Here is a 72,089-nt window from a genome sequence, read left to right as displayed (position 1 = left end):
AAAGGTAAATACAAATCATGCCGAAATGCTGACAATAAATGAGGTTTAAACAAAACTATTTTAGTTTTTAAAAAGGGTATTCTTTGGTTACTGTTTTTATGCTTGCATGTTTTGACGTTCTCTTTGTTATGAATAAGAAGAAGCTGCAAATCTGCCGTCCTGGACTGGACCTAAAGCTGAGACAATTCCCCTCCTGCTTACAGGGGTCTGGGAGAAGCAGAAGGGAGCATGATTTCATGAAGAGGAGTGGTAGGGAGTCCACCTTCACACAAGGTCCCCAGCCCCATTATGGGATGCAGATTGTTTAAACATTAAGCATAATAAGTATTGCACAATGTTTATTCACCATGACAAAATTCTGATATTCTTGTTCACCTTATACATGCCCAATGGTGCTTTAAAATGTGCTGAGATACTGGGTCAGGCCACCTCTGTGTTTCTAACTTCCATGGCTTAATTACACACAACATGAAAACAATTCTTTTCCTCTGTTATGATTTTCCCACCTTTTGATGTCAATGGAAGTATTTAGTAGATTCTTGTACTCTTACACTACAACACATCCATTCAAAAGAATAAGTGCTTTTTGAGTAGTATTATATACCAAATTAGGATCATTTTTCTCAGGTACTAGATACAAAGAGATGGTCTCTGGCTGTAACTGCTCATGGTTTGAGCAGACAAGGCTAAAGGCCAGTGGAAACTGATATTATTTAACATAATCACAGCATGGATTCAGCCTCTCCACCTATGCCAGCTGCTCCAGTCCCTTCATCATCTCTGTGGTCCTTCCCTGGAGTCACTCCAGTATGTCCATGTCTCTCCTGTACTGGAAAGCCCACACCTGCACTCATCACTCCAGATGAGTCTCACCAGTGCTGAGCAGAGGGAAGGATCACCTCCCATGTCCTGTTGGCAATGGTCTTCCTAATGCAGCCCAGGATACCATTGGCCTTCTTTGTCACAAAGGCACACTGCTGACTCATGTTCAACTTGCTGTCCACCAGGATCCCCAGGTCCTTTTTCTGCCAAGCTGCTCCCGTCTGGTCACCTCCAAGCATTTACTGGTGCAGAATTTTCATTTCTTTTTTGAACTTTACGAAGTTCCTGCCAGCCCATTTCTCCAGACCTCTGGATGGGTGCAAAACCTCTAGTGACACTGGCCCAGTTTTGGATTTTCTGCACTCAATGGGCAGAGATTTGACATCTGTAGGGGAAAGGAACCTGGGGGTCCTGGTGGACAGCAGGATGACCATGAGCCAGCACTGTGCTCTTGTGGCCAGGAAAGCCAATGGCATCCTGGGGTCTATTAGAAGGGGGGTGGTTAGTAGGTCGAGAGAGGTTCTCCTTCCCCTCTCCTCTTCCCTGGTGAGACCACATCTGGAATATTGTGTCCAGTTCTGGGCCCCTCAGTTCAAGAAGGACAGGGAACTGCTGGAGAGGGTCCAGCGTAGGGCAACAAAGATGATTAAGGGAGTGGAGCATCTCCCTTACGAGGAAAGGCTGAGGTAGATGGGTCTCTTTAGCTTGGAGGAGACTAAGGAGTGACCTCGTTAATGTTTATAAATACATGAAGGGTGAATGTGATGAGGATGGAGCCAGGCTCTTCTCGGTGACAACCAATGATAGGACAAGGGGCAATGTACAATCTGGAACACAAGAGGTTCCACTTAAATATGAGAACAAACTTCTTCAGTGAGAGTAACAGAAAACTGGAACAGGTTGCCCAGGGAGGTTGTGGAGTCTCCTTCTCTGGAAACATTCAAAACCCGCCTGGACACCTTCCTGTGTAACCTCATCTGGGTGTTCCTGCTCCGACAGGAGGATTGGACTGGATGATCTTTTGAGGTTCCTTCCAATCCCTGACATTCTGTGATTCTGTGATCAAAAGATGTGAGCAGCCCTCCTCAGACCACACAGGAAGGCTGGGCAAAACCAGATATTGGCTTCAGTCACAAATTATACTTTTGAGTGCAACAAATTCTCCTTTTAATGCACAGCAATTCTATTTATTAACTATTTGGTTAGGAAAAATGTATCTATTTCCTTTCTGGATTATTTTTATTATCATTGCAACCCACAGTAAGTTGTAACGGGGCAAAACTATAAATCACTTGCTCCTGTCTTGAAAATTTTATCTAACAAGAGAACTTGGTGTGGAAGGTGTCACATTTGTTCTCAGCACCAGCTGGAGGAAGACTCCACTCTGACCATCAGATCTTCCCTCTGCCTTCTGCTGCTGAGGGTCCCAGCATCTCAGTCTCACCTAAGTCCTCTGAAATTTTGCCGACTCCCAGTAACTCTGCCACCCTCTGAGCATTCAGACACCCTGAAGGGTCATGCTCCAGTTCTCATTTCTCCTCTCTGAACAGCAGGAGTCCTGCTATTTAATGATCTCTATCAACAAATAGGAAACACAGAAGAGTGCAGGAAATGCCTTCCTGGATCAGATCAGTGTGTGTCTGTCCTGGCACTCTGGGGAGCACACACAAATCTTGCTGCCATCCAGGGTCTGTTGTCCTCATGGTGCCCCACACAGCAGTTGTAGGATTAGGGGTGTTAGACATTATGTCCTGCCTTATTTTCTTTAGGATCCTTTTATGGACCTGGGGGTCATGAGGTTTTTCTCCAGTCCCTTTGCACCTGATGGTACCGTCTGTTTGCACAATCTCTGGTGGCAAGAAGTTTCCAAACTTCTTGCCATATAAACATCTGCCATATAAACATCTGCCATATAAAAAGAAGTGCCTTGCTACTATCTGCTGTAAAGTCATTAATATTTCATTGAGTGCCCACACTTCTAGTATTGAGGAATCAGGTGAACAATATCTCTGCATTCACCTTACTACTTCCTTCATGTTTTGTAAGCCTCTGTCATATCCTTCCTCAGCCTTCTCCTCTCCAAATGCAAGCAAGACTTTTCAGTCTCTCTTCATAAGCAGGTTGCACCATTCTCTTCACCGTTTTAATTGCCATTCTCTGTAGCTTTTTTATTCCATTATGTCCTTCTCCAGATGCAGAGACCAGAGCAACTACACTCAAGATCTGTGGGTGCACTAAGGTTTTACAGCATGGCTAGTTCCACCAGTATGACATGTAGTGTATATGAAAATAAAATAAAATAAAAAATAGAAACAGCAATAAAATAATAATAAATTAAAAAAGCCCCACAAAACCCAAACACAAAAACAAACAAAGCAAAACCCAACCAACCAAACAAAAAAAAAACAACACCAAAAAAACCCAAAAACCAAAAATCAAAACAAGACAGAGGTTGCAACTCATACAGACAAGCTGAGAAAAGCATCAAATATTCCAAAATGTGTGTAGGTAAAAGCAATGGTGAACAAGAACTGGGATAGGCACTGAATAGTGGAGAAGTTACAACCTAGTGGGAACAGGAAGAACATGATGCTTAGAGTAACTAGAGATTTGATATCAGGCCTTAGAGAAGAGAAAACTGTACTACTTGGTAAAGGTGCAATGCAGCATGATAAAGAAATCACAAACAGCTCCTGTGATCAAGGTGCTGGTGATGGGAAGAGATGGAAACAGGAGAAAGGACTTGAACAACTGCTGGGTGCAGAAAGAGAGGGAAAATAACAAAAGTTTCTCTCCTAAGATTCATGGCTGTTAAAACAAAGGAGAGGGTTAAACAACAACAACAAAAATCCTCTGGTATGGAGAATACACCTCAATGATCTACAAAGTAAAGAACTGGGGGGAAAATTCACCCTGGACCTCATTTTTCACAGTAAAAAGAAATTGATTGAAAGTAGTAACAACAAACAGTGGAGCTGCTTAAATTCAGATTACCCCGGGGTAAAATCCCATAGAAAATATCTATGATTTTATGAAAGCAAACTAACTAGTTACAAGCGACTAGGACTAAGGATTAAAATCAATCACTACGGGAGAAGGCTAAAAGATAGGATCTCCAGTTGGTGATAGAAGACAGGGCTTCTGGAAAAAAGCACAAAGGCAATGAGGCATTACAAGGGAAGTGAGGTTTAAGAGGGAAACTGCATCAGCGATGAAAAAAGGGAGCCAAAGTGACAAGATAGAGAGAGTCAAGTAATTCTGATATAGAAAGAGATAAGGCCACAAGAAGATGAGAAAAGAGGAAAAGGGTATTTTAATGCAGATCAAATCTTCAGTCTTTGGGTAAAAGATCTTGAGGATTTATGAGGGCAACAAGGCTGAGGGTAAATATCAGTGTAACGTGCCCCAGCTGTGCTCGACCTGACCAGTTCAACAATATCTTTGTAGACTGGACCTGCAGTATGTGGGGCAGAAGAAAGCCAGCTCTGCCTCTAACATGCAAGAAACAATTCTTTAGAAGTTAGATACAGCTCTCAGTTAAAGCTTTCATCTGGTTAGGTGGAAAATGAAGAAGTAATCTCTTTCAATAAACATTAACACCAGAACAACAACAACAACAACAAGTAAGCAAAGCTTTAAAACTGCAGCCATCTCAGGTGGATGTTTAGGTACGGCCAAAGCTATGCCCCTACTGGCAATTTTACCACAGGAGTTGTGGTCCACAAAAGGTGCATATTCAATTTTTCGACCTGAGTTATCTTCTGTATAATTTGATTCTAGGCTGTGGGGTTTTTCTGTCTTTAGAACCTGACCTAGTACTTAAGTGCACCACTATCCTTACTATCTTGTAGACTTTGCTAAATAGCACTTCAGATGAGGGCAGTGAATCTGGCTTCCATCTACAACCCTGCTGAAGAGGCAGAGTAAGAAGGGCAGATAAACAGATTTAATCTGCTGCAAGCAGATGCTGGCGTATGCACAAGGAAGGCAAAGCAGAACCTCCTCCCTGACATCCTTCTGCAGGCTGCAGCCAGATAAGGGCATAAACAGAGCAGAAAGATTCAGATTGGACCAACATTAGGGCAGTAAAATATCTGCTTATTCGATGCTGTGGTTTTGAGTGGGAAAACACAGTGAAGAGGCCCTTTCCTCATACACATGTGTGTTCAGCCTCCTCTCACCCCACCAAGGGCGGGCAGCTATTCTTGACTCCAGACAAGATATTCATGACACCCAGAGTGCAGGAACTGAAGCACAGAGATTGACTTCCCCAACAGTTGCTACATCCAGGAAAGAAACCCAGATATCCTGCTGCACTGTTTTGGGCTTTAACCACAAACCTCTCTGTCACAGGGTCTACAAACCTTTGCTTATCCCCTGGCTCTAAGGAAACTGCTGCATGTCATTAGCAACCAGCTGCTGTGTGGGCACTGGGGGTCTGGCATGGCATTTAGTCTGCTTGCCCCTCTCACCTCCCTTTCTCTTCCTACAGAGCTCACTGACTTCAGGTGTCAGTGCCCAAAGCAGAAAGGGTCCCGCTGGCATCGTGCAACCCCACTGCCTCTCCTAAGCATCCCCCCAGGCTCTCTGGAGCCTCCCCACCTTCTTCTGCACAGGAGCAGGGGACAGACACAGGCCTCATATGTCCCCATCACCTACAGGCTTCACCATACAGCCCGTTGCAGTGAGCAGGGCTGAGGATCACATAAGCTGCAGGTTTTTGAGGCTTATGCAAAGGTGAATGTAACTGGTGAGTTCTAAATGAAGGGGGATTTTTTTGTTTATTTGTGCCTGGCGTGTAACACCTGCAGTACAGTGTATTGATGTTTCTGCCTTCTGATATAGATGAGCCTGTCTGAAATGTCATTACTTGAAACCTGAAATGCCTTTATTCTCGCATGCCAAGGTCTATTTTTAATGCATGGCATGATCCTTTGCTCAGGAATTATCACTAGCTCCCTTTTAATTTCTCCCCTATTTCATTACTCAGAAAGACTTTCTGAGCAGCCTCTGATCTTGATGCTGCATGTCCCCCCGCCCTCTCCCTAAGCCGTGGAAGACGGAGCCTCCTGCTATCTGCAGAAACACCCTTCCCTCCTGCCCTGCACCCCAGCAGCCTCGGCACAGTCCCGTCCCCATCGCCCGCGCTGCAACTGCTCCTTTATCTGCACATACCAGCCCTTCCTCTGGCTTTTCGCTCCAGCATTGAGGTCCAGAGCAGCTTCCTGTAATATTTTCTGAGCCACTTGTATCTTAACTTCTGCCTCAAGCAATCTCTGCCTCTGGTGAGCATTTTCCACGTCATGTCTTTCTGCAGACTGTATATCTTTCTTGACTCCTGTCCCTCACACTTCCTCTGATCCTACTCAATCTCTTCTTTAGTCGTTTGTGATTTTAGGGTTTCCTGTTCTCAGGAGCCAGGATCTCCAGGTAACATAATATAAACTACCAAACCAATTTGCTTTTGACCTTCTGATCAAAGTATATAAGCTAACTCTTGCTCTGTTACACTCAAAGAATACGTTGCACATGTTGGTTTCTCCTGCTTTTTTCCCCTCTTAATGTTTTTGGACCAAAACCTGCTTTTTATCATTCCTACAGTTAAGACTTTTCACAATGAATTAGTTGCAGGCAATGTATTTAACAGCTTGATTATTAAATAGCAATATGTATATAGGAGAGTCTAAAAGAAGTTCACGAAAGTTCTATATATAATATCTTGAAAATAAAAAGAATGTGCATTGTATTAAAATATGGATCTAAATTCATAGCACTCTATTTCCATTTGCTTAGGAGAAAAGAGGACATTCAATGGAGATCATGCTTTAAGTATAGGGACCACTAGAAAGTGTGCTTTGGAAAGCAGATATGTGGAAAAGAACCATAACTGAGGATTCCCATGTTCTGTGCTCTTTTGTTTAACACCAACCACCACCAATATCCAAATTAGCACAATATGTTATTAAATTTGCCTGTTTTTCCTTCTAGGAGGCGATTAAAAAATAATGCAATAAATAGATTAGTTCTAACTGAAGTTAATGAGAAATTCTTTAAAAGTGTAAATACTGGCCAACATAACGTATAAAATTTTGCTCATATTTTTTGACACAGCTAAATGCAGAAAGAATGACTTTTTCTATTGGTTTTTAAAACACTTGATCTGTTAGTGGTCTTCTCCCTGGAGAGAGCTGAATGGGGAGTTTTCTTCCAAGCACATTTTTTAGATTCAGTCCTTCACCAGAAGAATGTTATTTCTCCATCTTCAGTTGCAGCCAGAAATAACTCAGATGCGATGGGAAACTCTTAGAGGTTATTCCAAGACGGTACCTCTGCTGAGAGACCAAACTTCACATGAGCTGCAGCCTTACATATCCCTGAGTCGTGGAGATACAAGCACATAGATATGCAGATGTCTCCTTCCTTTGAAATCACCTGCTTAATTTGAAATAAATACACACAAAAGGACTACTCCTGCTGCAACCTTTGCATAGGTTTCTTCAACACTGGGAACTCACTGAAGAAATAAACTATTAAAAAATCAGGCACTCTCATCCATCACCCTCTGCCATCCACCCCAAGTCAGAGTCACCTGTAACAGAGCTCTGAGCTGACTCTGGTTTCCGCTTAGGCAGCATTTTTAGCAACTTTTCTAGACCAAGAGTACCATGATTCCAGAAAACCCATGAAGGTTAAGTATACTTGGTAAACTAAAAACCTTCTGTTTCTCCATCAACCCACTGCATTTTGGCATCCAAAAAATCGGTAAAATCAGTCTCAGAAGTGCTGGTCCATTCTTATTTCCCAGAAACATGTACTTACCTGGTGGGGTGATGGGAGAAATGACACCCACTAAACCCATATCAAGCAATCTCTACTCAGCGCTTTGGGATTTTCACTGGCTGACAGGCTTTTCAGGTGGACGTGGCAGAGGTAATTAGAGGTTCTCAGCTTCATTTTTGGCTGTACATACTCGTGTTGCTGCAGCTGTGGTCAGTGTCAGCACCTGAGCTTCTCAAGGGGCTCCTGTTGAACGAGGAGCACGGAGCAGGAGGCTGCTCGGGAGCAGGGCTCCATGGCCAAGACATGCCGAGCTCAGGTCCCATGACATCCCAGATGTGCCAAGAAAGATGGTGCTCAAAGAGATCTTGGAGAGGTCACAACCTACACTTTCTGTCCAGGAAAATGTAGACAGGAATGTACGTATGTATCTGGCTAGATAAGCACTCACTGGATTATTTTATTTTTGTTGCAACCGTGGCATTCAAGGGTATTCTAGGCCATGCTGGGATCTTTAGTTACTTAAAGCTATGCCAACCAAAGCAAACTCAGTTTCCATGTGGTTCCATGTGGAGCCAAGCTCACTCAATTTGCTTTTCTCTGATTCTGGCTTTTTCGTTATTTAACTGGGAGAACGAAGTGGGACCTGGGGCTCCGACAGACCCAGTGCAGATGGTTGTCTCCAAACTGGTCCCCACTGTACTACCTAGGAGGAGAGAAAGCTCTTTTAACAGCATAGGTAATTTCTTCTGAAGCAGTTTTCTCTCCCTGATCAGAAAACCGTCTCTCTGACCACGCAGTCCTGTGCTGCTGACAATGTTGGGAGCTTTGCCCTCAACAAGACCTGTCTTTGGGTCTCAGGCACCTGTTGGATGTAAAGTTAAGAATATGTTTACTTTCCTGTGAAGTCAATTGGTCTTAATCTTATGCTGAGAGCTTTGCAGAGTTGATGCCAGAATTCAGTCATGTAGTGGGTGTTTGGAGAGCAAGTGGTAACTGCAAAGACCTGCAATGGAGGGTCAGAAAAAAATTAGTTGCTCTGCACATAAGACCTTTGTATTCTCCACATAACACCCTTTTATTATTTATCCCCCTACTTAACTTACAAATCTGTCTGATAGATGAAATTTTGATTTTCAGCTGTTTCACTTGTGATCTCCCTGGCTGTTTTCTCTCCTGAAGTTAGCCTGAGTAAATATTTGACTTTGTCCCCTAAGCCACTGCATACCGTTGTGTAACCTAATAAACCCTTTTATTTCATTAGCACCAGTTTATCCAATGTTCCGGACTAATTGAGAGTGGATTTCCAAGAAGAAAAAGGAAGAACATGTTCACAACCACAGACACCTCCTCACCTGTTTACGAAAGACAGCACAGGTTCTGCAGGACAGAAAAAATACTGGCAAAAAATACCTCATCTCACCTTTCTGCAATTTTCTCAGTCCATATCAATTCCCTGAACTAAAACCCACACCATTCAGTGTTTAAATAAAAATGAAAGCTAAAAAGGGATGATGCTGTTTTCCTCCTCGCCGTAGGGATTATTGGAGCAGGTTCTGCGCTCACATGTGCGGCGGTCGCCTCCCTCCCCGTGCTGTGCCTCAGTAATCGAGGAGGCAGCTGGACTCACGCACAAGGGAAATGATGACCCTTGTTACAACTGCTTGCCACAGCAGTGTGTGATCTTTGTGAGGAGAAGGGGAATCAGAGGGAAAGGCAAAACACCATGGCAGCGATGAGCCTGCATCCCAAACCTGAGTCCTGCTACCGTCTCCTTGACCTTGACCATGCAGCTGTGGTTTGGGGACCACCCCGTGCCTGGAGCAGTCACTGCTCTGGCTGCACCCACCGTGGCCTCACGTCCAGACAGCTCGGCTTTGTCACTGCTGCTCTGTGGTCTCAGCATAGCACTCAATAGGACTTTCTGGGCTATATCGGAAAACCTTGGGAATGTGACACTTTATGAAGTTTCGGAAAAGGCACAATTCCTTTTCCAAGGAGCTTTGTGTCCAGGTGAGGAAAAGACATATACTAAGTAGCTGAAAACCTCTTAGAGGCATGAGAACAACCTGATCCAGTACAAAATCTGCTACAGCAAGATAAGCCCTCCAAAATACTCTGATTTGTCTTGAACAAAATTTGGAGTGGCAGCAGGAGCTTGCACTTGTATGGTGTTTCTCATTGTGCAGCCACAGTGGCTCTGACATGATAACGGCACCCAAAAAGCAGACTTGTGGTCTTGAAGACCCACAAACATCACCCTCCAGAGGCATGCAGGAGCCACCCAGCTCTCTCTGCTGACTCCACAAGATGTCAGGATGCACGCTGTAAGTGCTCTGCTTTGCCCCGAGCCACAGCTTTATGTTCAGGCATTACCATACCTGGCTGCATACCCAAAGCTGGTGGCTTGAAAATAGTGTGATATCTCTTTCTTACAATGAATAACTAACTGGAAGCCACTTCTCACATGGCAGTCCAATTTGTACACCCTTTGTGAAAGAGTTTTCAGTCCTTTTGTCATTCTGGGTATAAAAATCAAAGGGCTCTCTAAACTGATCTCATTTAAGTAGAAAGCTGACACATTTTTATCACTGCTGTGATATTCCTGTGTGCTGCCAAGAGGGCCCAGGGAAGGGGATCTCAAAGAATTGGTGTATTTTCGAAACAAACCAAGCAGCGCAAGAGTATGTTCAAATATAAATTATTACTGAAAGTGAAGAGAGGACAACGCTGCTGCATCTGCAGATGCCGAGCCATTTCCAAGTCAAAGTGCTGGCAAACTGATCTTCTCCTGGTGTTTGCTTGGGTCGCTGTCCTGGAGGTCCCCGGGACACGTCGGCTCCTGCCAGTGTCAGTGGGGCTGCTGTCAGCAGCCACAGTCCCTTCTGCTGCTGTTGCCTGGAGCACCAGACCTGAGGCACGGGCTTCTCTCTGAGCCCTGGCTGGGATGCATCCTCACAGGGATAAATGTTTGTCATTCCCACAGTATTTAGGTGTGGAGCAGCAGGGCCACCCGACGCAAAGGCAGAACGGTTGGACATGCCATTCAAATTTCTGACTTGGTGTTCGCCAAAGCGAAGGCCGGAATTCGTCTAAACAAACCAAGCAGCTTCTCTGGTAATTTGCCTGTTATTTCTTTCCAGCCAAGAAGGAACCAGACAGCCCTACCCTGTGCTCAGGACTGTGGTAATAGAGGCAGCAAAAAAACCATCCTTCATGAACAGGGACAAGTGTCTCCTGACAAAGTAGGCAGGTGTCCTTAGAGCAAGGTGGGGAGAGCTGGAGAAGACAGAGCTGCTCTGTGATCTCTCCAACAGGGCCAGGGGAGCTGGAAGTATGACCAAGGATTCTTCTCACCTCACCTACGGGAGATTTGAGGACCTGTGAGACTTCTGGATGCAATAACTTAGGATTAGAAATGTTGTATTTTGACAGTTTCTACAACAGGGGGTACAAAGGAACTGGGATGACCACACAACTGGCACAGACAGTAGGGGCAAGGCCTTTCTTTAAGGTTTTCCCCATAACTTGGTCCTTCTGAGAGGTGTCTTCTGAGACGGGAAAAGGACCTTTAAGAGCTTAGCCAGTCTTTTAAGAGCAATCTTCTGAAAATCATTCATAAATTCCTATCAAAAGTTCATAAGGCTGCTAGACTGCAAACAAGGACATCAAAAACACTAAGAAAAAAAATAATGATATGTGTCCTCTTCTGACTCTTGCCCACTTCTGACTCTGCGCTTTCAAGGTCAACTACAGAGGCAGAGAATGAGCTCATGTCCTGCCTGTGCAGCCTGGCACCCCTGCCAAAGCCTCTCACAGAGCCCAGACCCGGCGCAGCTTCAGGCCTGCGCTCTGCCCGGCAAAACCTGCCCTCACCCAGACACAGACGCGCGGCCGGCCGGGACCCACGCGGGACGCACCCAGGCAGCTCTGTTTTCCTCCATTTTCGCCTTCTCCTTGACTCCGGGAATGTGTTTGCACATGGTGGAAAAAATGCAAAGGGCAGGGAGAAGCGGCCAGGAACGTCGCCTTCCCCGTCGCCCTCCCCGTTGGCGCTTGGCTGCGGGGCACAGCGGCTCACACCAGCATGGGTACCCAGGGAACTTGGAGCAGCCCCTGATGCCTGTAGCAGGTGAAGCACCCGGAGATGAGGGGAATTTTGGGGGTAATCTGTTTTGGAATTGAAAAAAGGAAACGTCTGCACAAACTCAGTTAACACAGACTCGCAGAGGTGGAGGCAGAACCTGTTTTGATCAGAAAACTGGCTTGCAAGGAGTACAAAATATTTCACAAACTTTCGAACCCGTTTTCTCCTCCCCATTTTCATTAACGGGCATCTTTTATCCTGTCCTAAGGAACAGCAACAAGACTAATTAGTTTAACAAGTACAACAAATGGTTTTATCGACAAAAAAGAACCCTTTGAAATATACATTACATTCACAAAGGATTAAATTACACCCTATTATCCATTTACCATAAAATAAAGATTACTTTGATAAATCACAACTAATGTTATCTTTGGATGATAAGAACTCTGTGCTTATTTGTGTGGCTTCTATAAATAGTGTGTTCTGAATATTTTTTCTCCCTAAATATAGTCAGTGATACAGTCTGCCAGGCATTTTCCTGCAATTTGACAATGCCACATCTGTGCACTAAGCAGCAAATGAAAGCTTCATTGTCTGAATATGAAACATGCAACAGTCTTTTTTTCTTTTTTGTCAGCTGCTCTGCAGTGATCTATCAAACACTCTTTGGCCATAACTTGCTCAATCAAGGTTTCCTTACTGCTTAAGCAAGCTAGCCAAAATGAACTTTTCCTTTTTTAAGAGAAAAGCCTCTTTTCATTGTATGAAAAGTCTGTGAGACAATTGTAGCAAAGGGATAATACCCTGATTTAGGCCTTAATATACATAAGTGCATTCATATACATAAGAAAAAGGATAAGTGTACAAATTCAGGTGTGAAGGGCTTCTTTGCACTTTGTCTTTCCATAGCTTTGCACCAGCAGATTCTACAGATTACTGAAGATTTACCTGCATCATCTTTGAGGAGTTGAAAAAGACCCAGACAGAAGGAATGTCTTTGGTTTAATTCATTTTTTTTCAGACCACCTCTACATAAAGAAGCTCTTTACTTGAAGAGGTAAATAGCTGGGGTATCAGAAGAAGACCTTTGTGTGACAAGAGATTCACCCACCTTTTGAGCGTTTGGTAGCCACCTCTACTGTGAACATCCCCACTGGAGCACCAGCCCAGCAAGCCAGCTGGGCAGCAAATGCCCGGTTTAGTACAGTTCAGGAGCGCATGCTCACCTTCAAAATGCATTTTAAAAAACTTTTGAAGAAGTAGTCTGATTCTCAAAAACTGAGTTTGGCTTTATACCATGCAGTGGATGGCTGGAGAAGCCTGGTCCTGCCATATGAAAGGCATTGCCTCTCCTACCCTTCAGGACAAACATCTAAGTTATATTCATTTCCCATGTTTTGAAATTCTTCCAAGAAACAAATTGGCTCTGAGTTCAACTACTGCTTTGTATGCTACTAGGTGACTCAAAGCATCTCATTTTACTCCGAATTACCCAAGGGTTAGAATTGCCTCTTGAAGTTTAAATCGCAAAGTGCTTAAAGAGGTGGTGAAAAGACGCAAAGGTTCTGGAAACCTTTAACAAGTAAATCCAACATGCGAGGGAGTTCACTTACATGCCATACCTTTTACTTCCACTGATAGTTTCTTCTAATCTACATTTCATAAATTCTCTGAACTATTCAAACATAACATGAATTTAACATCTGTTTACGGCATCTAACCCTACCATGGCTGGTTTGGATTGCTGCCCTCAGCATAAGCCAATGGCTCTTTTTCTGTGCTTGCCCTCTGAAGCAGGTGGCAGTGGATTTCAAACAAACCCACGCCCATGTCTGTGCTGCTTCTGGAGGGTGTGTTTTACTCATGGAAATATGTCTAACCCCTTCGTTTAACTTTCAAATTTTTATAAGCTTCCCAGCCGCTGGGTTGCCCGCAAAGTGACTCAGCAAGGCAAGCAAAAGGATCAAAGAACAGCTAGAGTTTTTTAAATGAATGGAAAAGTTTAGTGGTTCTGAAGGTATTTTCCTCCAATACATATTTCAAAAACTTTAATAGAAATAATTACAGCTGAGACTATTAACAGACAAAATGCAGGGCTAGAGTCATAAATCTCAGAGAATAGGGAGGAACACTCTGCAAATGCTGCAAAACAAACGTATTATCACCTTTCCAAACCTTCCTCAGTTTCTCTTTCCCCGTCACAGAAAACAAAAAGTCACTGTGCTGGGCTGCTGTGTGCTTGCTGTAATTAATGCAACTTTTACATTTTATTTCCATAGAGGAGGAGAAAATTTACACGCACAACTGAACACAGACGTACTGTCACCAGTGCGGATGAACCACCTTGGGTGCAACCCAAACTCCGCACTTGCTGTTTGCTGGATATTCTGTGGGTGATAAAGTCCCGGGATTTTAATTCTGTTTCAGACACTCACCTATTGGACGTCAAAGATAAGGCCCCTGCATAACAACTGGAGGATCTTGGAGTCCTCAGGAGAGCCCTCACATACATGTCCCAGGGCCAAACTCCTCCTTGGTTATTCTATCTCATGCCTCTCATATTTTGCGTTGATTTATGCACAGCTGCTAAATTCAAAAGAGGAGAAACAAGACCTGCCCCATCTCATGCTACACAACAGCCAAGAGTTTGGTTGCTCTCCAAGAAGTCAAGAGATGTTGATTCCAAACTCCTTTGGCCCAGAACCCAGCTCTCTAACTTTCCACGAAAGTGCTCCTTGCATCAGACAATACAAAAAGGGGCTTTTTAGGCATCTGTTCTCAGAATTGACTAACTCAGCCCAGCCAGGTAAGCATCTCTTCATGCACCGAGATGCTCAACTCAAACCTGCAGTAACTGGTCTGAATACGGACCTGGGACCAATACCCAGAATTACTCCATTTACTGCAACACTGATGGGTAATTCATCAACAGCAAGTCGAACATGAGCCAACAGTGTCCCTGGCAGCCAAGAGGGCCAACCATGTCCTGGGTGCATCCAGCACAGCATTGCCAGCCGGGCAGGGAGGTGATTGTTCCGCTCTGCTCTGCACTGGTGCGGCCTCACCTGGAGCACTGTGTGCAGGTCTGGGCAACACAGGATAAAAAAGGTATGAAGCTACTGGGGAGTGTGCAGAAGAGGCTACAAAGTTGGTGAAGGGTTTGGAGAGAAAGCCGTGTGAGGAGCGACTAAAGTCACTTGGTTTGTTCAGCTTGGAGGAGACTGAGGGGAGACCCCATGGTGGCTCCAGCTTCCTCACAAGGGGAGGAGCAGGGGCAGGTACCAAACTCTTCTCTTTAGTGACCAATGACAGAACCCAAGGGAATGGCAGGAAGATGTGCCAGGGGAGGTTTAGGTTGGACATTAGGAAAAGGTTCTTCCCCAAGAGGGTGGTGGAGCACTGGAACAGGCTCCCCAGGGAGGTGTCACAGCCCCAGGCCGTTCAAGAAGAGACTGGACAACGCTCTCATGGTGTGAACTGTGGGGTTGCCCTGTGCAGGGACAGGAGTTGGACTCGATGATCCTTGTGGGTCCCTTCCAAGTCAGGACATTCTGTGATCTGACTGAACAACTGGAGGGCTGCAGCTTCACGGTTCCTGGTGTGGAAATCCAGGGAATTTGTAAAGTGAAAGGGTAAGAAATGCCAAACTAGAAAAGGCAGGTTAAAATCTAATCGTGCTTTCCTTCCTCCTCTTAGGAAGGCAAGCAAAGGAAATAACAACATGGAAGACAGAATTCAGTAAGTCAAATGCTTTTATTTACTTTCTTTCTCATTTGTGACCCTTTGTCATTTACTTCAATTGCACAGACCAGAATTAGTGATTGGCTTTAACTTTTTTAAGTTACAACTTTTATAGGTTTTGCATTTTTATTAAGACGAAATCATGGATAAGTCTCTACATGGACTCAAAGATAGGAAGCAAGTTCTTACTAATCCTCATGCAAACTACTGACTGGTTATTGGAGACTGAGGTTGAATGCAAATTCAGGAAAAAGTTCACTCTTTTGAGTATGTTAATCTAATAACAAGCTAATTTATAATCCTTTCACAACTAATGTAATTTTCACATATTAGATAATAATTATAGGCATATTAAGCAATATTAACATTATTAAGCAACAATGAACAGCTTTCTGAGTATATACTACGGTAATGCAAAATCTGAGTAATTTCAAGTGCCTTACCTAGTAAAAGAGAATAATTTTCCATTAGAGCTTTTTGAAGCTTCTAGAATCTTCTGTCTAACAGGCCTGGAGTTTGTAAAGAGAATAAATCTAACATTCACATTTACAGAAGAATTTCTGACTGATCCAGTAACTCCAGGGACACTTACGCTTTCAAATCTCTTTCTATTATACAAACAAATTATGCTCATTTGGAAAAGGAGATATTGCTTTATTGTGGTACTACCAAGGAAACTGATTTCTGAGCGCACTGGATGCATCTTGTGCAATGAGTTTTCCAAAAGACTAAAATGTATTGCTGCTGCTCTTCTCTATTTCTGGCTCTTTTGCAAGCATACACTAAACTAAAGACTTGGCTGCCACTAAGTATCTATTTTTTACATGGGGAATATTATTACTGATAAAAATAAAATATGTAAGTTATTCAATATGAATGACTGCTCATCTCCCCCTTGATGTATATAAATAAGCCACATCTAATACGAGTGTAAATTCAGGCAACTGTAATAACTGTGGCACCCATAAAATAACGAAGAGGGGAAAAAAGAGTGACATACTTCCAGTGAAACAGTTATCTTAAATTATCCTTAAAAAAGAAAAAGAACACACACAATTAAAAATCCTAACCCTAAAGCACCCCAAATTCCTTTTACTAAGTCTATTTCCTGAAGGTTTCTCTATAACAAGGCTTTCCTGAAAAAACAATACGTTAAGGAATTTGCGGAAAATTGTAAGGCCCAACAGAGAACAACTGTCCTACTTATCTATTTTCCTCTTTTTATTGGAAGCAAAGGTCCCCTGAATCATAAGCATATACTTATGGTTTCTACACAGAGCGGGTTCAGCTTTGCACGGCAGGAGGAAAGAAACAAAACCTTCCCTCATGGCTTCCTGTGCATCAGCCTGGAACAACCACACACCCGGCGCTTCCGCACAATTCCCAGAACAACCTGTGGCTGCCACAGGTGATCCTAACTAATTAAAACCATCTTCATAACCTCCACTGTTATTGGTCCCAGCCTTAAGGGATCTGCAAGTTTCAACTGATGTCAGGATTCCTACAGAATCATTGCACTACAACAAAGTCCTCCCAGTAAAACCAAATCGTACAAATAACTTAAAGCATTAAGTTCCAGATTATGTACATGCATGTAATTCAAATATTTCTTTTTCTTACAGAAAATAACAGAACTAGCAACAACAATAATGGATTCAAAAAAAAAAAATGTAAACATATTTTGCTTCAAAGGTTTAATCAACAGGATTTCAAAACCAGCATCAAATATTCTGAAATTATTTATGAGCTGTAAAAGTGATGGATTTGAGAAAATCAAAGTATATCAGTTGTACTAAAATTATGGTTATCAGCATTTACTACTGATGACAGGCTGAGAAAAAGAGTGAAAGGACAGGGAAAAGAACAAATAAAAATATTGGTGAGGTTTTAAGAGACACTGGCTCAACCTCTAGTTGAAAGGATTACGTACAGCAAGGAAAAAGCTTCTTTCTCCTTTACTCTTTTTCAAAGAGATTGCATATTGTAAAGGTCAATTTCCATTAAAGGAATATATTAAAATAATTTTTAATCTATATTCTATTTTCTGGCCTATAGACAGTATTCAAAGACACAGGAAAGACTAGACTTCCACCAAGCAGATTAAACAAAACTGCATTCCTACATATTTTACCTATACAGCTACACATCAAAATTCAAAACAGAAAAATAACTTGATGTAAATACTGAACAAATATAGAATAATGGATTCTGATAAATCTCGGGGAAGCAAGACTATGAAAGGAGTGCCTGAACTTGATGAGGAGATCTGTGCAGTATGGTTTCTGGATCCTTATATCCATTTGAAGGATCCATCACAGCTGCATACAACTCACTGTAAGCTCTGCAGACCAGTTCTGTCGACTGTTTTATTATCTGCTCTCTAAAAAACAAAACAAAAACATAATTTGCAAATCATAGGGAATATAACTGTGCTAACCACAAGGAATTAAAGATACACACTACAAATCCACATTAAAAACCAGTGTCAGTTACATTAAAAAGCCCTTTTACTTAAAAATAGCTTAATGTTTTAAAACAAAATAAAGCTGCTTCATCATACATAGATAAACTCACATACATGATCCTGATAACCAAGAAATAAGCTTCTTTATTACTGCAATCATGAAAAAAACAGAAGGATTTAATTTGTGTACACTGGTTTTTCACCTGCACGTCCCTGCATCTTTTAAGACCGATGATAATAGTGATTTACCTTCTACCTGCTGCGTTTTTTTGCTGTGCTTTGTAAATACACACATTTTTTCATCTACCAGCAAATACATTCCATTTGCTTTATCCTAACAGGACCTGATTCCATAATTGGTCAGAAAGGAAGAGCTGAAAGTGATAGTGGTTAGAGATTTAAAACCTGCTACAGCCTTTTACCAAGAATGGTACAAAGTCTGCGTCCTGTTATTTTCCCAGATCTAAATGAGTAACAATGCACAGAGACCTAACGCAAAATTTAACTGCACATTTAATAATTTTTGAAGACTATTATTTTTATTTTATGCTGCCCATTGAATCAGTTTACTTTAATCACCATGGTGATGTGTTTACAGTTGTGGATGCATTTTTATCTATCAGAAACAGCAATTACAACTATTTTACAGCCAAACCCATGCAAGTGGAACACCAGGAGAAGCTGAGGAAACCAAGGTAACCACGAATCCAGATTCAGCTGTGCTGTAATACACAGCAAAGGAACGAAGTCACCAAAACTGCATCCACTAAAATCAGGGCTGAATTCACCAGCCATTGAGAATTGACGAGTTAAAGAAATCTCAAAGTGCATAGGGCTTTGTCTTTTCAGGAAATATTAAGAAACAGAAGCTATAAGAAACAAGTTTAAGAGACAAAACCTGCATCATATTCTGATGCAAAGTATCCAGTTTTTCGATATACGGGATCAGCTGACAGTTATTAGAATACCTGAAAATAAGACTGGCCTTATAATAGTAAATCTAGAAACACTATTATAAGGGAAATACATCCAAGGTGTTCAGGTACAACAACTGTCTCTGATCACAGTCTGGGATCACCAAGCTACTGTAACAGGACAATCTTTTAAGAAAGCATTGTACATAGAGTTTGTATAAAACTAACTGTACTGCACCAAATAATATCAAATTAAAAGAAAAAGTTCATTAAAATATTCCAGAGGACTGAACAGCATCAAATGAGTCTTTCCATCAAATAATGTCAGTGTCATTAATCAGTACATTAGGATTTCAGTTGCCATAACAACATGATACATTTTATCACTAACACAAATGACAGCACTTTCTACAAACAGTAATTCCAGCATTCAGTTTCTGTGATCCAACACAAATGAAAAGAGCTTTTCAAGACCAAAACCCACATAAATAAATAGCTTAGAACTTTTTAAATGAGTGAAGGAATTTGAAAGACAAGAGCGTGCACTGGCAAATGTTGGAAGGAATGTTCTTCATAGTTGTAAAGCTTAAATATTTCCAATGACTTTTTAATACACTGGGCCCTTATCAAAAACATGTGGTCTGATTTTGAGAAACAAAGAACTCTTGGGTTCAAGCTCAACAGTGGATCACAGTTATGTGAGTTCAAGGAAGACATCTTCAAAATCAGCAAACATCTGCAAAACTAACTTGAAAATTTCAACTACTATGGCCAAATATTAAAATTCTAGTACCAGTTAAATGTTTTGCTGGAATTTTGAGAAACTTTTGAATTTGAAAGTTTATTTAATACAAAAAATATTATTAAGACCCTGATTCTACAAGCATGAACCTCTGTAAATAGGTATCTGAACTTCAGAAGCATTGCCTGTGTTTAAAGGTACATACCCAAAGGCTAAGGGGCTAGCAGAATTTATTTTTTTAATTAATAGCATTGATTTATAGCAGATTAATAAATTCCTGCATGCTCGCTGAGCTGGAGCAGCTACAGCAACCATCCTCACACAGGCTCTCCTCTCACCTGCCTTGTTGCAAGATGACATGAATTCAGCTTAAACTGCACTGAGAGGTTTAAAAAGCTTGTCAATGGGATAAGGCTTAAGAATGCATACATGACCAGTTTATCCTGGTTCGTTTGACAGAAGAAATGATTAAGTCGATGTAATTTCACTGTGCCTGAGTCTTTACAGTGGCCTAAAGCATATCTTTGAAAAATTGGTTCTGTGTTAGCAGTGAAAAATTGAGGCTTTCAAAATACATTCACTGCCATTATGATTTTTAAATAGATCTACATTAAAAAAAATACCAAGACCTAAAGTACAAGTTTAATAGCTTGACACCTAGAAGGAGAAGTTGCAACGCTTCACTGGGGTTACAGCTCAAGCTACTCTGTTAAATCTGTTAGACCACGGAGCAGAGCAGCTCTCACACAGCAGGGTCAGCGCTGCTGGCTGAGCTGCGGGAACAGTGACTGCAGAACAGAGACCCAAAAAACTACTGAAAAGCACCAACATCCCCCAAGCCACGCACCAGGGATATGGCATGAAACTGGAAGTCTTTGGATGAGGAGAACCTGGACAACAAAGCAGGAGAACGTGGCAGCTGGAGTAGACAACCATCACAGGTCCCTTTCAACTGAACTACTCTCAATTCCTAACAATAAAATTTTTTCCATTGACATCGGTGATTTTTTAATTGCAAAATGTTCTCATACAACCCCTCTGAGGACAGGTACTAATAATGAGACCCCAAATATTGTTGCATTACATAAACTGTGATGTGCTAGTCCCAACTTCCAGTATATTCTGTAACCTATGTCAAGAGAAGTTTTTTGATCAGTCCAGCATACAGTTCTCTGAGTTTAAGTACTATAAAATATCTTCATGTGGTTCACATTTAATTGAAAAGAAATTCATGGCACTTTCCCTAGCCCTAGGGTTCAGTTACATTCAAAAAACAAGAGAAGAGTTAAATAATAAAGTTCTCGCTTCCGTACTTCGAAGAAGAAATCACTAAAAACCAACACACCAGGTGACAAGTGAAATAATCTCAGCACAATATTCAACAAGACAGAATGCCAATGCTCTACACCAGAAAACAACAATGTTGAAAATTCTAGACCTGACCGAGCAGTGGGGATAAAAGAAATCTTGAGTGGAGAACTATATATTTCATCTGCCTTTGGAATGTTTACAAAATAGTTCTAAAACAATTTACAACATAGTTCTAAAACAATTTTAAGTTGACAAAAAACTGCCAACACAACAGAATATGTTCAAAATAGATGGCTGTAATTCATTTTGATGCTGTCCATTACATCAAGGGTAACTATTTCAGAAAGTAACAGAATTACATATTCCTCACGGCCTGTTCAAAAAGAGGAGAGTCAGAACAAAACTGAATTGTGACCTGAATGTCAATGCAAATATGATCACAGCTGATAACTTGAATTCTCATCATAATCCACTAAAACCTAATCAAATTAATCTTTCTGATCATTATGCAGGCATTATAGAACTTCGAAGGTAAAGTACTTACTTCACAGTGGTACTCAAAAGGAAATTCAGCTGGGACATTAACAAACTATCTGGAGCAGACAGATAGCGATCAAACTGAGCCTAGGGGTGGGGGAAAAAAGAGAATATGAGATCAACCTATTAAAAAATTGTTGTTAGATGAAAATAGGTAAAAACACAGATCTCTGAAAAGTGATTACATTAAAATTGTACCTTCTTATTTGATATAAATTTCTCTTTTTATATATTTAGGATGGAGCCTAACATAATACACACATTTTTAAGGTAGAACTTTGCAATCCAAACCAAATGTCTTCAGCACCTGTGTCACCAAAATTTTAAGTTTCTGACTCTGAGGAGAAAGGGTGGAGGGGCAAATAATAAGAATCCAGCTTTCATAATTATCCATCTAAGTTTCCTATGCAGCTGGTGCACGCATGCGTGTACCTCTGAAAGTCAGGCTCACTATGTTCAGTGCAGAGGGAACACAGTAGCCTCCAGGCAGAAATCTAGTCTGTCCAAATTAGAAATGCTGCATGTTTCTTTTTACACATTTCTTCTTACTTTTTGGCTTAATAATCTAATGAGCACTTATGCTGGAAAAAACACGAGCAAGGAAACTAGTTCAGGTTCCTTGAACTGCTTCTAGGCCTACTTTTCCTCCTCCAGATAATACAGCAGAGAAAAAAATGGCAGTACTTTGGTTCTAGTAGTTTGGAGAGGAAAACACTAAGAAAGACCATTAATGCTGTCTTCAATTATTTATCAGAGAAGGTGTGGACGCCCCATCCCTGGCTGTGTTCAAGGCCAGGCTGGATGGGGCTTTGAACAACCTGGCCTGGTGGAAGGTGTCCCGGCCCATGGCAGGGGGTTGGAACTAGATGATCTTTAAAGGCCACTTCCAACCCAAACCTTTCTATGATTCTAGATCAAATGGGGAACTATAGAGAAGATGGAGCCAGGTTTTCTCAGAGGTGAAAATATGAGGAATATTGGATACATATGACACTAAGGAAAATTCTGATTAGATAGTAAGAGGAAAAATGCCCACCAGAAGTGTCAACACTGAACAGGTTACCCAGAAAAGTTTAATCAAACACCAAACAGGTTAGGCAGAAAAGCTGTTATAATCTCCATCTTGGAATTACTCGCTCGGGCAAGGCCCTAGCCATCTTTATCTAATGATGGCAACCTTCCTGAACATTGGGGGAATCTTCTCAAGCTAGTAAACCATAAAACCCACATTCATCCATAATTTAAATGTGCAAAAAGTGGGCAAAAATAACTAACGAAGTCATTCACAGGTCTCATGAATTAACTTCTTGGGGTTACATGCCCTTGTTCGGAAAATAAGGGAGCTTTCACTCAGAGGGAGGTACAGACATTACTAAACAGCATTTGAAAGGACATATGAGCAATTTAAAAGGCTGAGACCTAAAAAACTCTCAGGTTAGGTCGGGAGGCAGTGAATTTGCCTGCAAGTGCTCCCTCCGCATTCTTTAAATCCTGGAAAGCCAACAGATTAGGCTGATAGATGGTACTGATGTAGGTTTGATTTCAGTGTACTAGGTTCCATTCTGGTTAAAGTGTGTTCACAGAAGTGGACATTAAGCAAAGTAACGAAGAAAATAAAACAGTTGGATTATTCTCTAACTATTCAAGTGACAGTATTATGGATTGCTATAGATAACAGAGTTACATATATATAATTTAAAGAGATGATCCCCAAGTCACAGTCTTTAAATTTGTCATTGGTCTACAAGACCATGATAAATAGAAGATATTTTAAATGTAAAATTTATCAATATTGATAAGAATGCATGCTGATCTGAGTATACTGCTGAGTGTTCTGTGCCAGAGCTCTGTTCACCCAACCACCTTGGAGATCACTAGTTTAAAACTTGAATGGAGGAAAACAGGTTACACAGACACAATTAGGAGGGATTCAACACAGTTTTCTAAAAAATCCTTTTGTAGAAAATATTGTCTTTTAAAAAGACCCTTTTTTCATGGTGGTACATGTGTACTGCTGGATAACCAGGCCTTATTTACAGTTAAACTTCCAGAATAAAGCTAAACTTGGCTAAGCAAGAAGAGTGACAGATCATATATTACTGCGTACTGAACTGTGATATTGCTATCTCTATGCAAAATAGCCTTCACACACTATAAGAAAAAAATCTCAGCTGATAATTTGTTTTAAAATATATTGTAGCTTTCAACTTAAAAAATACAACTGTGACATATACCCAGCACCTAACTTCTGAGTTTAGCTGAACTATTTGCATAAAAATCAAAGCCTTAGGACTAAAATTATAAGTGATAGCAGAATCTATATTTCAAAGCACACAGGCAGAAAAGAAACTTTGGCGATCAAAACTAATTAGAGCTAAGTATTTGCTTTTAGCAATTAAAGATGACTCATGGGATAACGTTCTTGTAAGTAAAGTTCTGTTTCTCAAGGCTTAGAAACTAATATTCTATTACTGCCTGTTCATAAATAATGTACGTATTTATTACTTCAAGTGGTCAAATTACTACAAATGAAGAAAGTATTCCCAGAGATGTAATTTAGCTGTTCTTAAAGAGTATGACTGGTTAGATTAATATCTACTGCATCACATAATTAATAGTATTCTTTCCCATGTCACAGCATCACCACCACCATAATATGAAATTGTAAAATGCTTACCATTGCAACCTTCAGAGACACGGAGTCCATACTGGGCAAATTTGAAAGAGGACCCTAAGAATCAGCAGTCAAAGGGGGGGGCGGGGGACACACACACAAAAAAAGGTCACGCTAGCACATGAAAAAAACATAAGAAATCATAAATTCTACAGACGTTTCAGTTCTAAATTGCTATTTGGTCCTGCTACAGGATCTTAAATGTTTGGAAACTGAATCACCATATCAATGCTGAAATGCTGTACCAGTTCATTTGTATTCTACTGCGCTCTTAAATTAGAAACTCAGAATACCGAGTTCTTATTACGTCTCTTCAAGTCCTTCTCTTCCTTCTTCACCATTACGTGATTAACACCCAAAAAAGCTTTCCACAAGGTCTGAGATAAAAAATGAACTGCAAACTGGCCACATCCCCTTGGTGTCTGTTCTGGGACTCTGCACAATTTGAGCTTGCTTCCCAGTAAATCTTCTGTGCTGGTATGGCATTACAACGCATACGTGTTGCCTGAGCCCTGGCAAATCTTGTCATGTCACCTCTGCAGCCAGGCAGCTGGACAGATAAAAATAAAAACTGCAACATTCCATTAAACAATCTGCCTTGGTTGATTTGAAGTTGGTTTTGAACAGGAAATAGGCTCATGAATAGGAAATCAAGTTGAGTTATTTATCAGATTACTTATTCATTCATCTTTATACATAAAAATCTGTTGAGTTCAGGCACTTCATGCAAAATTATTGGCCGAAGAAACAACGTAAAGGTCTCCAACAGAGTTTTGCTTTCTCCAGAAAACACTGTTCTTCACCTTCACAAAAGATCACAAAAGGACACAGGCCCAGCTGAAGGGAAGAGAAGCTGTATTAACACCTCTCACATAGCAACTGTGCCTCACAAGAAAGGAAGAGCACAAGCTCTGAATTTCAGTTTTCAGCTCGCTCTAAGGAATCTGAAGTTGTCACTTTTAAAATTTGGTGCTAGAAGAAGGACAAAAGGAGAAATGATTTCAAATTACTACTGAACTCATCCACCATTTTTTCACAGAAGAAAAAAGCAGTCATTGTCTAATGGGTGCAGGGTATGGATCCACTCCATGTATGGTGCTACAGCATGCAATGGAAGAAACCCAAATGCTGCATGCACGTAGATCAAATATGTTCTAGCTGCCACAGACGTGCTACACATAATCAATATTTGCGTTTTAAAGCCAGCTTGACACTTTCTGAAACATATTAAACTACCTACACAGTTATTCTGAGAACCTACAGGATATCTGTGGTGCATGGAGACTGTTGATGCTACACAGATAAGCTGCACAGAAGGACTTGCTGAATATACAGTGTAGGGGAAATCTGTAGCTGCAAGGTGCCTTTGTCCACTAGTCCTGCTCCCGCGTGAAAATACAACAGATACTACTAGAGCTTTTGATTCCAGAAGAAGCTTAATTTGCAAAAAATGTTAGTGCCAAAGTTATTCTTAGTTCTCAAGTACTTCCACATCATGTGCATTATTTAAGCTTACCTGTTCCGGTTTGTGTTGCTGCACAGAGTTATAGATGTAACTTAGACCAGCTCTTGTTAACACGTAGGAAGCTTGCTCATTTATAAGTGTATCTAAATGAGCTTCAATCTGAAATTTTAAGCACAGGGTGTTCATAAAATGTGCATGAGAATATTAAAGAGAACTAGCTCTGGGGTTAAAAGGTCTAGAAACACAAATAAGAAAGAATACAACTAAGAAGGAGAGTGACCAATAAACAAGTAAGAACCACAAATACATCGAGCATGGTTATCTTATCCATTTACATCTTCCATATCACCAGGAGCCAATAGTAGAAATATAGATAATTCTTTTCTGCCTAACTAAGAGAAGAACCTATTTTTTTGTATTTGTAAATTCAACAGCAGCAAAAATTAAGAATACTGAAGCTCTAATCTGAAAAATTGCTATATCATTTTATTTTCCTACAGTTTTTTGGAAATGTGATAAGAACAAGAAAAAGAGTGTCTTTTGAAACGAAGATAAAACTGAAATTAAATCAGAATCCGTAATGATTAAAATTTAATAATGATAAACACATATTTGTAAAAGTTAACGGAAAGAACAATACATTATGAAATTACAGTTATCAATTTTGCTTTAATTACCTTCATATGAAAAACGTCATAAGTGTACTTTACATTCTTAGTATAATATTTGCTTTGCAGAGAAACCTAACCCATAAATCCAGTCAGAGCAGGACCAATTATTTTTTAGTTTGAGTAGTCTTGGAAAGATATTTGGGTACACATACATTATTACTTCATTTTTACGATAACTACCTCACATTCCATTTATTTTTCTTCCAATCCTAAAGAAAAGCAAACACTTAAAATATACCAAACTCTAGTAAAATGTAAGACTTCCATGTCTCATATTTGAAGAGCTCACCTTTTTACTTCCTAAAATAGTTTAGAAAAATGCAGTTTTCTTTTCAAAACAGGAGGGAAATCTTAATATTTCAATTTGGAGATTTTAACGGTCTTGGAGAGTTCTTTTTTGCTTTGAAAAATGTTTCTCGTATTAAATATGTCATTCTAACTCCACTTTAATAACCTACTTATGTATAATCTTAAAGGTATTTATTCAGCCTGTTCCTGTATTTGTAAAATGTTTGAAGAAAGTAAATGGTATATAATGTGTAAACTTCAGTTTTACTGCTTATTTGAAGAATAAATCAATTGCAACATTTACTGTGAAAAAGAAACTCTGATAATAGAAATTAGAAATGCCCCAGACAGTTTGGTGGGGTTGTCTGTTTGTTTGTTTCAGAGCTAAAGGGTGACAGAAATTCTAATTAGGAGTAGAAAGCAAAAAACGGCTCACAGCCAATCTTTACTGATACCTTCAAATTAGAAGCTATGACTTTTTTTCCAAAGCTCTCCTGAGATATATTGCAGAGATATTCATGTAGCAAAACTATAAATGGGCAGTGCCTAAGACTTACCAAGTCAATGGTTTATAAAGTACATTCCCATTTCAAAATGGTACCACATATGTGCTACTATCCTGGCACGTTAGGTTAAACCAATAGAATGAGAAAAAGGGTAGAAAGGAGGACTGAAGTAGTAATCTCAGCAATACAATATTCTAGTATAAACTAGATGATGATCTAGTATTAACTACATAAGAGAATATAGTCAGCCTTTTGACCATCTCAGTTTTCAACTTCCATTTGCTTCTTCTCACACAGTTTGCAGATAAATATTAGAACGATTAGGGTAATGAAAATGTTTACTGATACAGGTTTATCTGCAACTAAACCAAACCAAACCTTCTCATATTTTTTTTTGTCTGTTTAAAATGAAAGCTGCTGTGCAGCATGGGCTCTGATACCAACTATTTGCTTATGGTCTCTCGTAAGAAGCCATCCTATTCCATTTCTCTGATTTAGAATTGACCCAAAGCCAACTTTATCAAAGATAAATATGTTCACATCACAACTTAGAGTCTGCAAAAATCACTAGTAAGTTCATTTTATTTTGGGGCTGTTAAAGCTTACCTGAAACTGCAGCATTTCTAGACGTTTGTCAGTGAATTCAAAGAGAGCCAAAGTAGTCTTCATCATATAAAGTGAATTTACCATGAAGGTGGCCATATCAGCTGTGCCCAAATTACTAGCAGACATAGTACACATCTGTAACAAAGGATCTAGCACACAAGACAGAACCTGAAGTAGCAAACACACACAAAAAAAAGAGTGAAGAGAAAGGAAATCATGTCACACAAAGCTTCTAAGCTCATTCTGTCTCTATCGCATATTTATTCCCCAAAGCAGAATAAAGAGAAATGGGAGTTTCCAACTGTGAAAGCAGTTTTCTACTGGATTTGTCAGCAGGTGATCAGCTACCATAGTGATGGGAAAAGGATAAAAACCTGAGAACAGAATCCAACCTAGCAGGCGGAAGAGTAACCCAGATTAGATAATTGGTAATTGTGCAATCTTGAGGGTGTATTTACTTAATGGAGTAGTAATTGGATAACAGAATTTAGACACTGCATTAAGAGGAGCACTCCACACTGTACTGTAATTATCCACTTTGTTAGTCACACTCTTATTCACATTGCAAACTCGGGTTTGGAAGAAAGCTCCAAAATGGGACCAGACAAAAGAAGATTAATGTTTCACCCATCTTTTGCGTACCAAGACTAACTAACACATACTTTTTTTTATCCCCTCCTCTTCAGAGAAGTCAAATGTTCTTATACCTGCACAAAGTCAGCTTGACGGGCATCCAGTGGAACAACAGATGAGTCGTGAGACGCCAGAACCTCCCGCAGCAAGTTAAGTGTCTGATTTAGTGCAGAGCTTGGGCCAAGATCGGGAGGTGGGAGTTCAACCTGAAGAACAAGATTATCTGTTTGTGGGGTGTTTTAAATCTCATTTACAGCAAATGTCATCCAGTCTGGTTGCACAAATGCAAGCAGCTAATAACAAAATTCCACATAGCCACGCAGAGAAGAATTTTAATTTGATGCTGGAGCAATCTAGCACATTTCAGAAAACAATTGCCTTCAACTTTCAGCATAACTATTCCATTCAGTGAACAAACAAGCAAAACTGAATTTCCCCTTTCATTCAGACTACATCTGTTTTATAATCCAGAGAAATACAAACACTACCAGTTTTGGTAATAAAAACAAACAAATAAACCAACCAAATCCTACATTTGCTAGATTAGGTGCCAAAGAGCAGCAGGACCTCCTGAGACATGTCAGAATCCAGTGCAGGCAAAGCTCTGGGATATTAAGGACACACTGCAACACTTGAATGATGGCACCTTGACAAGGCTGCACAGCCCAAATCATACTGAGAGCTGCAGTCACAGATGCAACAGTCTTCATCCCTGGCAAGTCTGTACCTAAAATTGCCAGTATACAAATGAACTGTGCACAAGGTAACTCAGGTACACCCACATAAACTGCAGTGATACTGCACAACTGGAGTGCAGGCCTACCTCAAAGATGAAAAGTAGTAATTGAAGATGTTTAAAAATCAGAAAGAATAAAAGTTTGCAAATCTTGTAGAAAAAACCCCACACTTTCAGAGTTAAGTTATGAAAAGTTGGAGCACTGAAATGGACTGAAATTCCACACTATATTTAACACAGGTTTACATACCTTAACCCTTCTTTGTGACACAGAAATAGCCACCAAATGTTTCATCAAATGTTTATATAACATAAAACCTAGCACATCTCTTCTTCCCAACCCATATTCTTCAGGCTTCACACCAAACACAGTCACATCTTCTTGTCTTCAATGCTGTCTCAAACTGCCTGCTGCCTCCAGACCCTCACCACAATCCGGGCTGCTGGCCTCCTTTCCTCCTTCCCCTGGCTCCTGCGTACTCAAGGGCAAACACAGAATTGGCTGGATCATGTGAAAGCAAGAAGACCCCCAGCCAGATGGAATAAGTGAACAGTTCAAGGCATAACCTCTTTCTAGAAGGATGTATGGGGAACTAAATTTGAGCTGCCCTGGGAATGGCCTCTGTGTCTCACTCAAGGTGTTTGGGTGGAGCAGAGGAAGGCAGTGTCCACCTCTGCAATGCTCTTCAGGACCCAGCTCAACCAGAAAAGATGGCAGCTTTGGATGGACACCCAAGCCACAGGCAGCATGTTCCCTACCTTGCCAAATGAAAATTACTGATCAATAGCATAACAATATCTATGTCTGTGTCTTCAAGGAATGAAAAAATACCAAAGGGGCAGAGGCTGATGGCCAAAGGAAAAAAAGAGGGAGAGCACAACAGGCATTTTCAGAGTGGAGCATTGCAGAGCCTTCTGGAAGTGAATCTGCACTGGAGAAAGAAGAAACAGCTCTCTCTCTCCGGCCAAGCTTTCACCCTTTGCCTGTTTTGAAACATTGGAGATACTATACATGTCCTCGCACTGTCATCAAGACAAATCAAACAAAACCTTTTTTGCATCCTTCTGAATACAAAGTATTCTTCTAGTTTCACTTTCCAAGAGATAGTATACTGAATGTGAGGAAGTAACAAAAAATGAAATCTAATTGGTTCAGAAGCCTAAGCAATCTTGAAAGCATAAAACAAATATTCTAGCAATGAAGTAATTCAGTAAGAGGCACTTAGGGCTGATAAGCAGTAAAGTTTACTGAAATGTACAGCACTGAGTGACTTTCTTGTTTCTTCTTGTCACTAGTAGGGGTATTGATTGTGCTCCGAACACACTGTTCTCAGACCTGAACTGAACCGTGTTCAGGGATATTTTGGCATTAATTTGAGACTAGAGTTTGATGGGGTTTTCACTTCCAACATACACATAAATCATGGCAATGAAAATTTCAGGCTTCTTCGCACAGAATTTTTGTCTCCTGAAGTAGCTGATGGTCAGAAGCTTCTAAATTAGCTTCATCTTTCATTTAATGTGTTCTTTTAAAGCCCACCATCTTCTAGATGGGAGCGAGGAAGAAGAAAACACAGCAAGGAAAAAAAGATTTAGACCGTTAGATTCTCTTGGGATTAGTTTGAAATTCCTGACTACTGCAAAAGAGGCAGAATTATCACTAAGTGAAAGGAAAATTAAAGCAGTGTTATATTCATTTTGCAAATTCTAACTTTTTGCACATGAATGCAGACTGTTTTTTTTTCAGAATTAAAAAGGAAAATTTAAAAGTAGACATATCTAGTTTATAGAGGAACCTACTGACTTCAATTTGTGAGAGCTAAATTGCTATCCTAATAAAAAAAATTACATCTGAATGTTTTACATGCACTAGAAGATTATTATAATCAATCCTATTTCCAGAAAAATAGATTTGATACGCATGCTTAATGCTACTTTTGAAGTACCTGCTTCATATGCAAGCCAGATAGGAGTTAACTAAAAAACTGGAAGTACTGTAGCAACTAGTTCAACAGCATCAAAACATACTCTAACACAATATTAAGTAGCTAATTAGTTATAACGAGTAGTTCAGTCATGCAGAAACAAGGCCATCCGGCTGTTCAGCCTTTCAAAGAAAAAAAGAAGAAATTCCCATTTTTTAAAACCCAACACAGAAAACTGAAACAAATTATCCTAAAATTACAATGGACACTAGAAGTTGTACATAAAATTTAGTATAAAAGGTTGTATCTTCATTTAAAGTTCTGCATATCAATCAGTAGGGAATAATTACTAAGCCAATAATCTTCCTCTGCATATACAATCCAGAGCAGGCTTCCCTGTCTATCAGAGTGAGTAACTCAAAGGATATTTTGAAGGATTTAACAAATAGCAAAGGAAAATACAGGAAAAAGAAAGGAGAATATCAACAATCCATAAGACAGTGCATCTATGTTAATTGTTTCCCTTTCTCATTTACAAAGAAGGTAAAATGGAAAAAAAAATAGGCAGAATTTTTCTTCCTATTAAACAGCGTTAAGTCTATTAAAGAGTGGAGCAGATATTAAGGAGAGCAGCTCTGTTAGAAGCTCATATATCCACCTGGAGATACTGAAAATACTGCATAGCCAAGCAATAAAAAATTATATACTATCCTACTTGAACATTAGAAAGACAACAGTACACAAAGACACAGGCATACTAGAGTGAATTGAGCAAAGGGCCGGTGAAGGGCATTTTAAACCCTCAAAACAAACTGGCTTTGCAATGAGTCTGTTACGGAGCTTCACAACAAGTTTCAAGGAGCATCAGAGCCAAAGTGACTCCCTTGTGTATTCCCTTTCTTTCATAACAATGGACTTACTTGCAGGCGAGTGTGCTGAATATTTCTGTTACATTGATTTCATATGGTAAAGAATTACCTGAGTCTGAATGAGAACACCATAAAAAGGGTTTCTCAGACTGAAGAGAGAACTGCTGACTGCCTGATTTTCAGATTACAACCAGGATGCTTGAGATTTTCTGATGTAATGAAAAAAAATGTTCAGAGGAAAGTGCTTCTGAGCAAGCCAGTAAGTATTGTGAAGTAACCAGGGATTTCCCTGTATCATTTACACTGATGGTTTGACAAGCAAGAAGAAGAATCCTGATCTAAGACTGCCTTTAAGTTTCCATACAGCTTCATACTTGTGACACTCCTTATGTAATATGGAACTATTCTCAAAAATAGATGTGAAGAGGAAGCTATTTGCTTGTTCTAGAAAGAAGAGCCTGAAGTCTCAGTTTCCCATTGTGCGTCAGAAATTAAATCCCAGGCAGTCTGAAGGCAATGCTCAACTCAGCATAAACAACAACCTAGGGAATTAAATTGTCTGTGGTGATGAGGACATCAAACTGCCTTCCTGTCATTCCTCTGTATCCAAAGGAAGGGATCTTGAGGACTTAGAAAATTTAATGAAAGCTGCTTTGTCTAAAAAAAGTTCCCCACTAGCTATACTTACAGAGAAAGATTTGCTTAAACACTGTTCCGGTCTACCAACTACTAGATAGGATAGACTGTAGATACTAAAAAAAAATACCACAGCAAGACACAGTAACACAGCAGGGTTTCCAGACAGTTCTCCCCACAAGAGAATTTGCACAGAGACCTGTCAAGTTACATGTTCACTGGTAATTATGACTAAGTCTTCTGGAATTTTGTAGCTACGAACAGCAATTATGAAAGCACTTCGCTTTAAGTGAAATAAAAATTGTAGAACTGATTTCCATCCAGATTTTCTTGTGTACGTTTTTCAGATTATCAGTAACAACTGGTGATACTGAGGGAATACTGATATTAAAATGGTGTAACTCACACGGGGTACATTAATCACTTTCTAACGATCTAAACAAAAGAGGTACTTAAGTTTATAGAAATAAAAATATATTTTTTAAGAACACCCTATTTGTATTTTTATCTATTTCTAAAGTTATTATTTAAATCACCTTAAGAATCATACCTCACTCAAAGTAATGGACAGCTGATATTCTTGGAAACAGGGTTATCAATGCCTTAAGATGCAAAATATAAGTGAAAATAAGGAACCAGGATTTCCATACTGTCCAAGTGAAAAGTAATTTACTAATTTTTCAAGTGACTATTCTCTTTGTGCACAATAGGAGTAGCAAGAGTCTTTGCAATCACATATGGAAGGACAAAGGGTCTGTTTAGCAGTGCTTTAATCTTCTCTGAAAATATAAAAAAAAAAATTCTGCAAACAGTTGCAGTGCATACATAGTTAGCAAAAATTTGGCAAGAAGGTTTGGATATGAAGAGAATCCTACTAATACATATACACAGTTTTGGTCTGAACATACATGAATAAAAAGGATGATAAAAAGCAACCTTGAGATTCTTCAAAATGTAAAAGCATTGTGACTTTCAAGACTAAATTAATGAAGACATACAAGAAGGCATAAAAGGTGGTTATCTGTTAACACACAATAAACTAAATAACAGGAGAATTAAATTTATTATAAAATAGGGTCTTTATCTCATGGAAACTAATGTTTCTCTGAGTGTAATTCAGCCTATTAATTTTGTCTTTTTTGTGAAGTAAAACTAATTTCAGTCATGAGGAGATAACACATCACTCTATCAATTCCATGGTCCACTCATAGAGGGAAATAATTTAAGATGCTTCAAAGGACTCTCTAAAACTCTCAGTCAGAAGAACTACATATCAGTACAGATTGCTTCTCACCCATAGTTACTTCGTTGTTAACTCCTGAAGCACAGAGATTAATAAATAATGGTGAATGCCTTTGTTACCCGTATATCTAATCCTCTTTCTAGTCTCTTTAAGCTTTTGACCTCAATTATACCCTGAGCAAAGACCTTCATATGCAATGTAAAACTGCCAGTGTTTCAGATTTAATTTATAAAATGTGTTTATGAGAAAGAGTAATACTATAATGCTTTTGCATTACATGGTATCCTCGGGATGTCACTCATTATTCTTAATAAAGTGCCATTGAAGGCAGCAGTGTGACCACTGCCTTCATTCAACATCAGTAAAACCAAATTTGACTCCTTTACAAAACAATAGCAGCATTTAGAGCCAGTTATATCCAGGCTGGGGGCTGAGGGAAGGGGAACTAAGAGGGCAAAGAGGATTGCACAACCTTCCCTTAGTGACCATGCAAAGAACACACACTACAAACTGGAGGATCACAAATCCTTTGTCACTCCTCCTCCTGAATTCTACTGGTCTCCAAACTGAAAACAGCATCTCACTCAGAATAAAAGTACAAAGATTTTTAGCTATGTGAGCAGAAAAATCGTGTTGAATCCTGTTTGAGTACAGATCTGAGACCCAGCAGGATAAATACAACACAGCTAAATACAACAGAGCCGAATACAGAGCCTTCAGTTCCAAGCCAAGAAAATTTCCTTCCTTAAACACTACTTTGTTTGCATATTCTAAGTAAAGAGCAGTCATATATTTTTGCTATGGTCCATATTGATTTCTCTTCATAGACGAAGAAGTACACAAATATTTTCTTTCAGCTTAAGTATTAGGAAATAAAATGTTCTGAAGAATTCATATACAGTCAGCCAACGTTCACAGCAAGCCGTAAGCTCTCTCTTTCTTTCTGGTAAACATAGTGTCCCTGTCCATTCTTTAACTGATCCTTGAAGAAGCATTAGTAGCAGAGGAATTACTATTCCAATGACACTGCATTCAAATTGAAAGAACCCCAGAAAACAATGTACTACATGGATTTCAATAGTATGGACTGTGAGTGGTAGCAACTAAGGAGTAATTCCATGAAAGAATTAAACCACTGAAAGAAGTCACTGGGATATACAGAGGGAAGAAGAGGAGGAACAACTGTTCCTTTGACAAAGTCATTTCTCAGCCCTTGCAAAAAGACAGGCAACTGGGACCAGACACAAGCTGTCCAGAATGAGAAAACTGCTTTGAGACCACAGAACAACATTGACCAAACTCAGAAAACCCCACTGAATGGTTGGAGAACTACAAGACTTTGGACAAAAAATAGTTTCTGCAAATCAACATATTTTTTGCATTTTTCTTTAGAAATATATTTATAAAACTCCACTGTTTGTGAAACACTTTCAAACTTTCTTTTAACTGGAAAAACAACAGTAATGTGAGGGCTTTGTTGAACTCTGATGCTGTGCAATAACTAGGAACAAAAAAGGCATTTCTTCTTGTCATCACAGACTGGGATGCTGCATGAAGATCCATTCCCTAGGAAACGAAAAGGAACATGTAGCCTAACAAACTGACTTCTCTTAGATTTTGGAAAGGTGAGATTTAATGGGCAGATCTACCAACAGCAACATGACACAAATACAGCAGGGAGAAATTAAAAAGAAGTGTATTAGCTACTTAAATTCACTGACATGCATTTCAGAATGACCATCATCAAAGGAAAATATACCAGGAAAGTGATGCTGGCTCAGGTTCAGTTGTTTGGTTTAACAAATGTATATTCTGCTTTCCATGGCAGCAATGTTCATGTGGTAAAACTATATTCATAAAAGGCAGAAAAGCCCAAATTTCTGTTTTACTTAGCTTACCATCTTGGGATATACTTCATTACTCCAAGAAAGGAATTATGCACGGGAGTAAATAAGTATTGATCTGATGATGCATTAATACAAATTAGTTCTCTCAATCAGCTGACTTTGCTGTATTGCACTTAGGTAAATTTCCTATTGTTTTTGCTTCTCATGTATTTTAAAAACATGTAAACCAGTCTGTAAACAAATTCTGTTAACAACGGTATTATAGCCATATTTTCACAAAAATAAAACTATTAAAAGAATTAAAACATAAACAGGAAGTTTTTAATGTAGTTCCATATCTAAAATATAGAAACTACAAAACTTCGGTTTTAGGAGAAGTTGACATATAAACCAGCTACTCATCTAATAACCTTACTAGACAAAAGGAAAATGAAAGTGTATTTTGAAAAATGAAAGCTACATGATTTTGAAACGAACCTTATCCATTAGTTTACTTGCATGAAGACTCAGGCTATTAAAGAATATCTTCTTGCTCAACAAATGCATTTCTTCAATCGTTGTCAACAGTGTCGCTGCACTGTTTCCTACAATACCACTGAAAATAAAATTAAGATTAATTAAATAATCTAAAGGGAGGGGAAACATAGCAGGGTCAGATAGTCAGCATTTCAAATAAAATTGTTTTCAAAATAGGAAATTTACAACAAATGATTGCAGGGAACAGTTCTCCACATTACCTGAGAGATTCACTCATAAGATGACTGTGAAAATAAGCATTATGAACTAAGTCATTAAGCAGATATTAAGTACAGCCTACCTAAAGCTTTGCATAAACTTTTTAGTAAAATTCTAAAATGCCCTGGATTTTTGTTCTGTATTCTCTAAATCTACTCTTTTATAGAAAACATTACATAATAAAATGGCAGCTCATGGCCTGGATGGGTGTACTCTTCGATGGATAAAGAACTGGCTGGAAGGAAGAAAAGTCAAAGTTTTAGAGATAATTTCATTCTAACATTTTCTCCAAGGGAACTTGACTTCGTAATTTTAAATGTTTTATGTAGTTTTTTTCTGTATCGTTTGTAGCTACACAGAACAATAAAAGAAACAGTTTCTGTGGTAAACTGGTAATATATTCCAAAGCAGATTTGATAAAAATTGAGGAATGACAACAGACAAATGCACATTTCTCCTTGACTCCATAGTAAAGAGCAAAAACTATGCCTCTCTTTTTACTATTTTAATCTTTATATACGCAATTTAGAAAACAAAGATATCTTTAATGTAGTTTGCAATTTTGCATACCTGATCGTATGGTGGTAGAACTTGAGAAGATTAGAAATCTTGTACAGCAAAACTGCTCCTGGCTCAGCAACAATTACCTGCTCAATTCTAACCTGCAGAATACAGAAATACAAGCATCCTTCAGGTCATATATTTCAACAGCCAAGCTCTATGATTTTATATGCAATGTATGTCTGGTTTTTGAAAAATAAATTTAACTAGAAATACATTTTAAAAAGAGAATGTCCAGTTAACTACAACATTCTGCTTGAAGCAAAGTGCTTCTTGGCCACCAAGCCTCTGGGTAGGAAATAACCAGACGTATGTATTAAAAAAAAAAATAAAAATCCCTTTTTCCCCTATAGATTTTTTTGTTGCAACTTGTTGAGAACTTCAGAGTAATGAGATAATTTAATACCAGTACATACTGAATTCTCCCCAGCACTGACCAGCAAGACCAGTTGCAAAGCTGCAAAATCCCTGAACTACAACAGTTGATCATTAGCATCATGCAGCAACTCAGAACATCCAAAGTATTAGGTAATTTCCCCAAAAGACAAAATTTCACCTGGATTAGTCTCTCCTTCACTTAAATGCCAGATTATATACCTCCTATGGGTATTTAATTAGATATATTTATAACTAACAACCAGCTATGTTGACTGTTTATCTCAACCTGGAGCCACTGGCTACACAGACCAAACCAGTGCTGAGTGCCTTTACACTTGGACAGTTGATGTCTTGACTCCATAGTACACACAGTCTCACTCCACTCCTGAAAGGTTGCCCCAGGGTCAACCTTTCGGTGCTCACAAAGCAGTGACAGTGACTTATCACTACACTGTTCTCCCATATGCCCATGTGTGTGACAGGGCTCTGCACAAATCCCCAGCCGCCACCAGCTCTCCCAAGGGATTTGCCTGCTGTTCCATGGAGAACCACGAGCAGCAGCACCTTCTCATCAGAGCCAGCTGCAGGGAGGTTTAACTAAAGTTATGCTTCCTCCATCCTCACCCTTTGCATCTAAGTCAGAGACCAAAATACAAAGAAGATTTTAGTGTTAGGAAGCAAAAATCAGAACTGAACACTAGGACAAAAAAAAAGGCATGCAAAGCAGGAAAAGCAGGAAAGGAAGCATTGATGCTTCCCACACAGAAGTCTTCACTGCACAGGAGAACTGAAACTTGCAAGGGACTAAACCCAACTCGTTCAGGGAAGGTCTGGGCCTACAGCTCTTACCATTTCCCGATCCTATGTGTCCTGTAGTCACTTGTCCATAAAGACTACCTGAAGTTTAAGTAAGGGATCAAAACCATTTTGTTAGTTTTGACCTCATCTTAAGTGCTATGGAAAAGATAAGGACCCTAATTTAAATGTTTTAGGGTCCTCCTACTACTATCTGAAATGAGAGATCTGTGGTAAGATCTACCACTAGTGATTACTCAAGATTCACTTGGATGCCTAAAACTCAAACCAACCATCAGTAAGAAATGTGGACAATTCATACTGTATTTAAACATAATCATTCTTCAAAAGTAAAAAAATGCATTATATTGTACATTCACACGGAAAGGTATAAACCAGTAAGAAAATTCTACATAATAGTGTAAGTACTTAAAAGTGCTTATGGAAATCCTATGACTTAGCTTTTATCAGGTTATTTTAAACTTCAGCATCAACTCAAAGTGACAGGTTTGCAAACATCATCAGAAATCCACTAGAAAAGCAGTATACTGTGGTGCCATACAACTACAACAGCGCTCTGCCTGAACTTAATGCAGTTATTTTTCTTATTGTGGACCATCTTCAGAGAGAACAATGTATTGTAGAAAAGACTCCTCCAAACTGAGTCTATTTTTGTTGTTACTCTCAACACGACAGCTTGCAATTATCTAACTGCATTGTATGAAGGCTTTTCTGCTTGGGGGTTTTGGTGTGGTTTTGGTTTTTTTTCCCTTGCCGCCTTTTTTTTTTGCTATGGAAGATTTCCCCAGGAAAAACAAGAAGCGTATTTTACATCGGGAAGTCTGGACTAACAGTGAATTAACATAAGTTGCATGCTATTAAAACAGAGAATACAATGGGAAGTCTTTAATTGTTCTTTTTTTTCTTTTTCATTTTTATTAGTACAGCAACTAACTACCAACAATATTTTGGGGATGTTTCTACAGACAGTAGAAACGTGTAAATGTAAAGGCTTTGGCAATCAAAATGGAAGGCATTCTGCACCAAACTGCACAAATCACAAGCACTCAAAACAAGACCAAAAAATCCCTCTGACTTAAAGGTTTGATTCTATCCCTAATTAGTTTGTTGGAATGAACAAAAACACTCAACTCAAACATCACCATTTAACAGATGTAAAGCGTGTGAGAAGAACACAGAAGGCTCGGAAAAGATCTTGTAAAAAAACTGTGATCATAGCTTGTTTGTCTAGCATGGCAGGTCTTTTTCAACAGGTCAAAAACTAAAGGCTATGAAGGATGATCACAATTACATGCAACGCGCACAAACTCAAAACACAGGAGGTTCCCTCTGAACATCAGAAAACACTTTTTTATTGTGACGGTGACTGAGCACTGGCATAAGTTGCCCAGAGAGGCTGTGGAGTCTCCATCCTTGGAGAAAGTTAAAAGCCGCCTGGACACAGTCCTGGGCAACCGGCTCTAGGTACCCCTGCTTGAGCAGGGGGTTTGGGCCAAATGACCTCTTGAAGTCCCTGCCAACCTCAAACCTTCTGTGATTTTGCAATATTGTAAATGGCACTTCACTGATTTTAATCTCTCTGCAGACCTTCCCTCTTTCTTATCAGGAACTTATGTGTAGTATTCTGAACCTACTGAACCTACCTGTTAATATTTGAGACTAAGTATGGCAACTTGAACATGACACAGTTATTATAGCTACAGCACCCTAAAATAAGTTTATTGTAATAGTATTCACTACACTAGATTTTACTTTAAAAACATGTGGATTTATACACTGCACAGTCAGGTAATTATTGGTATCGGCTTCATTACATAATTTTTTTATTTTGTGCTCATGTGAATACATGAGACAGTCAATCATTTCATGGATCATTATTTACGATTTCTACCAAATGGGTTCCCTAAACTGACTAAGGATCAAAAATCAAACAAATAAACAAAGCCCAACAAACAAACAAAAACCAAACAAATAAAAAAAGACCAAACTGTGGAGAAATGCAACAGAAATACAGTAAATCAGGGTACCATAAAGATGTTAAGCAGGAAACAATTTTTCATGGTCTCTTTCATTCAATACAAGAGCCAGAGCTGCTAAACAAAACAAAACCAAAAGGAGTTGGCTTTTCACACAGCATACGGTTAAACAACTCACTTCCCTCCTGCAGGATATGAGGATATGTTGTGAATACCAACAATCTATACCAGTTTGACATATTCATCTGAGAAAAATCTATCGAGGTCTATTAAATACAAAGAGGGTAGCTATGGCTCAGTAAGCCCTTAGTACATCTGAAAACAGACAAGGAAACTATTCTACAGAAGTATCATGACACAACTGCACCAGCTGTGTGCACTCTGTCCTAAGCACATGTCAATGGTCATTATGAAAAACAAGGTAGTTAAACGAATTTTTCATTTGACCCACTACAGCTGTTCCTATATCCTTATCCCCAAACTGAATTTTTGCATGAAAGTACTCCTGACCTTTAGGGAAAATGAAACAAAATTAAGATATAAATTTAATAACCCTGTAACTCTCGCTATACAACAATTTAAACCAGGTACCTATGAACTAAGGAATCCCTAATTTTGAAGGGTTTTACCATTCTCAAAGTTAAGAATCTAACTCTGAACCAAGTGTGATGAAAATACATTGGAGAGATGAGAACATAGGTTCTGGAAAAACATGACAGAACAGTTTTTGTATTTAGAATGCTAAGGAAAACAAAATACTTCACCTTCAGAGGCCTGCAGACACCTTCTGTGATATGCCCAACTACTTCTTGAATATTTTCTTCCACACCTACAGGTAATGCAAACACACGCTAAGATTATAAAAATGTAATTCTCTTTTCTTCACACTATAAAACAAATGAACAAATGTAGGAGCTACTCCTCCATAAAAAGCATTATGAACTGCATGTTCTTTTCTCCACAAGACTAGTTTACACCTCCACTAAACTTCCAATTTAGCCATTAAGAAACAGCTGCACAACAAAACAGAGTCCTGGAGAGTCATTACCTTGTGCTGTGCAACTGCTTCCTAGCACAACATAGCGCCTGGGGATTTGGGGGAGAAGGAGCAAGGGGAAGAACAGATGATCTAGCAAGAAACTGTCACACTAAGGCTCAATATTAGCACTTTGTGAAACTAAACACCAAAAAAAAGCCCAGTGAGATGTTCAAGGAGCAACAGTACGTACCATTTCGAAAGGACTGAACTGTAAATACACGTGTCAGTCAGTGGTCGGTACCGATGTGCTCACAGCATTGTTACAAATTAAATCACACATGTACCTCCACACTGCTGTGTGCTGCAGCATTAGCAAACGCTTCCTCCCCAGCAGCAATTGAAACTCATCTTTCACAGAACTACATACAAAAGAGAATATTCCCCTATCTTATCATGGAACACAAATGAACTGTTGCATGGCAACTGGTACTGTCATGAATCAATCAAACTGAAAGCAACAGATCTTCAAGCTCTCACTTCAGTAACAACTCAGAATAGATTTATGGAGACAGCAATACTTTAATTCTAATTTAAAACTTGTCAACAGGAGTTCATCTTCAGATGGGACCCATGCAATGAACAGTAAACAAACTGACTCTGACATGTGATAGAGAACAGGTGACCAAAGCTATATTTTGCAGATCTGATTCCAGACTAAAAGAGATTCCTCCGAGAGTCAAAATTACAAAAGATCAGAGATCTGTGCCAATGCCTCTTTACACCAAGATATTTGAAAAGCCACCTAAGCAGCAACAATGAAATTCAGTGTGGCAGCTGTAAGAATTTCAGCATGCTAAATTGGTAAGTAATAATACAAATATGTTTATATATTTGAGTATTGATATCAAGGAAGAAAGCAACATTACAAACCACAAGATGTATGGTCTGTTATGTAACGGCTAGCTCCCAGATACACCCTAACAATTTACACATTTTTTTAGTAGGAACAGTCATGCTTTTACTGTTCATCAATATAACAAGCACCTAGCACATTTCCCATAGTATATGCAGACCAGATTGACTTAACAACAAGTTCTTGGGTATGAAAGTTTTAGCTCCAAAAATATTCAAGTTCCAATAGCAAAGGACATGGACTCACAATCTCAACATGCTGCTTGCTTGTGCCTTCGCATATATTTTCATGTCCAATTAGAATAATTTAGATTCAGCAAACAGTAAAAAGAAATCTCCCAGCACAATGGGTTATGCAACTGTTGCAAGTATTAATACATCACACTGACATAAAAGAATAATGGAATAAACAATTCTTAGAGACCCAAAATCACTCTTAGGAAACAGTTCATTACTGAAGACACTCTTCTGGCTGCCTGCTACACCACATATCATGTTTCTCTGTGTATCCTTCTGTAAGGGAGAGATCTTTCTTGGACTTCATTTGGTTTCTGCGCTCCAGCTGGGTTCCTGTAACTTCATGAAGAATGGCTTTCTATTGCTGCTCTTAAACAGAATGCCTGCAATTCTCTCTTCCTTTCAAGTGCAAGATGTCTGTAAGACTGGAAGGCTCCTGTTAGCAGAATACCTAAGCTCCAATGAAGAGAACCAGGTGCTTTATGCTTGGCCAGCACAAAGCAAAATAGCTAAACTTTTCTGAATGCATTTTTAGTGCTTAGAATTTCAATAGCATTTTTTGGTCACATAAATTTTAAACAGTTAACATTTGCAAGCTTAAAATTTTATAACTTTTTAAAACTTATTCTTGAACACTTGATTATAGGCAACAGAGTTTGTTCTCTTCAAAGGCTTTTTTTCTTTTTTTTTTTTTTTCAGAAGAGAAGCAAAGTTTTTTTTCTGTAGCTCCAATTTACCACATTCTGCATAGTCTGGAAATTATAGAGAGCTTATAGGAGAATTTAAACAGAAATCTGAACTTGGAACAGACACCTGAGTTAAAATAATACAAAAAATTCTACCTGCAAAAAGCTACTCAAGTTGAAATTAAAGTTAAAAAATTTGACTGACCTATTGTCCAGAAAGATCCATCTCAGCTAACTTTAGACCCCCAGTTAGGCGTCTTATCTAGCCCAGTTGCTTGGGCTCCCTCTATGGGGAGCAGGAAAAAAAACACTAAACAGTTGTGAATAAAGTCTCCAGAAATGCCTACATTAGATCTAACTTTTGCTGGGAAGACTTGCTCTTTGGAGATGCAGATTTTGATTGTTATCTATGACTGGAAATAATCGAGATGTCTGCTTTTTAAATGGCTGAGTGAGAGTCAGTCAATCTCTGCTGTAGCCTGTGCAACCAGACACCTGAAGACTGTACAACAGTATAGGGAATTCAACTTGAACCTCTCAGTACCACAGACACTGTACTCACCGATTAGCTGCTACCAACTCAGGACTTGCATTTATATAAAGCATATTGTCTCAAGCTAATTCAAAATGCTGCACTTCCCATAAACGGTACTTGTTAAACCTAAGTGGTATCCCAATAAGTACTGTTTTGTCTTACAGATCGCATTGCATTAACCATCCTTGTCATCAAAAAAACTTGCCAAAGATGCAGAGGAATAGTTAATGGACAGCCTTGTGCAGGCTTGTTGCTCCCAGCATGAAGCTAAGAATCCCCTTTTACATTTCTTGAAAACTGCACAAATGTGATGGCAAACCCATTCCTGGAGAGCTTAGGAAAACATATTTTTGCTTCAGACAGAAATATTGAATTCCTTGTTTATATTAGTCCCTTGGGAAAAATATTTTGGCCTGGTGATCTTTTTTGAATTTTTTCCTGAAACCATTTACATTCTCTGTAGTCTCAAATAGTTTCAACTATGGCTGAAATGCTCTAAATATATTTAATTATGCAGTCATAGCATCTCAGTCTGATCTCCTGCCAGAAGGCCAAGGGATCTAATAGTTAAACAAAGCATCCAACGAAGACGTGGGAGAATTTCAGACCAGAATGCAGGCCTGGGCAGCAGCAGCACAATCAACGGCAGAACCAGAAGCAGTAACATCCTCCATGTGGCCAGCTTGTCCTGAAGGATGCTCCAATTACAGCTGAAGCATCAGTCATCTACAGAGAACTGCCATGTCTTTTTCTCTACCGCACATGAGTCCTGCTTTCCTGTTGCCCTGAGATACTGTCAGTAAATAATACTAAATTCGCTTCTATAGTATACTGCGGCTGTACTTACATCAAACTGAAAGAATGTTGTTCTTTTACAACAGTTCCTAAACATCCTTCTTTCTCATATACCATTAATTAGGTAACCAAGCTAATACTTCCAACAGTAAGGAAAATAATGTATATTACCTTTAAATCCCACAGTGGAACTCAGTTAAGATGTACAGCCTGAAGAGCTCACCAGATACAGATCAAATGTCAGTTCTTATACCAAGTTTATTACAACTGAGTACACATGCTTATTTATTAAACAAGTATTTGGCTGAAGCTATGGAGGCAAATTACACTTCAGCTTCCACAGGACAAAGGTCTTGCAAGTGTAGGTCCAACGTACTTAAAAGAGAGCAAAGCGGCTAAAGCATTTAATTAGCATGACAATCTGTAGTTCTGTTAATGAAGGAAAGCTTTGGTATTAAAAAGCTTCATGTGCCTATAAGCAGCCTACTTTGACCTCCATAAACCTATAATGATACAACATGACAGAAAAAAATTCCATCTTACTTCTAGCATAGAAGGAAGAGAATTATAGGAAGAATGAATTATATTTTTTAAAGTTTACTAAACAAACGAATAAGCATAACAGGAATCCCCAACACAACAACAAGCAACTTTATGACAATGTTTTCAGACAGGTATGTATTCATATACATTAGAAACAATTTTTGAACTCTCAATTACAGTCTAAAATGTTCCTTTGTAAATTTAGTGTGAATCTAGTATAAACACAGTAAAATGAACAGAGTGGATTTTGAAATACTCTCCTTCATTACGGGCTTTCTTCTGGCAAAGTGCAACCACCAGCTATTCTGAAGCTCTTTCCAGAAAAATCTACGCTCAGACTCTCAAAACTGAAGCCCAGCCTAAGAAATTAATCACGCTTTCTGGTTTATCACAGACTTACTTTCTATCACTTCTCAATTTATGTTTTAAAATCTAATACTACCTTGAATAGTTACAAGCTTTAACATGGCTTCTAGGTGTTCTTTTTCAGAAGCTGTAGCTTGATGCAGCCAGGCCAGCATGTCTCCTACGTACCTAAATAAAGACAGAAAATTCTGTGTAAATCAGCAGTTTATGGTGTCAGGCATTCAAAGTGCCAACAGGCAAAAGAAGGATTATTTCATACACATTCTTGCTAGTACTGTACCTCAGAGGATCGTGGGAGTGCATTTCGATAGGGCGGGGGGTACCTCCCAGACCTCCTCTCGTTAGAGCATCTATAAAGCCTCGGACTACAGCACTCCTCCTAGCTGTTCCAAACTCATCCAAAGTGTACCTGTTATAGAAACAGGAAAATAGGTAAAACAAAACTGTTTGCTTCATCACAATTTATTCAGTTTATTACTTCACATTTACAGCTAATACGAGTAACCAATTTTTATAGTCCTATAAATCTTTCTTCAGTTCTTTTACTAGGAAGCATTCAAAACCTTCTGATTTTCTCCACTCCTCTACACAGACACTAAACGTAACTTTTCCTTGTCCCTCCCATTCTCTCACCCAAAAAAGAGAGAACGAGAGAGAGAGAGAGAGAGAGAGAGAGAGAGAGAAAGAGACAGAGGGAAGGGAGGAAAATAAGTTTTTTCATTTTTGTACATATAAGCACTTATTGACAGGTCTAGGGCTCCTGTTCACGTGTGGTCCGGCTGACTGCCAGAAGCAGCCCAGGGTGCATCATTCCACAGGGCTTGCTGGCAGCAGAGGAGGTACCAAGAACATCCACATCTGTGCGGCAGGTCACCCTCCCGGCCGGGCTCACGCACGACAGCAAGGGAAGAATGGGAAAGGAACACTGCTAACACTCCTCTTACATCTCCTCGGAAACAGGATTTCTGCAAGCCACAGAACACATCTGTTTTATTGAAAAACTGGTTTTAAGCTTTTTAAAGAAAACATAAACTACAAAGGAGAAAGAAAACAAAACAAAGAACTACATTTATTTTTCCAATATAATTGAAATGCCAAACAGTAAGCACGGTGTCACGGTGTCACTTACTGGTGACACCCAACAGCTGAACAGATATAAAAATGATAATAATAAAAAGCATGTTACTCACTGACTGAGGTTAAATGAGTACTGCACTCACAATTAAAATATATGTGGAGAACAAAATACAAAAGAGAATAATATACTGTTTCAAATATATTCCAAGTTGAGTTCAATTAGATTTCTACTATGCTACAAAAAGTTCAGGGGATCCTCCTGGTTTGCTCTTTTCTATCTACATTACTATTTCAGAGAGGAGGAAGAAAGCACACTGAAGAATCCCAACATTTCTGTTTCAATCTTTTTCTTTATACACTGTACTTGTTAACTCAGAGATTAAATATCTGCAACTAAAATAAAGACTAATGAAAAAACTCTTTAATAAGTTACTATTCACAAAAATTATGCATTTAAAAGTTGGAGAAATCTGGGATCTGCTGACCACCTACAGTCCAGTAGAGCAGCACTGCACTGAAAAATCTCAAGAGTTTGTAGAAATCAGGCAAGATTTCCCCCCCTCAATAAACAGCTATAGAATGGATCATTAAAAACATAGCAGCAAAACAGATCTTCTGATCTTGTTATTAGTTTAGAAAACAGAATTTAATAATGATAATTTTGTTTTAAAAAGAAAACTACTAGTTTTCCTTTCGCTCTCAGTAAAATAGGGTATAACTATGGCAAAATCCTGCATATTTACAGTGCAGTAATAACTATTATTTACACTAAAAACACACTATTTACTAGTATGTTATTACATGTACCCACATTAGGGGAAGAAAATAGCATTTGGATTCTTTTCAACCCAGCTTCAATTTTTAAAAACCCAGTAAAGATCACTGGGGCGAAAGGAAAGAGGTAGAGAAAAAGCTTTGAAAATCCGAGTGGAGGATGGAAGAGGAGCATTACTTCGAGCTATGAGCTCCTCGTACTTTCTACAAAACAGTTTTCACTTTTTCTGTTAGAACCAGGCAGCGAAAACCAAACTGAAATGTTTATTTCTGATCCCTATTGACTGCAGTTCCCAAAAGTCCACCCATGGTACAGTCTTTCTGCCACCTGAAGTTAACAAGACATAAGTCAATATAAGAAAAAGAAGATGTGTAGGTTTTTTTCTAAACTCCCGCCCTCCTCCATCTTACTCACTTTCAGCTGATCACAATCTTTATCAGATGCAACGGCACTGATTTGGAGGAAAAGTGTTTACTTCACACGGTAGTGCTTATATGCATAAACCCAACAACAATTTAAAATTACTTTCTCCTATGATGTAATTTTTACATTTTGAACTCAGCAGTTTATTATGCACTAAAGGTCTACCAAAATTTTTGGAAGGGAATAAACTAATTATTAAGGTTTAGAAGTAGAGCATCAGTACTGTAATTTTATCAATGCTGCTGTAGCAAGCATGATAATCTATGATCAGAGACACATGGCTGCATCTTCTACAGTAAAGTTTACTTTTGCCTTTTTGGCAGAAGAGAAGTCCTACCTATCAAGCTCTACCTTTGGTAATACTAGTACTGCTGTTTGTGAGAGAGACGTCAGAAGAAAATTAAAGTCTCTTGCAGATTAATTTTAAACTGATCAGCTGTGGGTTTATACAGAAGATGGATGTTTTTTCTACAAATGTTAATGAAGTAATACAACAGTTTCGTGACATTAGAAAGTAACATAATTTAACTAAATATTTATTGCAGAAAATATACTGTATCTATAAAGAATGCTACAAAATGCTGTGAACACAGTTGTGGCTGATCCTCCGCTGCCGTAAAAGAGAGCCTGGAGAAGAGAGCGAGAGCACACACTGCAACCCTCAGCTGTGGCCCCAGGTCTTGCAGGGCATGACATGCAATGGCTGGGGGCCGTGAGTGACACCATCTCTCCCTCAAATTAACCACCAGAACTGACTGAGCATGTTGATGTGCTCGCTCTCCCTCAAACTGACAGGGTTTTTAAGGTCCACTTGCACTATGCAACTTTCCTGTGAACTGCTCCACGGAGACTGACAGTGTCACAGACCCCAAGCTTTGCACATTTGATGCTCTGAAAGACAAGGCTGGCCTTCGGAGGGCTGCCTAGTACTCTGCTGTCCTGGATGCCTGTGGCTAAAAGTAATTTGCAATAGTTGCGAAATGTGATGAATGCATATTTCAATAAAGCCTAAAAAAGCAAAGAAGTAGAAATACAACTTCTTCAGGTATGGCCACCCCAATAAAACCAGTTCTTTCAGTGCCACCTCGTGGTCAAGTTGTCTTTACCTTTTCATTTACATTAAGCAGTCCCTTCGACAAATTCTGAACAAGAACTAAACAGTAGTATATTTTATATAAGTACCTCTACACTTTAGGTTTGTAGCACAAAGCCCCAGCAAGTACGTCGTATTTCATGGGGTGCAATTTGGTAAGGTGTTATATGAGAAAATGTACTAAAATGTCTCATTTAAATTCCCAAAGTAAAAAACTGATAAAGGCTAATTAGCTTTTACTAAGTGCTCCTGAGAGTAAGAATGTCTTTCATTATGAGTTGTACAATAATCTATTAAAAACAATTGCATGCTTTGGACAGCATTTTTTTGTTCAGAAAAAACATCCAAGAGCAGCAGAAATCCACGAATCATTTATATTAAAATAAAACCAGCCTGACATTTTACTTAAATTACAAATCAGTAAGTTGGAAAAAGTCCAGTTACATTGACTGTACCATAATTCTGTCAAAAATACTTCTGAAAATTAAATAAATTGAAATATGTTTGGGTTGCTGTTTTGTTTTTGTTTGTGTTTTTTTGTTTGTATTTGTTGTTGGTTTTTTTGGGTTTTTAAATCTGATGCAAGACTAAATTGCCACCATCACTGGCACTGCAATTCATGCCCATCTTTTCATCTTGTGGGCTGGAAATACTCATTTCTGTTCAAGATAATCACGAATATGCACTTACTTATACAGGACAGGTCTATCTTGTAATGCTTCCATGGCTTGAGCAAGAACTGGAGAAATGTCACACGATTCTTGCGTCAAAGTCCTGCATTCATCTATAAAATATCAACACAGATAAAAGTGCATTGTTTACACTGTAATGCCTTTTGTAACAAGCTGTCAAACAAGAAAATCAGTCAAAAACTCAAATGTTTTTGATTTTGAACTGAAGCCTTCAGAATATGCTACCTGGCCTAGCTCATGTTACTGTAATTAACTTCCCCCATGAGCAGTAATTTGCTGTAAAATGGGTGCCCATCACAAATCTCAACAATAAAAAACAGGAAAGGAAGCTTAGTATCTGGTTGTGCCCACATACAAATGTTAAATCATTCAACCATCAGAATACTGTCAGGCTACTTTATAACCATTTATCACATTTCAGGTAAACCACTAAGAAAAAAGTGGGCAAGCATTTAAGCAAGCTGAGGGTTTGTTCTAGGTGGGGTTTTTTTTGGTTATTTTGTTTTGTAACTTTAGTCGAGTTAACTATATAATCTTGTATATTCCATGCAAGGACCTGGAAATCATATAAACTAAAGCACATAGTAGCATAAAAATGATGACTTTTCACTAGGGTGAAACCACAACCACTATCTGAAGCTTCTACATCCACTGAAGAACAGGTAATGAATATAAAATCACATTGCAGCAGCATTTTTTCCGCAGATCTTCCTGTCAATGTCTTAGGAGAAGAGAGAAGGAATACAAAAGCATCTACATTTTACACTATCAAGATGTTACATAGAACACTGACACTTGGATCCAGAGTACATATGTGAAAAAATAATCACCTGCTATCATTCAAAAGAGCACCACAACAAAATAAGGTGCTTTTTTTCTTTTGTAAAGGTAATAAGCCATTCCTCAAAAAAACCCAACAGATCTTAATACCAAATTGTCAAAACCAAGAACCCTGTGACCTGAAAGAAGATGAAATGCAATACACTTAACAATTTGTTTAGACTATCAAACTGTACTTCTTATCTGTGAAAAAACATCTGAAAATACAAATAAATAATATAGTTTTAAAAACAGAGATAAGATAGGCCCAAAAAAGGAGAGAATCTCCACTTAACTATTTGGTTCACAAAAGCTGAGCTTTTAGATAAGCCTTTAACAAAAAAGGAAATCCAAAGCCTTGATAATGAATCTTAGAAAGGGTTTTTGCTGAGTTTAATTCACACTAAAGAATTAAAGGAATCATCATAATAATATTCATAAACATAAAAACATTCTTAGTCCTACTTTGAGTCCATCTGTAAAGTCGTTCGTAAGATGTCTCCTGCAGTAAAGCCATCTGTTCCATAATTTCCAAGCTGCAAGAGAAAAAGATTTTATTCGCAGCTATTTTAGGTAGTACTAGCAAAGGCACGTACAAGTGCAATAAATCATACCATTATTAAAATTATGAAAATGTAGAAATATGTTACTCTTCTTTGTTTTTATGTGAAATACTCTGTATAATCATATGAAGTAAAGAATAAGACTTTGCTGTAACTTCTGCTTTTAACAAGTAAATGGTTATCTTGCACTCATTTACACAGCACTCACCCTGCCCTTTGCTGATTTGTCCGGAGGAGGATCTTGACATCATCGTGAATTTGCTTTACTCTTCCCAAAGCCTTGAAAAAGTCCTAAACCAATTAAAAATCAATAAATAAAAAAATAAAGGCAGAGTTTAAAAGCAGGAACATCTCATTCACATCTCTAGCAGTCTATACTCCCCATTTCAATTCCATATTTATGTTCCCTGAAGGTCTGTGTTCCAAGGACTGCTTTTAAAATACAACATCTCCTCCACCATCTCTCACCTTTTGTCACATCTTAAGAGCCTTAAGATTTTTTTCCTTACCATTGCATCATGCCCTTCTTCCACAAAAAATAATTAACAGCAGCAAAGATGTGTTTTTAACCTGTCTTTTACATACCATGTGTGTGCTTTACATTAATCAGTTAACACTTCAGGGAAATTCTGAGGACATTACTATGCATTGCATCATCTCCCTATTAACATCAGCAACTAAAGAGCAAAATGAAACATTATGAAGTACAATGATTACAGGTTGATATATTTTGTTTTCATATAATGGGGCAACAATTTCTAAGAAAAATTGAACATTTGCAACAGACTATTCCAGGGTTTTCCAGGCAACCCTTCCCCGCTGAGAAACTCCACGGCAGCAGTGAAGGAATTAAAAACAAAAAAAAAGAAAGATGTGGACATATGGCCAAACAGTTTATTTTGATACTGTTTTGAACAGCAAAGGGAAATCCACAAACATTTTCAGATACCTGCCTTATTAAGAAGTCATCTTTCAAACGACATGGAGGAGACTAGCAAATTTGGATTTAACTGTCTGTGACTTGAACAGTTTGCCTCAGGAAAGAAGTTTCATTCTGGCTCTAATCACATAAAAATATGCATATTCTAAGTGAAGTAGGACACTGATTTAACCTACTGCCTTGCATCGACTGTGTTGAAGATCCTGCTTATACAAACCCAAATCACTCTTCCTTCAGGAAAAAGCAGCATTTAAAAACTGCCAAAACAGAAGCCTGTCTAAAAAATGTTTTCAGCGCTTTGGTTAATTCTGTCATAGGGGACAAGCACACACATGATTTTACTGAAGTCTGTCATCTCAGTAGCACAACTATGATTATATCTCAGTTACTTTTGCACTTTCTTTAGACAGATCAAAGTATCAAAAGGACTAATCCCTGTTCTGCCATGAACCAAGCGCTGAATAAATGGCACAGTATTGCTGTCATTGTTTCCTGCAACGTGTGCTTTTTAGAAACCTGAATGTTCTTTCGCAGTAAGAGTTGGTACAAAAGCAAACAGCAATTACTCAAGTGCACAATCATTTAACACATTCCATTTATGCCTTCATTAGCACTATTTATGGTTATCTGTTCCATGTCTTTAATAAAGGTTTCACTGCAAACAGGATGCCTGTGGAAATGAGATAGTATGTCTCAGCAGGTAGTCCATATTTAATTGAAGGTTTCCATGCAACTACAACAATAAAAATCTACGAAGTGTACTCAATTCTCTCATTATTCAGTTTGCTTTTACTGCAGAACAATGTGCTGTCTTAGTCAAACCATAAACATATTCAAAAACTTGTTTTGGAAGGTGGCTAGAAGTGAATAAGTACCTAATATCTTCATCAACCAAATAATAATCAGGGAAAGTCTCACATTGTTTCAAGTTACTGAATATTGATATACAGGTATTTGCAAAATGCACACACACACATATACGCAAGGGTAATATTATATATTACTGAAGTGCTGCAAATTTCTCGTTTGCTTTATTTAATGTGATGAAGCTTTAAAACATCTTAACTGAAAATTCAGGCTTCGTGAAGGTCTTTTTGAAGGGTAGAACCACATGAGAGCTCATTTGCTCCTTAAACTCATTACACAAGGTAGAATTTAATGTTGATTTTCTTTCTTGTTCCTTGAATCTTTCATCACACATCTCAAACTCATCAGAAATTCACAGAAATTCATTCTGTTAAATGGTACCTTCCTCCATAAAAAATTAAACTACAAACTGATAATAAGGTCTCACGGATATAATACAATTCAGCTAGGATGCTTCTAAATTTTAGTTCAGGGCAAAGCTTTTAATGTTCATTGCGCTACCTCGGTAATTGGCTCATCTTTTGTGCCTCGAAGGAGGTTCATTTCATCCGGTGTCAGCTGGAATTTTGCTATGAATGCGTCTGCAACTTGTGCTTTCATTTCTAGTCTCTGACTGTAATAAAACAAAGTGAAGAGGACATTACCATTTTATGCATTATTTTGCATATTCATACTTTGGGAAATACAATTACCATTAGAAATCAGTGTTATTAAATTCTAATATTACATTCTTGACATCAAACACTTAAGTTGTATCTTCACATACAATTTTCTACTAAGCTTACATAGATTACCGAGTGAAAACAACACAAAAGTTAGCATAATTGAAAACTAGTAAATTATTTTTAAAAATATTCCTTTAGCATTTGTATCACAAGTTATCTAATCCAGATACTTTGTGCTTGTACAGTTGTAATGCTTGCAATTACTTCCTTTCATATTCATCAAGGAGAGAATGGGGTTTCAGCTCATGTTTTCAGAGACACAAAAAGCTGTAGCACCCAAAATGAGAAAATCATCACCATATTAATTCACTTTTCTGTAGAACAGATCCATTTCTTTCTAACAATATACAGTTGGGATACAAATTCACTAATCTCACCAGCAATTAAAATATAATGGTAATTCTATTATCTTGTTGATTATCATTCCTGAAATAAGCACAGTAGGGTATAATACACAAACGCCATCTCCTGGGCAGCATCTTTTTTTGCACACGTTTTTCACACATCTTATAATCACAGAACGACTCCAATGAATATAGGAAGGGACTGCAATTCCTGCAGCAACAGAAAAATTGTCCCAACTGTGGTTTGAGCACACAGCATTCCAGGAATTAAAAACTACTTTTTCCAGACACTGAGAAGACACTAATAAGTTATTTGTAGAAGAACAACATTCAATTGCTTTAAGACCATTTCAGCTTCCAATGTAATTACTGCAAGATAAATACACTGTTATTACAGGGTGCTAAGACAGGCAAGTATACTTATAATATTGACTGCAATAATTAAATTTCTTTGCAAGATCAAAGCTTGAAAACTAAGCTTTTACTTGTTTACCACTTCTCTACCATCCAAGTACAGTCTGGACCGCATTCAGCTGAAGAAGCACAGAAAACTGGCTTCCCTTCTGTAGACATGGACGGCCGCCCCACCCTGCAGTTCCACAAACTGAGAGAGATCTAAAGATTAGACGAAATGTTTCACAGTTGTCAGTGCTCTAGCGTAATAAACAGTGAGAACTGAAGGGAATATAAAATCCAACAGTGTTTTAACAATAAAATTTATGAAAAAATCAAAGGGTAAAGCAAGCCAGTATTTGTAAGTTATACAGAAGACACCTAAGGAAAAACAAAATCTCATATGCTTTAATACCACATCTTTAACTGATATGTTAGGCTTCCCTGGGGTCTACGCAGATGTGGCTGGTTTGCCTTTACATTGACAGCTCCGCAATGCTTAAAATCCATGTGTTTGTCCAATTAAGCTTTTCTACGCACACTCTACAACTGCTAATTCAGGGTCTCCATGAAGCTGAATCTTCCTCAGGGAAGGAACAAGAGTGACGAAGGACAATTCTGCCCAACTAAACAGGCAATGACAGCAGATGCATCCCTGAAAAATTATAGCACCTTGCAAGCAACCTGGTGGGAGCTTACCACAAGTAAAGAAGAACAGAGAAGTCTAAAAAGGGAGGGCTCAAGAGTGCACAGGCACCTTGGAAATGAGAAAATGCAGGTACAGGAAGAAAAGGTGAGAAAGGTATTTGGAACAGGAGAAAGAGATTGAGAAGCATCATGATGGTTTGGCCAGGAGGTAGGTGGACTTATGTTTTCTAGCACGAGGAATGGGACACGGGGAGGAAGAGGTTTAGGAGAGAATGGAAAGTACCAAAAGACTCAGAGACAAAGAGGGGAGACATGAGGTGATAGGTCTGAAGGACTGGAGTTGTTTCTGGTCCATCTTATCTTTGAATGATTTTATCTAAATCTCGTGTATCGGGGTGAGGACAGACGAGTATTTTCAAACCTAAACAGAGCTGACACTGTTTTCCAACACCACTGGTATGTTTTTCTGACACAGAATGCATGTCAGACCTCAAACAGTCAAAGGAGAATGCAAGAATACAATTTCAAACACATTCAGTAAATTTTCAGCTGGAAGATTAGGCAATAAAATCAGGAGAGAAGCAGCCATGGTATAACTTCAGCTGGAGACAGAGGAAAAAATAACAAGAGAAGCTGTCTACAAAACACACAAGAATTAACAGACAGCAGGATACTATCAAAATAGTAATTTTAAATTAAATATTAGGCTTGTGAGAGGTTTTCTAATAATAACTACATCATTCCCACAACACAGCTGGAAGACAGATCAGGTCTGCTGTGTAGTAATACACTCCCATCATTGCAGTGATGCCTGAGCCATGCTGCTGAGGCTGCCTCTGCCATCCCCGCTCACCCTTTCCCTCTACTGCCCTGTTCACTGTGCCAGAGCTGTTCTTTATATTGTCATCCGGTGAATGAGCCCAGGGAACATATCTGGCAGGAAAAAAAATAAAAATAAATTTATTTTATTTATTGTTGGGGTCAGAGGGTGTAAGTATTCTCTAATTCAGTTTACCATAGTCCTGTACTAAGGGACTGTGGGGTACTAAGTTCTGTACAGGCACACTCTCTGTGCCAGGGGCTGTGCCAGCACAGCGAGCTGCCAGAGGCAAGGGGGTAATGACTACTTTGTCCACTGCTGCTATGTAATCACTCATGAAAACCACACTTCAGAACACTTCTGGGGTATAAAAAGAGGTCATTTAAATAGTCAGTTAATAATAATAATGATAATAATAATGCTCTCCTCTTTCAAACTCCTCATAAACCCAGAGGTACATGCCATAGCTACTCAAACGAAAGATCAGGCAAGACACTTAAAATTTCACAAAATGATGGTGCTTTCAACAGCTCATTCCTGTTCCACACCATTGTGCTGAGAAGTTTAATCCATCAATGTCACCATCATTGGATTTAGTTGAAATGACAGTGTAATTTAGTGAATTAACTTTATTTAATAGTTGCTCTGAGTCTCTCCTCTTGTGATAGAAATCTCAACTTAATATAAAATAACAAAGCTGAAAAGACTTAAACTGGATTATTCCTCCCTTTAGGGAGAAGAAAGAAGGTAGCAAAGAGACTAGAGAAGCAAATGCAAGACATTGTTTGGCCTCAACTCCCACCAAGATAAGAGTAGATGGAATGCTGAGAAACTTTTCTGTTGTTTGAACCTGTGTATCTCCTGAGTGCATAAACTTAAGTGCTCTTATAAAAACTCCATTTACTATTATTTCTGGGTTTTCAAGTATTTGAATGTATACTTTCACCAAACCAGGGGCAGGTGGAAGTCTGATTTTAAGACGTGCAATATACGGGCCATAACAGGTTTTTTTCAGTTTGCTTTGCAGGATTGTTGGAATTAGGGTTGCAGACTTTCAAGGAACAAGCTGCAGAGTCACAAACTGTACAAAGAGCACACTCGTTAGTCTGCACTCAAATTCTGTGCGCCCTTCACTACTGGGGCTGTAAAAGCGAGCAATGGCAGAAGATCTCATTCGTCAACCTCCCTCCACCTGGAAGTCCTCACTCTGCACAGTTCTCCCTCCACCGCTTTTTTGCCGCTACAGAGAACAAGGTGCAAACATCGTGCTTTACAGCCATTCCCATCCCTGGCTGTGTCTTTGGCTCACACCTGCCACAGCTCACTGACCCACTCTGCACACTCCCAATAATAAACTTATAAAAAATAAGAGTCAATATATTAAACTCTAGTATACTGGCAAGTTAAAAGTTACACAATGTGAACACTAACAGCCACAAGGTGGCAGCAATGTTGCATCTATTAATACCTTTCTCAAGCTAGTGATTCCAAAGTGGTGAGAAAAATTACGTTAAACCTAAAAGCTTGCATCTGAATTCTGATAGAGCTATTTCTTTTGGGCTCCTTACAAAGGTCACAGGATTTCAACAAGCCAGTTTGGCCACCTCCGCTTATGCTGTTTGTGACAGTTGCTTTGGTTATCAATCCGCATGAGAAAGACATCCTACCTAGATGATGGATTAGGGAAAAACATGTAAGTGCTAGATACCCTTGACTTCTACCTGGCAGTATGCAGTATTAACAAGAGGAACACATTCACACAGGTATTCAACATTTTTTTTCCTCAGACATAAGGTAACATATTTAAATAGAACTGAATCCATCTTAAAAAAGCAGAGAAATGGATTAAAATATCACTCCAGTTTGCTATAGTTATTTCGCTAAGTGCTATGCAAAACACAACGCAGGTAACAACAAAAGGTGGAGTAACGTCATCTTGTATATAACCCACAGATTAGTACCTGTACAGACACCAGGGACATTGCAAGACCCAGTGGCCTTTCTGTAAACACAATAATTTCTCAATTGTGTTCCAAGCAAGTGCAATACAGCAGAGGAAAGGCCACATTGTGCTGTTATTCCAAAGCTTTTTTTTTTTTTTCTTTTACCAAAGTTATCACTGCATAAAGGAACAAAACTAACAGATCATGGGAACACGGCGCCAATGCAAAGGGGAAAGTGCCAAGCGCTGGTAGACGAGGGAGCCTGGGCAGGGGACCGGACTCCAACAAAGGGCAATTTCCCCAGTTTTAGTCGTTACCAGGGAGACAGAATTCTTTTGCAAGAGAACTCAAAAGGCTGGGAAAACTATGCACTTCATGCACTTTTCCCTTGTACTAAATACAACTGTGCACTGTTTGTAAGGATTATCACCTAGACAGCTCAAAAAATGAGGTGGAAGAGAAACAGTTTAATTTTATCTTGCCAACAAGCACAGCATAAAAATCTGCTAGCTTCCCTTACATAGGACGAACCACAAAAGCACATTCCAAAATTATTTTTCATTGGTGGTACTGAGGATTCAAGACATTTTTAAAGCCTCAAAAAGATGGGAGTATTTCTAACTCATAATGCAATAACCATCTTTAACAGATATGTATAAACGCTTTTCAGCAGCAGCTGGAAAAATTATTTTTCTGGGATGGTTTTTGAGGAAGGTAAATATAAAAGACTGTATAACAAAACATCTACATATGAGTGTTAGGAAGCCATTCTTAAGCATCAAATATTAACTTAAAAAGGAGCATATTTCCACTAAATAGATTATTTTCCATCTCGCAGGGGTGAGCTATTTCATACTGTCGTACCAAACAGACTGCTATCTTCAGCATAGCTTTTATACAATCTGATATAAGGACATTTGAAAGGGGTCTGCTTAGTCTAGCTTCAAATTTGCTATCCAATTCAAAAAAGTCGCCAAAGGCACAAAAATAACCTACTGTTCTCTACATCCACCTGCAAAAATATCACAACAAATGAGCTTAAGCAACAGCAAAAGGACACCTAAATCAGATAGCAGGAAAACAATAAAGAACCAAAACCAATTTCCAGGGAATGCCATGGGCTCTCAGTTCCTGGGCTTTTCTTGTAAGAGCAGATTAGACAAACATCAGTCAGGAATGGCATGGCGTAACTGATTCTGCACTTGTCATGAACATTTCTCAACCTCTAAGACCATGTCTCCCTTATTGAACAAGAGTACTTCATGCCTCCGCACAGCACATGGTGACCAGGTAGAAAATCTGTCAGGAAATGAGGCTTTGCACTTTCTCTACTGATCATGGCTAGAATATGACAAATTAGGTTGTTTTTTTTCTCCAGATCCATTTTAGCTGTTTTGATTCACGTGTTATGCCCTGTTACCTATGCTGTAGTTTGGTACAAATTAGGAAAGAAAATCAGCCTCAGCATTTCAAGCCTTCACTCTCCCTCACGCTGAATCATAATTCAGTTTAGGCAATCACTGCTCTTTCTCATGAAGCATATTCATGGGAATAAACGTAATTACTAGTTTCAAAAGGTCTTTCAAAAGGTCAAGACATGAAATACATCTCATCAGTGCAAAACACCAGATCACCACTTTTCTCAGCATACGCTGATGAAAGCAAAACTCTCTAAGCTGCTACAAATACTGCTGAACTTCCTGCATAATTTCCAAATTGACTATGAAGAAAAAGATATTTCTTAAAAAAGAAAATGAAAAAAGCACCACCAAGAGACAAGCATGAGAGATCTGCACGGTAGCACTACTGAAGCAGCAGATGTGCACTATGAAAGATTGCACAGAGCACAGAGGTGACAGTCAGGTCACTCACTGAACTCCAAGAACTGTGTTTGCTAAATTTAAATAAAGAGCAAGTCTGAAAGTAATTAAAATAAATTGAAGTACCCACTGTTGTATTACAAAATATGTTTAGCAATCATATTTAACTGTATTTTTAAAAAGTGAAACAATCCTAGTGCTACAGGAAGTAATTTTCCAGAATCAACATAACTGATAAAGACTCTGAGATCAAACCACACATTTTGCTTTGTTTAAGAACACAATTAATAGAAACTATCAAAAGAGGATCATATGTAAAGGTGTTCAAGTGCGTAATTTCAATTAAAGCTCTGAAACTTTAGCCTGACTCAAAAAATATCAGTCCAAGTCATTTCCATCCCCATTCTTTCACACAGATTTCAGGTCTTGACTTTCAGAAAACTACTTCTGACTCACCAGTTTTCTAGTTCTGTAGGCTTATTTTCTGTGATCTCCCTGCGCATATACATGCACTCACATAATTGCTCTTATTTAATTTTACAAGAATTAGTATTGAAACTATTACCTTCTGGTCTTTCTTCGGTTGTTAGATCCGCGACTGTCATTTGTGGCTAACCTCAAAAACAATCTTGCACAATACTTTACAATTAAGTGTCTGGTAAAACTCCTAAGAAGCCAGGCTTCTGGCGTTCTGCGTACAGGATTCAGGAACTCAAACGTTACTTATCTGGTTTGGGAACTGTACTGAACTCCAGGACGCTTGTTCCCAAGGTAAGGCAAAGTAGTTTAACACTGCAAGTACTTTTTTGGCTTCACACAAAATAAAGAACTAAACCTTGGTACAACAAGAGAACCAGCAAGTCACAGGAAGCTTTTATTAAAATCTCACTTCAAAGAGCAAGATCGTTTTTCTGTCAGCCTATTAGCAATGGCAATAAACAAAACCACATCTTTTAAAACACCACAGATGTTGTTTGAAAACAAAATAATTTCCTCATTACTATACATAAAAAGCCTAACGCAACCTGAAAACAATATTACTGTGCTCAAGTAAATGTATAGAAATATAGTAAAGACACTGAAGTAGAAGTGGATTTTTAACAATTCACATAAATAATTTAAATTAACTATCTCAGGTTTTTTTCATTACTGAAGTTTGTCATGAAATACATTAAAACAAACATTCTATTCATGACTTTATAATATAAGGTTAATTTATTTATCTTCAATAGTGTAGAGAGACTGGTTGAATGGTTTGGACTGCTTCACACTACATGGTTCCATTGAGTTGTGATAAGCCTCAATTTTGAGAAAAGGGGAAAAAGAAAACCCTAGTTCCTATGTTAAGCAGATTCTGTAACTTAACATGAAGGAAAACTGTTCTGCTTCTAATGTGCAGTAGTTATTTTAACTAGTTGTCACAGAGAAAATAAATTCAGACCAAGCAACCTAACTGACCGAAGAAATGCACCAGCTCTGACATATTCGTAAATATAAAAATGCAAATATATTAATGGCAGGTTGCTGTTTCAAATTGTTATCTAAGTAACACACCTTATTCAGCATTTCTTCCAAACTGGGTCTAAAGCTTACAAATTAACTAACAAGAAAAACAATGTTGCAAAGCAACAACAGAAGAATGCATAAACTTTAAGTTAAAGCTGAGATTAACATCTTATTTTCTACCCCAACTATTTAACTGTCTTAAACTGCACTTTTTACCAACATAGGAAGTCCCAACTAGCTCATCAGGATTACCTACAGGATACTGCAGATGCACCACTATACCTTCAAAACACAAACTTGAGAGGCTAGGATGACCAACAAGAAGCTCAGGTAAGAAATCTGGGAAACTGAAAATCATCTTCAATCTAATTATTTAGGTGATAATACAATGCAAAAATGATTCAGTATAATACACCGAATACCCAGACAGAACCACTGAGACAACCACCCCTTTGCAAGTACCACAGAAGAGAAGAATACACGCAAAGACTAAAGCACGAACGAGCATTCTTACTCAAAATGTTCATCCTCACACTCAAGTTCCCATGGCCACTCTGCATCTTCAGGAAACTTTATTCTTCACCGCAGTTCTTTATTTAAAAAAACCCACTACACAAGTTCAAATGCCACACTGGGAAAATTTTCTGAAGAGATATTTACATTTGCAAGGTCAAAAAATGCTGCAATCGAAGAAAATAGTTCACTTAGTATTTAAATCTTCCTCGTGCTTGTATAGCTAGAGGAATAAAATTAAAAATCCAATTTAAAAGACTTTGTTCATTTCAAAACCAGAGAAGTCAGTAGCCATTCTGTTCTTTTAATTGCAGTTTGCTTTAAGCTTGATACTAATTATGATGTCTTTCGACAAAATTCACTTTCCACAAGAACTGACCAAGCATGAGGAGGGTTTACCCAAGCCAAAGGTTCCACCTGTCATTTACTGAAAACAGCCTTAAGACTGTTATAGAAAGACAATTATACAGCTTTCATCAAAGCCAAAGCTAACATGTATTCTTAGAAAATGAAGGGAAGTAAATAAAAAGCTGTGAAATACTAACTCAGATATTTGCCTAAGTAACTTTCTATCTGTATCATGCTATCCAAGCGAAGCCAGCAGCCCATTTCCCCTAAAATTTTAGTTAAATACAAAAATTAGGTATTTTTAAATGTAAATCCCTAATTATCATAAATGCATGAAATGCATCCGAAAGTTTACTGTGCCTCTTCAGTTTTAGAACACTGAATAAAATTGTAACATTTTCCTCCTGCAAGAAAACGGTCAGCTAAAGAAAGTCATATAAACGCTAAGAATAATAGAAGAGTCTTTTTGGACCAATACCTAGTACGGTAAATCATTTACTGCAAATCAAAATAATTTCTGAAGCTATTTTTTTAAGTGGCTAAAAAACCATGAGAACAGGACTTAATGTAGCACTCAGTGAGATGGGCAGAGTCAAAATTACTTCCCTTAAGGACAGTGTAAACAACTGTACAGCAAGAGGACAGAAGGTACTATCTCTGCTATTACAAAATGTTCAAAAACTATTCTTGTGAAAAAAGAATACTGTAATTAATGTGAAAAGGAAGTATGTAACCAATTTTATTTTTCAGAGTAACGTTTAAAAATGTACTACTGCTCCGCACTGATTTAAGAACTTAACTCATAAACACCGTGGTACGTAAAACATTTTTTTTCTTAATATTTTGATGTCAAATTACACAGAAAATTCTACTATATTGTGTTATTCCTATTTTCCTACACTTCAAGAAACTCCTACCTAACTCATGTTTTCTTGTGAAAAGCCTGTCATAAAATAAACAGCTGGTAGGACCACAGAGAGTAGAAATAGAAATCTGGGACTGATGAAAACTGAAGATGGCTTCTGTCTTTCATAATAAGAAAAGAGACACCTTTTTATAGGAAAAACTCTAAAAAATTGATTACATTCAGCAATTACTGCCTTGCTCTAGACTGACTGGTCTTGCTTCACGGTCATTGTTTCAATTGCCTTCTCTTTGAATGAATCCAGCTTTTATCTCTTCATTTCAATCAGTGTTTTAGGACAACCGTCATAAGACAGATAAGCCATGTCCTCCCAGTTTCACCATTCACTCCCTTCCTGGATAAGAAATGCCACCTGTTACATTTTAAAAAATCAGCAATTTAAGACCTGTGTTTTGTCTGAATGCTGGCAAGATTTTAGCTTTTCAAGAAACCCCTAACATTCAGTAGCAGAGGCCTCTTCATGTACCTGATATAAACCAAAATGATGTATCAGAAGAAACAGTCATTTAATGAGTCAAAAGGTGACTCCAACATCCCACAAAGAAAAAACCTAAAAATCCTTAGCTTAAACTTTTCATAATGGCACTATGATTCTTTCATAAGTATAGAATCATAGAATCATTTTTGTTGGAAAAGACTATCAAGATCATTGAGTCCAACCACTAACCTATTTCAGAGCAATGAGAAGGGTCTGCGTTTCCTTCAGCACCAGGACAGGATCCCACCTGGGGAGCATGTGCTGGCGAGCAGGACATAGCCCCATGCTCTGGATGCCTGGGCAGATGATGTTTTCCAAATGCAACTTTCCCAGGGCTTTCCTGTGACACTTGGAGGGCAGTGGGCATGCTGACACTGCTGTCACACAGCTTTGCATAAGCTCAAAGAGTAGCAAAACCTCTCATTACTGGTCTAGCTCTCCACCAGCTCCCCTGAATCAGCCTTCTGGGGGAGATGGAGGAAACTTTGGAGAATAGTTTGGGTGTGAAGGTGCCTTCAAAAATCATCTAGTCCAACCTCTCTGCAATGAGCAGGGGCTTCTTCAACTACATCAGGTTGTCCAGAGCCCCATCCAGCCTGGCCTTGAATGTCTCCAGGGATGGAGCATCTACCACCACTCTGGGCAACCTGGGCCAGTGTTTCACCACCCTCATTGTAAAAAAATGTCTTTCTCATATCTGGTCTGAATCTCTCTTCTTTTAGTTTAAAACCATCACCCCTCATCCTGCTGCAACTCATCCTGCTAAAAAGTCTTCAGTGTGGATTAACTTGGATGAGAGTCTGTACCCATCCTGAGATTTTGGATTCTAGTCAGGGATGTTTAGACATGACTAGGTCAGATCCTGATGGATTTGCATCTGGAAGTTATAGGAAGATCTGAACTGACCTCAGGAGTGGGTAAAAAGAGCCAACAGAGACAATCATATCTTCAAAGCACCATATTGTAAGATCACAAATACTGTGTGACTTCTGTCAGCAGGTACTTCACATATACTTACAAAATACCCTTTCAAAAGAAAACTTTTGCCTAGGTGTGCACTCTGAGGTCACACAGACCCTTGTAAGTACAGGTTACTTCCTAAACCCATTTTCCTCCTTACACCAGGGGGATGTTCCATCTCTTAAAGAAATTAGCAAAAATAAACTATTGTGCGAGTAAAAACTATATTGTAGAAGTACTGATGTGCAATCTGCATTATCTCCTTCAATGGAATTTAAGGCCAATTAGACACGACAACATTTGGGATTGGTTTTGGTATGTTTCATTCTGCTTCAGAACAAGGAATCAAATCAGCTTTCCTTTTCTCACGAATACAAAACAGATGACCACTTCTCTGTCTTACTGCTGCATGTACTCATATTTGAAGTAACAAATTTTAGTAAGACTTGACTTCTTCTCACTTATGCAAACTGTGACTTTGCCAAATCCTTCATTTTATATCAACCCATATTGTATTTTATGAAGTTATTCTACATTCAACTTTTAAAATATGTACAGATTACACTCTAACCTTCAGGCTCTCATAGGATGTAATCCACTTCCTACTTAAGTCTACAACATGAACCTACTGATTTTGAAAGAGCACCCAGAGCTATCCAAAGTCATAATTTCTACTAGAAACTTATCAGTGGAAATCATTATTTCTAATCTCCAGTGAACTGTATATAATTTTCAGAAGAATGCTCATAAAGCAAGGAGATTCATTCTTCTACATTGACAAAGGCTAAAGCTGTAAAACCAGATGCCCTAGACATAAAAATGATAAAGATTACTTGAATCTGTCATAGGCTATTATCCTCTTTCCATGAATAAAAATACTGAAAAGAGCAAAATACAAATCTTTTCTTCCACAAGAGGCTGGAGAACCAAGGGAAAAAGTGGTCTGTGTTAGGCTTATTAAACAGCACTGATGTATTTCACAGCTTTAAATATGGCAGAGTAGTTATAGGCCAACTTTCTGTTCCTACATATAGCCCCTGAACAAGACAGCAATTTCCACTGAATATGAAGCATTAACAAGTAGCTTGTGAAACTAATGAGACCCTGAGCATTCCGTATCTGTTACAAAACAATGTAACTTACATTATCAACTGACATTTGGTAAAGCACATCCATACTCAGCTGTACAACTGTAACTGACTTTCTTCCCTAAAGGCTCAATTTTTATGACACCAAGCGCTAACACATGTTCTTACCTTTTTGTATCCTCTAGTAACAAACTAAGAGTTCAGGACTTTTATTCCAATTAAGCTACAAACATGGATACTGTTAAAAACAAAGCAGTAATAAAAAACCTCAAAGTTTGTATCCTTTTTGTATCCTCTAGTAATAAACTAAGAGTTCAGGATTTTTATTCCAATTAAGCTACAAACACAGATAGTGTTAAAAACAAAGTAGTATTAAAAAACCTAAAAGTCATTACTCAAAACTAAGAGTAGCAGAATCAGATCTAAAAGAAAATTCCATCAGTGCTGTCATGTCTTCAAGAAATAAACAAGGTGGTATACATACTTTTCTGCCTGGAGTTTTGTGGTTTTTACTATCAAGTCCTGAGTTTGTTCCTTTGCTGCCTAGAATACAAGGAGAATTGTTAGGCACATGAAAAACACAAACACATCAAATGTATTACACAGTCTTTAAAATATGTAATACTTTTGAAGCTGTCTGACTACAAGCAGTTTAAAGAGTGAACTCTTTGTAACAAAAGACCTTCTTGAAATAAGGATTCACTAACCCTCGTTGTTTTCAGGCATGAAAAATATCCTTATCGACATATATTTTCACTTTTATATGCGTTTATATTCACACACAATTTATATTTAATACAAAAGCATTATTACAAATATTAGAAATAGTTCTGATAATTTTGTTTCTCCACCAACTATAAACTGTTTACTGGTATAAAATGATAAATGAAACAAGTTCCTTTGGATGCTGAACTGCCCAGTACAAGTGTTCATTGAGCCGTTTCAGACAACACAAATACAGCTGAGCTGGCCTTGGCAAGTTCAGCTCTACAGTCCAAGCAGCTCAGAGGGTTGTTAAGGACCAAGCTCAACGCACTTAAGAAGTTCATCACAGCCCTAAATGTTCAGTGATGACAACACAAGGGAACCCATGCAGAAACAACTCTGCCACAGAGACCAGCTGCGTGACTAAAGGGATTGCTGCAACTGAAATTAGAGAGTTCTGAAACCTTCACTCAGCAAGAAGATATAAGACATCCGTAACTGCTGGTTTCCCATTTCCCACTGGACACCACCAGTGATCACTTAGGCAGAAAAAGAAGATTTAGCAAGAACAAAAAATCCCAAAATCAAAATGCATTCAGTATGGAATAATATTGCAAGTGAAGAGGTGGAACCAGCTATAAAGATATTCTGCGTGAATAATACCAAGATTCTAATAGGTCTTAATTGTGGTGTTTGCCAAACTGAAGATGCCAGTCTTGAAACCTGTGAGAGGTTTAATGCAAGTACATGCACACACTGACTCATGTCAGCCTTCCCACCTGCCACACTACACTGGTCACAATGGAAAAGCAGCCAAGGGACAGGAACAAGTCCAGAGGTGAAAGAAGGACTGAAACTGCTCAAGTACTACAGTCAACAGCGAGAGCCAGAGCTGTTCCACAAATATTGACAGCTGGCACCACTGAGGTGCCAATTGCTGAATTTTATAAAGGTAACTATTATAGAGTAGCATGCAAATTTAATAAAAACTCTACAGAATTTACTGAACATCTTGTAATTCCAAAATAATGTAAAATATTGTAAATAATGTAAAAAATGTAAAAAACTTTTTGTATCTTATATAAATAATACTATTTAGATTTTGTTATGTATTTGCATTTTAAGCTTCTTTTTATAATATTGATTTTCAATGTTTCAGTCTGACAAAAAAAGACTATTACAACAAAAGACTAGACCTGAAGAATTCAGTATGGAAATCTACTAATTTTTTCCCCTCCCTTTCTTCAGAATTGCAGATTTTAATAAACCAAAAAGACAGAAGAAGAAATTTTCTTCCTTTCCAGTACTTTCTGGACAGAGGTATTAATTTCCAAGAAGAATACTGACAGCAGGACAGCAGAAAGGAAGGAAAAGCAGTTTTTCTGGATCTAGGTAGATACATCAGGAAGCCAGTTTTTATTTACATGCATATAAATACATGTCAGATACTGTTATTATTGTACGTATGTCATGTAAGAGTTCACATCTAAGCAAAACATGGTAACTGGCAGAAAAGAATCAGACATGTCAGAAAAATCACAAAGTTTATCAACTGATGTTTCCTGCAGATCAAAAATAGAAACATTTTTCTCTTCCTCTCCACCTCAATATACTAATTAAAACTTTCATTATCCTTCAAGCTCACTTTATTCCTTTCCAGCACTTGCCTTCCATTCCAGTCATTTCATTTATCAAGTCACTGTCCTGAAATCAGATCTGACAGGATCTGATTATTTGGATTGGACAATATATTAAACTTACAAAAAAAAAAAAAAAAGTAAAAATGCTTCTTGGCTTATCAATATATAGATATATAGTCCCTTTCATATCTTGTGTTTGTTCCACTCTCTTAATGTACTGTTCTCTTAGCACACTTTTCCGCCTTATATGCTACAGATTCTCCTCTTGATATCTGTTTGCTCTACTTAGTTCATTTTTGTCTTTGTATTCAGCTTGAGCACATACTTGCACATTTTCGTGTCCTTTTACAGATAAAATACCACAGTATTTGAAAACTGAGTGCTTGTTCATGGGCTTATTAACTTACTTTACATTCATACAGACAAAGAAAACATGAGTTGAATTGATACAAGTTATGAGTCCTACAGTACTCTAGAGGAAACCTCCTGTGGTAGTCAGAACAAAACCACCTCCTGATTTTAATAGGAAAAGAAATCACTGTAGGGTGGCTCTACTCTGAACCAAAAAAAAAAAAAGACAGATGATAGTTACACTTCATGATCTCAAGACAGGAAAAGCAAAAAATCTGCATGGACACTTGACTCATTTCCACATCTAAGAGTTTAATCAAACAGTTCCTGAACTGACTAGGGAATACATCCACATTATCAGTGTTCAAAGAGATCTGAGACCTCTGAGGTACATTCCATTGCCTTCCAAAACTGAAAATTAAGTACTGCAGATGGTTGCACTGTACTCTCACACTTTTTGGAACAAGTTCATCAAACTACAAGCATTCTGATGGGAATTACATACAATGACAATGAAACCTCTTCATCTAAGTAGGGGAACATCTAACGTCCCCACACAACCCTTAGGAAGGTAAAAAGCAACTGTTTTCAATGGACTTTTTTAGGGAGAGATTCTCATTCACATACTATAACTTATATGCTATATTCAGAACAGATTTAGCCTGACAAAACATCTACACTTCAGCATCCATAAACCTTTTAAACTCATCACTGTACTGAATACTGAACTCCTCCACTAAAACCAAGCCAGATGTCATAACACATTATAAAACATAACATTTTTTTTATATAAATGCAATTAACCCTTTAATTTCACACACATCTAATCCAATAAAATATTTTCTCTCCACTCACACACAAACAGAAATCACATTGCTATTCTCAAAGTAAGTATATTACTACATTCTGAACTGCAAATTGGAAGAAATTAAAATTAGTTGCTCAATGCATTTTCTAAATAAATAAATATATTAATACCTTAAAGTAAAATAATACACATACTATGGAAACATCTTGGTGCTGCTGTTAATCCTCCAAAATATTTATTTATCCTCTTCAAAGAAAGTAGTTGCACCCCAAAAGGAAAAATATACAAAGCACATGTATTTATATATTACCTTCAAACGACTGGACATATCTTCACAGCAGCTGCTCATCGCTTGCACATCTTCATTTATACTCTCAAGCTCCTAAATAAGTTCAAATAACAGTAATTGCATTTTAAATCAGAAACACTATGCCTAGGCCCAGCTTCATCCCACCAAAATGAGATGCTCAAGTTAGAAGGAACACAGTTGCTCCAGGCTACCTGTTTATCAATGGAGAGAATGCACCTCTAAAGGTCAACATTCACCTGGGATTTTTTTGTTTGAAACATCACCTCTCTCTGCGCAGGATTTTCACCAAATGAAACAAACAACGAAACAACTTCACTGTAAAAGTACATTTGTCCTCGAAAGTCAAAATCTCTCTTAATCCTTTTTTCTTCATTTAAACTTCAAATTACATAGCAGTACACTTGCAAGATAGCTAGTCGCGCTGTAAAAATATTACCTCTTTAACTTGCTTGAATATGTGGACAAATTCTTCATTTATGGCTAAGCTTCGCCGTTCTATGTCTCCACGCAAATTTCTTCGGGTGCGCAAACTGTTTTCGACAAAAAAGGTCGAGAGAGCCTTGAGTGCTTCCAGCATTTCCTAGAAAATAAAAAAGACCTTGACTTTCCACACAGTTGCAAAGAAGCAGGTCACAGAGTCTGTAACCATCCCAAGTTCACAGTCTTACAAAACAAACTAGTAGACGGCTTTAGAGAAAAAACTACCTAAATACCCTCCAAATCAGCTGGCAAATAAATAATTACTGAGTCTTTCTTCTTTTCACATAACACACAACTTTGTGTACTATTTTAGAATAGCTTTAATCAGTAGGATTACATTTGGCTAAAGCATGACACATTCACAGCTATAAAACATTTAAATCGGAAAAAGTTTGAGAAGCGCCCTCCGAGCTGAGCAATACAAACCTCCCTGCGATGTGAAGGGATAGCACAGGTGCGTGGCATGTCCCCGCAGAGGCAAACCCGAATTTTATTCCTAATAAACGCCGCAAACGTCAGCTTGCGGCTCCGCAGCGGAACTGAGGCTGCGCCTGGGCTCGCTGCCCGGCCCCGGAGCCTATCGGGGCTCGCAGCCCCTGACGGCTCATCCGGCCCCGCCGCCGCAGGCAGCTCCCCGCCAGGCAGGCCCCGGCACCGAGCCCCGGCCCGCCACCGCCTCCCGCCTCGGCCGCCGCCCGCCCCACCTTGTCGTTGTCCAGGCGAGTCTCCAGGATCTTGTTGAGCTTGCGGGACAGCGGGTTGCTGCCGGGGGCAGCCGGGAGCCCCGGAGCCGGGGCAGCGGCCGGCGGCGCGGCGGTATCGGCCATGACTGCGGCCCTGCCCGGCCTCCCGCTCCCGGAGCGGCGTTGGCGGACCGGCCCCGGCGGAAACGTGATCCCGAGGCTTTGGTTCCGGCCTGGCCCGGGGTGCAGACCTGGTTGGTTACTGCTGGAGGTGGCACTCAGGGGAATATTTGAAAAGAAAGATTTGGGGTTGATGGTGAGAAACACGGTTCACTTCCTCAAGCCAGATAGCTGTGTTTAATTCGCGAAATAAATGCTTTGGTTCTGAGCATAACGAAAAAGGAAAAATAAATGGATTCTTCATTGTATAAACTAAATGGCAAAGATGTATCCACTCATTTTTTTGCATTAGTAGGTTCCAGCACACCGGTATTTTCAGGTAATTCCAGTGGGAGCTGGTGGTGTGTGAGTTAAGGCCTTACACGGTCCCTGGCTGTGCACACCAGCAGTGCCATCTCTGCTGAGAGCAGTGGCCTCTGGAGGTGGCACTGGGCAGAAGGCCACATGTAGTGGCATCTTAGTGGCATCCAATAGCAGCCGACCCTCCAGAACCTGTCAGTCTGAGCCTGGTGTTAGTTGCACCATCAGGAGTCCTGCTGCCATATAGATTGTCCTTTCCTGTCAGCATAGTGTGACTGAGGCAAAGAAACATGGGTTTTGTTTCCCTTTCTTTAGGTCAGAGACAGAAGACATAGGCAGTCTTCTTCACTTACCGATGTAAGTAAGTATCTGTAAAACTGTGTCGAGATGCAGAGGGTCTCTTGTTCTGGCTGCAGATTGACTGACATGGAGGTTTTACCTCCGAGGTCTCCCGGAGCAGCAGAGCTGCCTCTGCCACTGGGCCATGGAGATGCAGTCTGTGGGCTGGACCATGGTGGAACCCGTGTCCCCACTGCAGGCGCGGTGACCTTCGCTCCTCTGGACAGCCTGGCTGGCCTGGACAGGGGCCTGCGGCGGTGTCACTTTGGAGGGATGGGGTTAGACATCCTCAGGTGCCCGGCTGTGTGCTCCGCTCTCATGCTGTGGCCCTGACACATCCTGTGTCAAGTGCTGAGGTGCCATAGAGGGATTTCTGTGAGCTTTTCCAGAGGATGAAAGGCAGGTACACAGGTGAAGGTAAGATGCCATGGAAAGAAAAAGACTATGATACCAAAAAGTCAGCAAAAAGACTCCTTAACACTGTTTTGAAAGTGTTAAAAAGCAGGCACTTTTATTGCATCGCACTGCATGCTTGGAGGATCGTTCCTTTAATCGAGGATGCACGTGATTCGCACTTCTTGGTATTTATTACATGTACCTATTGCATATTTATTTGTTTCTGCCACTTAGTTAATACATTAAACATAAATTATTTACATAACCCAGCCTGTTGCCGAAAGTCCATCTTTGGGATTTGAGAATCTTCATCAGGGGTCTCTAGTGGTCCCTGATGCTCTTTGCAGCATGGTGCCCCCCCTGGTGTCAGCTTCTTCACCAAATTTCTTGAGCATGCATATTGTTATTTTGTGCTGCTGCTCAGCAAAAGTCACGTGGCTCTTTCTTCATGTAGTGAAACATTCAACTTTCCCAGCTTGCAAGCCAAGAACATCCCGCTTTGCCTCATGTCCAGTCTCTATAGAGCTATTGTTTCTCTATTAGGTTTCTGTTACATTATGCCTGGTCTTGCTACATTAGGCCTAGGGTTTTCTAAAATATTTTTGTTCCTCTTATCACTATATGCAACACACAGCTGTTATTTAAGAAGAAAAGTGTCCTGCCATGGTGTTAGCTCTGAAAACGGCAGTGCCTTGTGTATGCAACTGTCTGCTTCCATTCATCTGATGGTGCATAGATCAAAAAGCAAAGATTCCAGTGGTACCATAACTCCTCATGGGTCTGAGGAGTTCACATTGCTCTTCCTGAAAAGAACTGCAAGCGAATTGAGTAGCCTTTGCCTTTATGCCTAACGTGGAGCAATGAAATTCTGAATCTTTCCATCCACTTTTGTTTTTTCTTTTAGTTTGAGTCATTTATCTCAAGAAGAAAATATATAATCAGAGTCTTCCTCTTGAAATTATAGCATGATAAGGACAGTGATAGCATATTTTTCTATTTAATTTTAGTTTTGTTTGCTTCCTCACATGGATTTTCTAGATCGGGGGCGTCAAACTCATTTTCACTGGGGGCCACATCAGCCTCTCAGTTGCCTTCAAAGGGTTGAATGTAATTTTAGGACT

At 38.9% G+C, this 72,089-nt stretch overlaps 1 protein-coding gene and 1 long non-coding RNA gene across 2 annotated transcripts; one reads left to right on the top strand and one right to left on the bottom strand.

Annotated features, from left to right (window-relative positions):
• The first annotated feature begins 5,969 nt into the window (after positions 1-5,969).
• Positions 5,970-9,002, top strand: LOC135578541 (uncharacterized). Its single transcript, XR_010470291.1, has 3 exons — positions 5,970-6,107; positions 6,221-6,252; positions 8,864-9,002. It is a non-coding gene; the product is annotated as an uncharacterized LOC135578541 (long non-coding RNA).
• A 6,421-nt stretch (positions 9,003-15,423) lies between these two features.
• COG6 (component of oligomeric golgi complex 6) lies at positions 15,424-69,972 on the bottom strand. The gene is made up of 19 exons (XM_065052442.1): positions 69,775-69,972; positions 69,027-69,170; positions 68,591-68,662; positions 65,261-65,319; positions 52,767-52,878; positions 50,667-50,749; positions 50,361-50,431; positions 49,075-49,168; positions 45,297-45,425; positions 45,093-45,184; positions 40,728-40,792; positions 36,803-36,894; positions 35,975-36,092; positions 28,316-28,447; positions 27,609-27,776; positions 25,589-25,696; positions 24,076-24,129; positions 21,406-21,485; positions 15,424-17,810 (listed from the first exon to the last, which is right to left on the bottom strand). Exons 1-19 carry the CDS (start codon positions 69,895-69,897, stop codon positions 17,663-17,665), a joined length of 1,944 nt encoding a protein of 647 aa, XP_064908514.1. The 5' UTR covers positions 69,898-69,972; the 3' UTR covers positions 15,424-17,662.
• Positions 69,973-72,089: the final 2,117 nt, after the last annotated feature.

The sequence above is a fragment of the Columba livia genome, chromosome 1 (assembly GCF_036013475.1).
Source record: "Columba livia isolate bColLiv1 breed racing homer chromosome 1, bColLiv1.pat.W.v2, whole genome shotgun sequence".
Taxonomy (NCBI): domain Eukaryota; kingdom Metazoa; phylum Chordata; class Aves; order Columbiformes; family Columbidae; genus Columba; species Columba livia.
The sequence above is the reverse complement of the archived record's forward strand: the minus strand, read 5'-3'. Positions and strand labels throughout refer to the sequence as shown.

What these genes read in the sequence shown, in the direction of transcription:
- COG6 (XM_065052442.1), bottom strand. Translation starts at nt 69,897, where the DNA reads ATGGCCGATACCGCCGCGCCGCCGGCCGCTGCCCCGGCTCCGGGGCTC. An exon ending in GTGTCTGCAGGCCTCTGAAG is followed by an intron (nt 36,895 to 40,727) that starts GTGAAGTATTTT and finishes TGTATTCTGCAG; the next exon opens with GTTAGAATTGAGCAGGTAAT. An exon ending in AGCAACACAAACCGGAACAG is followed by an intron (nt 24,130 to 25,588) that starts GTAAGCTTAAAT and finishes GCTGATTCTTAG; the next exon opens with GGTCCTCTTTCAAATTTGCC.